Source organism: Miscanthus floridulus, chromosome 9 (assembly GCF_019320115.1).
Source record: "Miscanthus floridulus cultivar M001 chromosome 9, ASM1932011v1, whole genome shotgun sequence".
In the NCBI taxonomy this organism is placed as follows: domain Eukaryota; kingdom Viridiplantae; phylum Streptophyta; class Magnoliopsida; order Poales; family Poaceae; genus Miscanthus; species Miscanthus floridulus.
In genome coordinates, this window is record NC_089588.1 from 43697354 (window position 1) to 43768708 (window position 71355).

Here is a 71355-nt window from a genome sequence, read left to right on the forward strand (position 1 = left end):
CAACTCAAATGACGGTGATGATGCCCGGCGCTTCTTCCGAGAATGGAGGGTGGCCAAGGACCGCTATTCTGAGGCGATTCGGAACAACGACCAACTAGAAATTCGTCTGGGAGTCCTCCAAGCGGCCCTTAATGCGGCTAAGGAGGAGGCCAACGCCGTTCGAGCGTGGCTGACTGAGTCCGACGCCATGGTAGCAGGTAAGATGAGCTCCATGAATGTTTCCATTCTGTTTTCCATTGCCTTTGTATTGATATTCTTCTATAATTGCCAGCTCAAACGTTGCAACTAGCATCTCTCCAATCAGCGGCAGACGCGGCCACGGACGCCGCCAATGCGAGGGGTTCCCCCACTGACGCTCATCTCCAGGACATCTCGGCCCGCGTCTAGGAGAATGCTCTTCACGGTGTTCGTCATGGCGCATCGGTGGCGCTAACTGCGGCACAGGTCCAAACCGGGCATGATCTCCACGCCATGGAGGTTGGCTTCCTGATTAGCGATGGCCCTGAGGGACATGAAGATTTGATAGAAGATTTCACCGCAGCAGCGGAGGCCATCGTGGACATCACATCCGCTCAGGATGTGATGAACAAAGTCTTTGACTAGATTGTACTTAGGGGAACCAATGAACAAAGACTTCTTTTTCATGAATGTGCCTTAGTGCAATGCCCTACTATTTTTATCTTTTGTTTTTGCTCTATAGGCGATACATATCGTATCGGCTTTCATTATCTTTGAAGATTCTCATATTTTGAACTAGAGGCGATACCTTTCTAGTATCGGCTATTAGAGCCGAGAACGAATTGGCTATCAAATGTTGACCGGGTGTCAGGATAACATACCACAGAACTTTTTATATCAAAAGTCAAACGATTAATGAACCTAGGTCGATCATCCTATTAAGCGAAACAGATCTTCTTAAGAAATCCATTAACTCTGAATCACACTCACACTTTGACTCAGCATTCACATACGTCAGCCTAAATCCATCTCCAAGACTCAACGCTTATTTTTTCCTTTGATCCAATGGCCGATGTGAAGCCGTGATTTTTCTACTAAAATAAACTTTCAGAGCCGATCGCTTGCATCGGCTGTTGGCTTTCATTGCTGATCTTAATAAAGCCTCCTTCGCATGACTTGCCAGAAAAACATTTGAAGTCTCCTAGTTCCCAAAAGACTGGATCGGATGTTGCGATGCTCACGAACTCATCGGCGTGAACCAGTTCGACGTCATCTCCATGCCATTGGATCAAACACTGATGCATGGTTGATGGTATGCAGCAATTTGCATGAATCCAATCACGACCGAGGAGCAAACTGTAAGACCCTTTCCCATCGATGACGAAGAATGTAGTGAGCAGAGTCTTGCTTCCAATTATTAGTTCAACGTTTATTGCCCCCCGGGTCTTAGATGTATTACCTCCAAAATCCTTAAGCATCATGTCAGTCTCCATCAGATCTTCTGGTCCCTTGCCAAGTTTACGAAAAGTAGTGTAAGGCATAAGATTGATAGATGCACCTCTGTCCACCAATATCTTGTTCATCGGCTTCCCATCGACAAGACCTTTCATATATAACGCCTTTAAGTGCCAATGTTTGACTGGTTTGTCAAATATTGCTTGCTATACAACCGTCAACTTGGCAACTAGCTCCTCATACTCTGATTCATCAAAATTCAAATAAACTTCTTGATCTACCGGAGCTCTGAATTCCGATGGCAACAGAAAACCCATTTGGATATTAGCCGATGGTTGTTTTCTATCGGCTATTTGTTTGGCACGCCACACTTGAGTCTTACCAGATGCCTAAGCCTATTCTATCTCTTTATTCCTTAGGCGTTGCACCCTTCTCTTCTGGCTTCTTGTTAAACCTCCTAGGCACCATTGGCCTTCCTGCCACATATATCTTCTTTCAGTGCCTTCCTCTTCATGATCAGCCCAGTCCTGATCAATGACTCTTTTCCCAAGCCGATCATAAACACTTTTATTTTTTAAGCGCCGATCCATGTTATTATGATGATGTGTATCTTGAGCATGGATAGACCGGCGGTTGGTTTGAGACTGCCTATACTCCCGATATTGATTGCTGCATTCTGGACAATCATGTCTAGTAGGCAATTTCAAATCTTCATTCTAGCAATGTCTGAAGAAGGGACAATTCCAATGTAATTCAGCCTGCTCCCTTTCATACCTTTCTTGTTTCAGTTGACGCTGGTATGCTTGATCTTTCAACCATCGCTGATAATCCTTTTCCTTCTACCGCTGCCATTTATTCAACAGAATCTGAGATGTGACACGTGGCTTTATCATCTCTGTTTTAGACGCCTTCCCCTACTCGTATCGGCTCTTTTGCTCGGCACGACGTCTTCTGATCTCTCTGTACTCATCAGCCGATATTTGCATCTTGGGATCAACTGTTCTAGCTTCTTTTGATTTGGTCGATGTTAAGACCTTGGTTTTTCCTTTAAATAGCCCAGCATCAACCATGTTTTGATCTCCTAGGAAAGGATTATCATCGACTTTCATCTTCCGAGGCGTATCAAATTTGAGCCTCCCCTGTTGAATAGCTCTCTGTATATACTGCCTGAAGATTCTGCATTCATTAGTGGAATGAGAAGTAGCGTTATGGAACTTGCAGAACTTCTTATTCTTCAACTGATTAGGGGGCAACATGACATGACTATCGGGCAACTTGATCTGCCCTTTCTCAAGCAAGAAATCAAAGAGCTTATCTGATTTGGTGACATCAAAGTCATAGCTCTCCTCGATTCCTCTTCCCCAAGGATTGGGCACCATCACTGTCTTCTTGCCCCAATTCCATTCAGCTGCAGCAACCTCTTCTTCTTCATCTTCATAGCCGTCATCGACTGAGTATGGATCATAAGCTTCGGCTACTGAGCTACTCTTCTAGAACCAGGTATCTCTACGCATACTCTGGAATTGACTATTAAGCGTTGCTACTCGTTGAACCAATTGACCCAAGTTGTCAAACTCTTGTCCCAGCAGCTTTTCTTTCCACATCGGCAACATTCCTTGAACAGCTAGAGCAGCTAATTGATCATTGGCCAAGTTTAAGGAAAAGCACAAGTTCCTCGTTTTTCGGAACCTCTGAAGAAATTTAGTGCTTGATTCATTAGTCTTTTGTCTTATAGTTGTCAGATCGGTAATCTTCTTTTCTCCAGTTCCAGTTTAAAAATATGTATGAAACTTCTTCTCCAGGTCAGCCCAATTGGCAATGGAATTGACTGGCAATGATGAAAACCAAGTGAAGGCTAGCCCTGATAAGGACAGAGAGAAGAAACGAACTCGATGGGCATCCTCAACTGACGCTTCGCCCAATTGTGTAAGATACCGACCGACATGTTCTATCGTGCTTGTACTGTCTTGGCTAGTGAACTTAGCGAATTCTGGGAGCCTATAATTTGTTGTAAGAGCGACCAAATCATACCATTCTGGATATGGGCGTTTGTACGAAAAGGCCAGCCCTTTTAGTTTCAGACCGAACTGATTCTTCATCATCCCAGTCACCCTCAGCAATAATTCATCAACTTGCGGATTTGTATTCCTCTGCACCTACAGACCCATCTGTGGATTGAAATCCCACATGCCTTGATATCTTGGATTTGGCATCATGTGGAGGGTGTTATAATCTGTGCCATAGTGATACCCTTGTGGAATCTCAATCTGCTGGGTCCTTTGCTGGCTTGCTGCTTGAAGTCTCTGATTATAGATATAAGGATCTATATCTCTACGGATCCTTTGAACTGATGGTGCTATTTTTTGAGCCGACGACGGTATGTGGTCTGATGTGCTAAAATTGATCACCTAGTTCTGACTTTGCCCCGGCGGCTATTGTACATGCTGTACTGATGGTCTAGGATTATACTGTGTCTGACTTGTAGTAGTTCCTTGAGTTTGTTCAGATGAACCCTGGACTGTCTGGACATCACCACTACCAGCCAGTGCTGCTTCTTGATGGCTAGTACCGACTTGATTGGTCCCCTAGGTCGACGGATCTAGAATGTTGTAATAAGCCGGTCTACCTTGACCAACTGGAAATCCATGAATCGCCTCCTTCATGACGTCGTGGAATACGTCCACGAAAGCTTCGTTATGGCTTGATATGGCATCACGAATATATTTGTCCACAACTTCTTTAAAGAAACGCATGTCTTCAGCTTTAGTTGTGTGCGTCTACCCGTGTAACAGAATTCTTGGTAGTAGAAATTTCTGAACAACTGTGTTGTTACGTGTTTTGGTGTAGGACAACAAACATTGGTTCTGAAGCTCTTCTGTAGCTTTGCTAATGATACCCTTATCCCCATCAGGTAAATCTTCATAATGTTGCATAAGGATGTCATTGTTGTTGTGAACCGTCATGACAACTATAGGGTCCCACCGGGCGTGCCAGAAATGTTTGTCGACATAGAATTTTTGTCCCATGCCGAGGACACACGCAGCAAGCCGGAAGGGTCCACTCGATGGAGTTGATCCACCTAGGTTTAGCGCAGGGATGGTCGATCCTGCACAATCCTCCCGAGACGTGCCAGTCAATTTGAACCTGCAATTGACAAGGAGAGAAAGTTCATCAGTAATTAAGGGCGAAACTTGCCGGTGTTGCCAAACAGTCCCGAATGTGCGGCTATGAGAGCCGATATGAAAGGAGATCGACTAAATAGTCGATTCCAGCATATTCATGAGAATAAATCGGTTAAAGCTTATGGGGTTGTGTAAGAAGAATCGATTATCATTCAGGGTAAATATCATTGTTTGAGCAAATATGAATCAATGGCAATAAGATATCAACAATGATTGTTTTATGTCAAGCCAATGATTACAAGTAACCGAACCCCTTTTTATGTAAAGAAAACATTCAACACCACTTAATCGTTTAATAAAGATAAATCTAATGAACATGTTAGATCTCATCTATCACCATGACCAGTGGGGCATGAGGCAAAATCATGCAGGCCGTAGAAATAACAATAGACTCGACGACCCTAACTCATTACTAATATCAGTGGGGCATGAGGCAGAATCATGCAGGCCGTAATACAATAATAAGAACATGGGGCTAACATATCTTTTAACATATCTTTACTTCAACGGTCTCGTGACGCAAACTGTTTGTAAAATCGCTCGATATTGGCTAAAGCAGCCGATTCAGGCATAACACACAGTTAAAGTCATGCATTACCAGGAACAGATCTACTAAATAACGATCCCCACTCTACGGTGCTAACAGTGGGGTGTGAGGCAGAATCACACAGGCCGTGATAACAGGCCGTGGAACAGTTTTCGCTAGCCAATGGATCTACTCGAGACGCAACATGCCTTAACCGCTCGTTATGCACAATTAAGATTGATGTAAAATAGCCGATAAAACATAACTCATCGTTTAAGGTGTAGATTAGATCAGTTTTAGGTTAGCAAACGATGGGTCAAATAAGATATAAGGCCGATCTAAATCAATCTCAATCGGGCAGAGTGATATTGCTGTAATTAGATAAATAATGAAAGCAATAAGCAATATCGGTGACTTAATGAATCTACCAAAGACTGCCATTCCAAGGTAGAACCGATAACTTGGCCTTGATCTAATTCAAGCAGTGGGGTGTGAGGCAGAATCACACATGCCATACTAGAATTAAACAAGAGTCGATAACTAGCTTATACCAGAGCCGCAGTGGGGGTCGACCGGATCGATGCAGCCATACGAACAGAGGTATAAACGATGACGGTACTTACAGACAAGCAGTGGAGGTCGACCGGATCGATGCAGCTGTACCTGCTGAAGAACTCACCGAGATCTACTCTACTCCTACTCCTAAGGGGTGGCCGAAGCCGAAAAAGTAATTGACTTGTATTTGGATTGATTGATGTTCTCTTTACAATAGCCGGGGCTTGATATTTATACCCGGGACCTGCGCACGACTCCTATCTAAGCATGACTCATCACAATTTTTGACCCTAAAGAAAACATTCCTAATTTAAGATAACTTGGACTCTAATCTTTCCCTTTTTGTAGAGTCCAACATGTTTCGTCCTAGCGCCGAATCATTGCCTTTGTCGTTATCCGCTAGCCCTATCTGAAGAAAACCGATTCCAGTTTTTTTTTGCATCCGAATCAGCTGGTTCTAATCTGCACGTAATTGATTCCTTGATGACATGGTCTTGGGAGCTTTCGAGTCCCTGTGACTCTTCTTCCAAATTTTGGTGTAAACAATAACCTAGGCTCCAAACCTGTCAACAAGCTTAGCAAGCTAAACTAGAAATGCACTCACATAACCTAAGTGCGAATGCTAAAGAGGCGATAGAGATGCAAACTCCTGTTCGACGACGTCAATATTTTTACCGAGGTATCAAAAAGTTCACGCTTCCCCTTAGTCCTCATTGGAGCCTCTCATAAGGATGTCCTCGCAAAGGCCAAGCTCTCGGTCGGGTAACTCCATGCGTAGCCCTGGGCCTTTCCCACGCACAAGTGGATCTCCGAGATGATCTCTCTCGGGCCGCTCCACGCTATCTTCACTATCGAGCATTCAAAATTTTGGCTGAAACGCCGCGGGCTTCATCTCCTCTAGTACACAGGTGGCGGCCACACCACAAACACGGTTGGTGTGATCTCGCAAGATTACATGGCCCAGATAGGCTGTTATTGTTGAGGTTCAAAAAAGTAAACAATGGTGTTGATGTAAGGATTGGTCACACACCACAATTGCTAGATTGCATGGGTCGCAAATAGACTGAGGCGGCGCGATTCGGCCAAACCCGGCCTAGCCGGTTTGGGGAATCGGCCTAGCCGATTTTCTCGGGTTGAGCCCGAGAACACCCTAGGGCATCGAGAATATCACACTTATGTGGTGAAGAATTGCGAGGTTTACGAGCAAACCACCAAAGGATAGCCAATCCTGCTTACGTGACGAAGAACAGCTAGTTTCTAGGCAAACTAGCAAATGAACTGTCGAAGCTCTCACTCGAGAGGGACCCCATCGGGACAAGGACGTCGCCAGGTTGCCCTATGTCAGCCAGCAAGCCTAGGGCACCATTTTTGGTCATTAGATCAAGCGATGAACAGCATGGGGTTGAAAGAGATAAGGGCAAAGAGAGGGAGAAATATATTGATTTTTGATTGATTGTGTGTTGGGCACCTCAATCGGCTGTCGCCCCTATATTTATAAGGAGGGGATGGTCTTATCCCTCAAGGGGTCGAAACCCCTTAAAAATAACGTCAAAATGTGTTTTAGATTGGATCTGGGCCTACCAAAACCGGCTTAGCCGGTTTCTGCTGGTCCAGGGCAGAAAACCTTATGAAAATCATAATTAATTCGTCCAGACTCTAAATGAGGCGATCCACGAGAGGAATGCAGTGGTGCAATCCATTCTTGCATTTAAGAAAGTTGGCGGCTTAGCCGGTTTTTGTCACACCCCAAAATTTCTGATTTTGGGTTGTGCATAGAAAACACTAAATAAAATGAATTATTTTAATATTTAGATAAAATTTACTAGTTTGAGCTAGCGCAAATTTAGTTATAGAAAAAATGTGAATTGTCAAAGTTTTCAAATTTTGAAGGGCGTTTGGATGATGTGATGTTTGTTTGTTGCTTCTTTGTGTGTTGAGAGTGAGCAAAGTCTTTAAAATGCGTTAGTAGGTCAATTTTCCTTCTCCGGCACATCTTTATCTTTTTCTACAATCAAATTCTTTGTTTCTCGGCTCAAGTTTCCGTTGGGAGCTTTCTAAAATCTTTTCTTTGTAACGCAAATCACTCCTTTCAGTTCCTTGTCAGTCAATCAATCTCTACAAACTTCTCAGGAAATTTTTCAGCTTTTTCGGGGCGAGCGCGCGTGCGCTGCTGAAGCTACCGCGTTGGCCCTGCCTCAGCCCGGCCGCCGTGCGGCGCATGTACTGTGCGTGCATGGCTAGTTCGGGAGCCCTTTGGCCACCAGCGGGCGCCACCCGTCGCGGATGACGCACGTGGGCAGGTGGGAGTCGAGGCCTCCAAGTCTCAGGCTCGTGCTCAGCTCAGCCCTGCCTTTGTTTCCCTGGCTGACGTCCCCTACGAGAACAGCAGCAGGATTCCAAAGGCCATGGACGTCACGATCTGCAACAGCCAAGGATGAAGACGACATAATTACAAAACTGCCATTGGTTTGTAATATCTCCGTCTTTCCTTCGTTTTAATTCCAATTCGGTTTGTTCAAGTTGCGTTGGATTCATGCCGACGTGCTCTACACAGTAGTATTAATGTTTTTCATGTCACATGTTTTTCTATATAGTTAAATATTAAATTGATTAATATACTTGTATCTAGTTTTATAATTAAAATCAATATAGGTTTTATACCTATGTATTTTATATATAACTGATAACATGATTAATTGCTAACATAAATGTGTTTGTAAATTATAATTTGCTTAGGATAAACAAGGTCATATAAAACTTGTTTATATGCTCTCACATGCACTTTTGTTTTGTAAATGTTAAAGTTTTATCTGATTAAATTATATGATGACTAAAACATGATTAGCTATAACTCGACTTTTGAAAACTAAATATGTTTTGATTAATCATAATTAATACTATTTCATATAGTTTTTGTTAATTAAAATAAATCAAACCCGTAGTTGCTTCTTTTATAATACAAAACTCTTGATAGTCGTTTCTTTTCAACGATAGTTCCATTATCGGCGTTTCTTGCGTTCTCTCGATCGTAGCAGCGAGTTCTCTCTTAGCACGCTATTCTAAAGCTCTTGCTCTGCTGTTCTTAGTTGTTTTTATTTGTTGCTTGTATGATTGCCTATGTGTGGTGCTTGCTACAAGTAGACAAGAACTGTTTCTGGACGCTGAAGATCAGAAGGTGATGACCGAAAGCTGATGGTATGAGAGTTGAGCAAGTGTTTAAGGCAAGTATAGCATGGGATTTTCCTTGTTGTCCTATACACCTTTAATCATTTAATTCATACTGCATGTGTCTACCTTGACTACCACTAAGGATATCGTAGTCTTTTATACTTGTACCTTGATTCCTGTGGGGTATTGCATTGGGTAGCTTTGCTCATGCTCAACTACAACCATGATCTTGTAACTTGACTAATGGTATATGCAATAAACATTAAAATATGACTTTTTAGCAACTTGGAAACAGGGGCTGGAGTGTTTAGTTACTTTCTAAATGCTTCAGATTCATCTCCCTAAGGACTTATCTGTAAGTGATCATCCGGGACTTACAGTACAACCATGAGAACTACATGGCTCTGGTCTTAGTCTAGTACCTTGCTCTTTCTAGTTTGTAGCAGTTTACCGAAAGGGCAAGAGGGGCATACCAGGCTAGGTATGGGCCTCATCCCTAGGGTGTATACTATGCTGCATGTATCAGTGCCACTTTTGGAGATGACTCCATAACACTTGGGAGATGGAATCCTTAGCGGCTTCTCCTTATTAGAACGACTGGGGAAACGCTTCGTAGTGTACCCTGCCTGCTCACCTTGGAAGTGTTTTGGGAGTTATAAACCCAGGCATATGGGTAACACGACTCATGGTGAAAGTGTACAACCTCTGCAGAGTGTAAAACTGGTATATCAGCCGTGCTCACGGTCATGAGCGGCCTTGGAACCCTTACGAAATAGATGATGAACACTAATGATACTAATGATCAAGATGCTCATTAATGATTACTGTTTATGCTATTCATTATTCATGTTTACCTGATCATGTGTATACATGGGCTGTTAATAAACTTGTTGCTACTCAATTGCTAACATTGTGACAATTAAAAGCTAATCGCAGTTAAACCAGTGTTAGCCTTTTGAGCCTCATGAACCCCGTGTTATATTCGCTGAGTACAACATGTGCTCACCCTTGCTATTTCCCCACACCCCCAGACTCTAGTAAAAGTTGCTCAGAAGATTGGTGAAGACAACGAAGGAGTTCTCAGGATACTATCAGAAGTGTTTGGCATACGTAGCCCCCAGTCAGCCATCCCTGTGAAGAATGGAGCCTAAAGATTAGCTACCGTTCCACGATACTCTGATGTAAGTATTAAATATGAGTATGTTTCGTTATATAATAAAGCATTGTCTCTTGATACTATTGTAATTTGTCGCTATATGTGTGATTTGACTTCCTGGGCACACATATAGTTAGTACTCAGTTTTGTCTTTAAAACTGGGTGTGACAGTTTTGGAAATCGATTTCGGCTGGGTCAGCCTCCCGAAAAGTTGTTTTCTTCATCCAAACTCCAAATGAGATGATCTAAATATGTTTTCTGACCGTCTCGACGATAGAAATATGATGGCGGAGTCCATTATGCACTTTGGCCAATTTTGGCTATCAACAAATGGTGTATTGTTGAACTGGTCATTCGGTATGAAACCACTATTGTAGTTCATTTGGAGACTCGCGCGGTCAAGGTCACACAGGCCTTGTAGCTCTACTGGGATGGGACCAGAAAGCTGGTTAAAGTTGAGATGCAAGAGCATGAAGCATTGTAATAAGGTTCGCGATGGTGGCAGGGATACCGCCTGACAAGGCATTGTGGCCAACGTCAAGGAGTAGGAGGCGATGCAGCCTTTCGGGTGGGGTGGGGTCGTTGCGCATTGCCGCTACTGTCCCAAATACGATGTCGATAGTAATTAGAGTTAAGAGCCATCAAGGCACATGTGATGTTGACCGTGAGGACGTGTGGTGCCCACGAATAAGACAATGAAAAGTTCGTTGTAAGATCTGGCTATGGTATAATAGGTATTAAACCAAGGCTAATATATGATTACAAGCCCGTCTCCTGGTGGCTGGCAACCAAACAGCTAGGGATGAAAACGGTCGGGAACGGTCGGAAAAATGTCTTAACCATTTCCACTCCTGTATTTTTTTGCCGGGAATGGGAAGGCCGGACGGGAAAACGAAACCAGTATTACGGGATATCGGGAACGGAATATTTCGAACGGGAATGTGTCGATTACGATCGGGAATCGGTAACATAAAACGGGAACATCAATATATGTAACCACTTAAAACAATGAGCTCGATGCAACAATAACAACCATATGCAAACAAGTGGACAAGTTCATAACATCCTGGAGCGTTGTTATATTGTTGAACCATGAAGGATACAAAATTGATGACTGAAACCGAAACTTAGCAACTACTGTATATCGATATCGCCTTGCCAATTCCAGTGAACGGGAGGGAGTAGCCACTATGCCAGAAAACGTTATCAGTGACACGACGATTCGTGACACAAAAATGAAACGCGTCACCAATAATCTATCCATGACGCGGGTTCACGAGATGCATCACCGATTAGTTGTTGCCCATGCCCCAGGAGCAAGACGCGTCACTAATAACGATGTATTCGTGACGCGCGTTAACAAAACGCGTCACAGATAAGGCATGTGACGCGTTTTTTCTGGACGCGTCACCAATAGGAAAGCATATCCGTGACACTTCTCGATAACACGAGTCACAGATAATAAATGTGACGCGTGTTCTAAAGACGCGTCACTGAGTTGTGGCCGGGGACACATCTACATCACCGATCTTAACTCATGTTGGCTTCGTCCCCTAAAAAAAATGTCCCGGTCGAAATAAAAAACGCGTGGAGCTCCGACCGCCGACCGCCGCCGTCGACCTGCAGCTCCGGCCGGTGCCCTGTGGAGTCCCCACACCACGGCACCTACAGCTCCGGCCGGAGGCAGCCCCCACCCCACCCCGGTGGACTCCCAATCCAGGCGCGTCCAGAGCTCCGGCAGTCGCCGCGCGCCGCGCGCCCACCTCGGCTCCTCCAGCTCCGGCCGTCGTGGCCGCCCATCTCAGCACCTGCATCTCCGGCTAGAGCCCCCCACCTCTGCACCGCCCCATCACTCGAGCCCAGGCCCCGGCGGTCACGTGTCGTCGGCGGCCTCCAGGGCGCAGCATCGTCGGACCAGATCGAGCACGGCCGTCTTCGTGTCAGCAAGGGCGAGATTCGCTCACGTCCATCGCCCACCTCGAGCAGAGGTACATCATCGCTCACTTCTTTTCCCTTTTTCCCTTCGGCTGTGTTCTTGATTGTGCGAGAAATGGATCCGGTGCTGTCATGTGGAAGCGTTCAGAGAGTCTGTAACCGTCAATTGACAGCAATCTGTAGAGTCTGTAAGCTGCAAACGAAAATTTCATTACAAAATAGACAGTAGGTGTGCTCTCTGTTCAGTTTAATGCATAATATTTTTCTATCAGTGGTATACAGCTTAGTACCCTGTTCTAGCTAGTTGTTGTCTTCTTTGGCTGTTAGTTCAATATCAGGTCTGACTGAACTCACATAGCCAAGCTAAGCTCTACTTCAGTGCAACTTGTTTTTCATAGAGCTTTGGCTAGTCATATCTTTTTCTTTGGAGTGTCACACTGATGCAATAGTAAATTTACTATTCAAGTAATTTATAGGATTTTCATGCAAGGATTAGTTGATTTCATTTGTTTTCATACTTTTGTAGATATGGAGGATCGGAGCTGGATGTCTCTTCGCAATCGTGCATGTGCTCAGTACTTAGATGGTCTGAAATTATTCATAAGAGCTGCAGAGGCGGATATGTTGAATCGGCACAAGACAACTATGTGGTGTCCATGCATTGATTGTGAGAATAAGAAGCAGTTCTCGAGTTCATTAACACTCCATGCCCACCTGATCCTCCGAGGATTCATGGATCACTACAGATGTTGGAACAAGCATGGAGAAGAAGGAGTTAATGATCGAGACTTGCAAGCTGGTTGTATGGACCAAGGATTCTCTGGTGACCTACGTCAGGATGATGGAACTCATGGTGCTGGTCAGGACAACGAGGAAGGACCCTTTTGCATCCCGGATCTCACCGATGACAAGCTAGCAGATATCAGTGCCAATTATGCCCAGAAGTCACAGGACCTTGAGGAGATGGTGCGTGATGCCATGGGCTTTGATGAGTACACTGAGGTGGAGATGAAGAAGCTGAAGAGGTTGATGGCAGACATGAGGACTCCTCTCCATCAGAGCTGCAAGGCAAAGTATTCAAAGTTGTTTGCTACTCTCACGCTTCTCCAGTTGAAGGCGACATATCATTGGACTGACCGGAGCTTCGATGCATTGCTACATCGATTAGAGGACATGTTGCCTGAGGGGAATGAGTTACCCAAGACCACATATGAGGCCAAGCAGATTGTTTGCCCTATGGGATTGGAGGTCGAGAAAATCGATGCCTGCAAGAATGACTGTATACTGTACCATGGTAAAGAAAACGAAAAACTGACTGAATGCCCCGAGTGTGGAGTCTCTCGATACAAACGAAGAAATGACGGGGGTGATGAGGACAAGAGGCATGGAGCTCCTTGGAAGGTGGTATGGTACTTCCCTATAATCCCTCGCCTAAAGCGTTTGTTTGCAACTACCAAGGACGCGCAGTTGTTGAGTTGGCACAAGGAGGGACGCAAGAATGATGGTTACCTACGGCATCCAGCAGATGTTATTCAGTGGCGCGTCATCGACTCCAAGTATGCATCTTTTAAAGATGAGCCAAGAAACATTCGCTTTGCACTGAGCACAGATGGCATGAACCCGTTCGGTAATAGGAGCAGCTCGCACAGTGTCTGGCCTGTGTTGTTATCGATCTACAACATTCCATCGTGGCTGTGTAACAGGAGGAAATACATGATGATGCCACTTTTGATCTCGGGTCCGCATCAGCCAGGGAATGACATCGACGTGTATCTGAGGCCGGTTGTCGATGAGCTCAAGACGCTCTGGTCAGACGGTGTCAAGGTATATGATGGGTTCAAGAGAGAGTCATTCAAGTTGCATGCAATGGTGTTAACCAGCGTCACCGATGTTCCGGGACACCGTTGCTTGTCTGGGCAGTCCAAAGGAGAGAAAGATTGCTTTCAGTGCTTAGATGATACCGAGAGTCTTTGGCTGAACAACTCAAAGAAGAGGGTGTACATAAGACATCGCCGTTTCCTTAGCCGATCCCATCCTTACCGGCTCATGAAACGCTAGTTTGATGGCACAATTGAGAAGGGATCTGCTCCGAGGCATTTCACTGGGCATGATGTCTATGACCAGGTAAAGGATGTCAATGTTACGTTGGGGAAGAACAAAAAGAGTGCCCTTGGAAAGAGAAAGCGCAAGGAGGAAGAAGTCGCTGATAAGAGGTGGAAGAAGAAGTCCATTCTATGGGAGCTACCCTATTGGAAAGACTTAGCAGTTCGCCACAGCATCGATGTCATGCATGTGACAAAGAATGTTTGTGGGAGCTTACTTGGAACACTCTTGAACACCAAGGGGAAAAGCAAGGACCATGCAAATGCACGAGCGGACATGAAAGATTTGGATATCAGGCCCGAGTTGTGTCCCGAGGGCCCCAGTGCCCAGCTACCATTATGTGCCATAAATCTAACTAAGGAAGAGAGGCAGGAGCTGTGCGACTTCTTCCGTAGCGTGAAAGTTCCCTCCGGATACTCAGCGGACATCAGGAAGCTCGTGGCGCCAAAAGAGAACAAAATGCTCCCAATGAAGGCTCACGATTGCGATGTCATGCTCACAACAATGCTTGCGGTTGGAATCAGGAACATTTTGCCAGAAAAAGTCCGAATGGCAATCATGAGCCTATGCTTCTTCTTCAATGCAATATCTCAGAAGGTTCTTGATGAGAGGTCACTGCACAATCTTGAGAAGAAGCTTTTCCAGACAATGTCTCTTCTAGAGGCGTACTTCCCACCGGCATTCTTTGATATATCTGTTCATCTCATTGCTCATCTGGTCAAGGAAATAAAGTATCTTGGTCCCGTGTTCCTGCATCATATGTACCCGTACGAGAGATTCATGAGCACTTTGAACCGGTATACAAAGAGTCGGGTTCATCCTGAGGGAAGCATGGTCCAGGGTTACTCTACTGAGGAGGTGGTTGATTGGTGCCTTGGTTACATTGATCCTACAAATCCAATCGGCTTATATAAGTCTCCCCATGAGGGAAGGCTAGCGGGGATAGGGACTCTTGGGAAGAAGACACTTAATCCAGATCCGGATGATTACCAGCGGGCTCACTTTCTCGTGTTGGTACACACACTAGAAGTGTCTCCTTATATCGAGGAGCATAAGGAGCAGTTGCGTCAAGAGAATCCAGGTCGGAGCGAAGCATGGATAGGGAGGGCACATATGAAGGGATTCAACATTTGGTTCAAAAAGCGGATCCTCAGTTTGAGCTCTTGCACAGATGAAGGGCTTCGGAACCTAGCAGAAGGCCCTTTGTTCACAATCACAAGTTATCAGGGATATGACATAAATGGATACACATTTTACACCTTGGCTCGAGACAAGAAAAGTGTGTACCAAAATAGTGGTGTTCGTGTAGTTGCTTTGGACAACACTGACGTACAGAAGGATGCATACTATGGTCAGATAGAGGAGATCTGGGAGCTAACTTATCCTGGGGTCAAGGAGCCCTTCAAGGTGACTGTTTTTCGGTGCCGTTGGGTTAAGGGCACAAGGGGCATCAACAAGGACAGATATGGATTCACTACCGTTGATTTTGAACAGGTTGGGTACAAGGATGAACCATTCGTACTTGCAGCTCAGGTTTCACAAGTCTTTTATGTGCTCGACACGCAAAACAAGAAACACCTTGTAGTTCTCCCCGGTAAAAAATGGGTTGTCGGAGTTGAAGATGCTGTGGAGGAGGAAGAGTACAATCAATTTGATGAAGTCCCTCCTTTTGGTGATTGGACCCTCCCTATGATTCTCGAGAGTGAGGAAACTTCATACTTATGACATGGTCATGTAGAAGAGGCCACCGTTGCAAAAGGCCGCCGAAACCGGCAAGTACGCAAGAGAAAGTAATGCTTATCTGTTGAAGGTACGCAAGAGATATTACAGTGTTAGGTTCTCAAAAAAGTAATGCTTATCTGAACTAGTCACTTGCACCAAAATATGTATTTTGGATAATTCACAAAAAAGGTGTTTGATTGTACTGGCATGCTTGCACTGCTGTAGGTGCTTTGCAAATGCTGAGGAAACTCCATACTTGCAAATGGCTATTTGTGGTGCTTTGCATATCGAGGTTCAGTGCTCTCCTTTCAGTAGAGCAGAGGTAGAAACACTGTTCTTTTTTACATCTAAGCATAATGTTTGCAATATTATTCATAAATATTTATTGGTGTAATTAGCAGGTATGTAAGATCCTTCAGTATATTGAGGCTTACTAGGAAGAACACAAGCTTGGTCCAATGCCAATCATCCTTTGTACAGTGTTCAAAATAGCAGTACTGGAAGACCGAACTGTACATTTACAACTCTGGTAAGTATCTCCATCCTTGGTCTGTCCGTAATTCATATACGAGCGTAGTAGGTTCAGTCACAGTGATACTTAAATGATGAAATCAGTGAAACTTCGTGATGCTAACAGATGAAATGAAATATGAAACTACTTAGTCACTGCACCTATTTCGAGTGATTCGCATGACCAATTTGGGTTTCTGTAGCTTTATTAGTTCACGTTATGTTTTATTGAAGCACAGTTAGCATTTCGTTGTTCTTGCTGTCAGGGATACTTCTGAATTTGCTATGGTTTGATGATCTGAACGGACGTCCTCTGCACTCTGCAGGGGTGTACAAGCCGGCTGAGCTATGGCAGGCGAAGGAGCATCAGCCGCCGCCCAAGAAACGCAGCTGCACGATGGTGTTCACGCTCAAGGAGATGGAAGAGGCCACCAACATGTTCAGCGATCGCAACCTCGACGGCAAGGGCGGCTTCGGCCGGGTTTACAGAGGCGTCCTCAAGGATGGCCAGGTGCTTGCTTGCTTGCTTTTCACCAATCGTTCTATTTTGTTTGGGCCGGAAACCAGCAGGCCCAAATTCAGTCCCCAAGTCCCCGCAGCCCCGCATCTCTCCCGTGCGCCGCCGCATCTCTCGGCGCACCTCTCCCGTGCGCCACCGCCTCTCCCGCCCTCGACTCTCCCATTCGCGAGCAAGACGCAAGAGGACGCGCAGGGCAGCCGCAGCGGCTTTGCCGGCGGCGGGAAGAGTTGGGGCCCCGAGCTGGAGATCCACCGGTCACCACCCCCGTCGCCCCGGCCTCCTCCTCGGTCATTTCAAGTTCCACATCAAAATGGTAAGCTATCACCACCCACAGTCATTTCAAGTGTTTAGCATATTTCTAGCATCTAAATTTGGTCTTCTGCAATTTGCTAAACCACATCTTTCTCGAATTTGATTGATAGGTTTCTTCCACGGATTCTTCATCAAGTGGTGACGACGAAGCGGGGACACAAACTGTTTCTGAGGATGCAGAGTTACCCGTTGATGATGAGCAGCAGCAGTCTGTGCCTGAGCCTGTGCGCCGACCCCAAAAACCAAAGACAGCATCTAAGTGGCCTACTGACATGATCGAGGTCACAGAGATACATCCAGATGGGAAGCCAATTGAGGTGAAACAACAACGAAGATTGCGATTGCTTGCTCGTTTGATTGCTAGACAACAGCTATCCTTAGTTATGCCATCATTCAAAAACCTTACTGATGAGAGGAAATGGGAATTGTTTAATAAACATGTCATGCCCTACTTGAAGTTCCCAGATACAATGAAGACTGAGGGGCTTAAGTATATAATGAAGGTGATATCTAAGAGTTGGAGAACCCACAAAAACAGGCTAGTGACCGATTTTATCGAGAAAAACCTAAGTCCCTTTCAGAAGCACCCCTACATTCAACCTGAGGATTGGGCAGAATTTGAGGTATTGAAGAAGTCCCCAGAACAAATAGCGAAAAGTGAGAAATACAAAATGCTTCGGCAACAAAATGTGCACAACCATTGTCTGGGCTCTGTAGGGTATGATGGGAAAGAGAAAAAGTGGGAGGTGGAGGATGCAGAGTTAGTCAAGAAAGGCATCCCTAACCCATGGGATGACTACCCTGAAGGCCGCCCTGTGAGGTTTCTACGAGCAAGGAGTAAGCTTGAGGTATCAGAAGATAAAGCTGAGATCATCTGGAAACAGGATTCAACACAAAAAATCTCTGAAGACATTAAAGAGAAGCAATCAGCCGCAGAATCTTTAGGCGTCACTTGGGTTAGGGAGAATGATGTGCTAACTGCATGTTTGGGCCCTGAACAGCCAGGCCGCGTGCGCGCTGTTTCAAGTTACACTGGCTGGAAGCATGGTTGGCCTGGGTGTTCTGGCATGTACAGAAAAAGAAAGAGGTCTGGTGTAGTAGATGTGGATGTGCAAGCGATAGCAGCTCAAGTTAGAGAAGAAGTTACAGCTCAAGTCACACAAGAAGTGACGGCTAAGGTCACGAAAGAGGTTACCAGCAAGGTCACACAGGATGTCATGTCCTATCTTGCAGACCAAGGCTTGTTGGTAAGACCACCATCTTCTAGGACCCCTAGTCCTACCTGCGGACGAAGGAGCAGTTGTGCCTCTGCCTCCAACGCTGTTCCAAACGACTTGGAGTTGGGGCCCAGTTCAGTTGCTCCAGATACTATTGATCTTCTTGAAGAGCCAACCCAATGTTCCTTGGTAGTGAACCTTGGAAACTATCGACCTGTGGTTGCAGAGGGTCGGGTGTTCCCAAAGGAGTTTGTGCTAGAATCAGTCCAAATAGATTATGATTATGCAATAGTCCAAGTGGAATGTGTACATCAGGGTTATGAGGATTATGTGCTGCAGCCGCCCCCTAATGATGATATCAAAACACTTAGAGAAGCTCTACTACAGAGGATACAGTGGAGAAGGGATTGGATTCTAGTGAAACAAACACATGAGACCCAGCCAGCCCAATCTCAACCAGATGAGACCACAAAGAGTGCCAAGAGTGTTTCGAAGGGCACTAATGCTATTATTTCTACAAAGCTACTTTGTGGAGCCAATTCAACTCCTTCAAATCATCAATCTCCGGCCACATCTGATGCAACAAAGAGTGTGCCAAAGGAGCATAATACAACCAACCCTTCAAAAAATCCAAACAGCTCAGAGAAGGAGTGCACTAAGCTGCCCACGCAGCCAAAAGTGGGAACTGAGGCTGTTGGAAGCGGTGCAAGGCCACCCAAGCAACCCAAAGGGGCTAGTAAGGCTGCTGGAGAGAGTGAAAAGGCAGCCACAAATAAAAAGTTGGCTAGTAAGGCTGTTGGACAGAGTCTAAAACAACCGCAGCAGCAAAAATGGATTGATAAGTACAAATGTGGCCACCCATTTCTCCCAGCAATGGACCTCAAGGCGGTAGGACCTGGATGTACTGCTCTTCATGCTCATTACATGAAAGATTGCGTCAACAATAAGCATGGGATAGTGGTTAGGTTCTGGGGTATTTATATGCTGAACTCATCAAATTTCGAAGTCAGGCTTGTGAGATACAATTTTCTGTATGACCTCTTCCAATTTGGGGCATTGGATGCCTCTCTTCTTCAATGCTGGATATTGTAAGTACCTCCAAACAAATCTGTGTTCTTTACTTTTGTTACCCCATGGTAGAAGAACAGAAATAAGGTCATAGCTGATAGTAGTTCTCCTTACATTTAAAGTAACCATCTAATAAATAAATCATCCACCTATGTCATTATGAAAACTATCTATATCATCCCTACATTTGTATCTAGCCATCTCCATATAGAGTATTTGGTAACTAAAATTTATAACAATCAGGCAAAGATAGATCCAAACTGTAGAGAGAGCGTCTGATTGGTTGGTGTGGGCCGCATGCTTCCTGGAGGCTGGAAATGGGAGCTCCGGCGAAGAGCGGCTGGGGAACCAAAGGTGTGGCACCTCTTTGATGGACTCATGCAGTACTTATTTCTGCGTTTTCTCTCGTAACTTAATCTATTATTGTTATCGTGCCCTTGGTACATGGGTTGTGTAACTTGTGACTTATGCACCGTAAACTATAGGGTGCTTAAACTATAATCCTGTATTGATCGTTCATGTTAGCTATCAACGACTGTTTCCATTTTGAAGAAAAAAAATGCAAACTCAAATGATCATTTGTAATACTCCGTAGCTCACTGTTCAGGAACAAGGTACCTCTGCTGTTTTATGTATGTTGCCGCCTAGATGCTTGCAATTATGTAAGTGAAACGGAGGACTGCCTTTTTTCACACTTTGGTAGCTGGACTAATTACGACTGAAGCCAAGTTTCCTTGTCCTTCACTTCCTCAATGAATTGAATGGGCACATCAAAATCATATAAATCGCTGTAAACTGAGATAGCAGTGTCACGTTATGTGTGCACTGTGCAGAACTTCACCGGAAATTGATCCGTTCCTCGTCACTTTCCAGTGACCAGTGCAATCACGCCGGATGCGCTGCACACGTACGAGACTACGAGTCAGTTCCTACTCTGGTATAGTGGTACTCCCTCCGTAAAAATAAAATAATTATGACTTCCGACTCGGTCAAACTAGCTAAAATACTCTAAATATGCTCTTTCAACTCAACCTTTGCATTGCTCTGTTAACTTCATGTTGAATTTGGTTTGGTTCACTGACTGTATTTTGATTATTGTCTAAGTGACCACCTGACATCAGTTTTTTGCCGAATTTTGTTCCACACTATTAATCTCCAGTTAACAGCTAAACTGGTTGGCTTCAGCGTAGACAAACCAATTACCTTTAACACATAGTAGTTCGGGGACAATTGGTAGTGGCGGAGTTAAAGTAGATTGTTTGTAGGTGGGTTTAACTGTTCTTGCATGAGTTGAGGTACAGAGTACAAACGTTAAACTTCAATTTTCATGCTCTGCATCATGTGTATTCTAGCTGACCCAGATAAAATGCAATTAAGCTGGTTGAAGTAGCTGACCCAGATACATATGCTTGCAGTTCATCGGCTGTTCTGTACTCATTTTCTCTAGGCATATCCCTTTTGGTTTATGTACTCATGTTGTCTACATGTTCGTTCTTATTTTTAGATCACTGGTTGTGGAAGCTAAGGCTAAGGACATTCATGTGGGCTTTCTAGATCCACAAGTGATGTCACTGGACAGCATAACATTTGATAGAGACAAAGTTCTGCAGTATGTACAAAAGGCCTTCACCAAGTATACCAAGAATGACTACATAATGTTTGCCTACAACTCTGGCGGCTTAGCTGGTGATCATTGGATCGTCGTGGTAATAATTCAAAAGTGGAATAAGGTCATATACCTTGATTCCAACAGATCTGAAAACCATGATTTCAGCGTGCTAAAACTGTTGATTGACGAGTGAGTTGTTTGCTTACCTACTATTGACTTGTTTCATAAGTGCTAATATCATTGAACCAACATAATGAGCCATATATATGTGTGTGTTGTACTCTTACATGTAGGGCTTTTGCAAGATACACAAACAAGCTGAAAGACAGACCACAGCCATTGAAACACGCTTTTAAATATGCGGTAAGTGCTTCCAAAAATAAAAGTCAATATTGTGCCTCTAGTATATTAAGTACTGTGTTCAACTTCCATTTTCAAATTATTGTGTTCTATATATATTTCTCGCAGTGCCTTCAACAATCTTCTGCTAAGTCATCTGGCTGGTATGCTGCACACCACTTGTTTTTAGCTATGAGAAAGACAAACTTGGAATACTCTGAGGTATTCATATCTAAACTTTGGATGTGCAAATATAATGGCCCATGGTTGTTTGAGTGTGTGACTGTGTCATGTCCTAGTATAGTTTTTAGCCCATGGTACTTGTTCTGCTATCTGTCTTTTTCTATCTCAAGAGAAGAGAAAAGGTGGAGGCTTTATTTGTATTGCTACCTTTCTTTTCGTTTTGGGGAGTGATCTGATGAGGGTGGAGGAGCAGGTGCCAGCTCTGTGCTTTTGCAGCTGAACCTCCTTATGCTCCAAGTAGTTTAGTGATTGGATTAGGAGCATGCAGCTAGCTAACAGATTATTTTCTCTGATTGTTTATTTGTTTCCTAGCACTCGGATATAGTGTGGCCATTGTTGCAGTGGCCAGTTTGTGTTTCAATTTGAGTATCATTATTCGGTAATAGTGGCACTAGCCGATTGCTCATAGTCTTGATGAAAAAGTTTGTGTGGCCTCAGCATTCTGTCTTCAAATCAGTCTCAAGGAAACAGTCCTGCGTGTCCAGAAAAAAGTCTCAAGTAACAGTTGTATGTCAAACCTTAATGCGATTTCACTACATTTGTAGGCTATTCCCTTGATGTAGAAGAAAACTCTGCAGTTTCTTTTTAGTGGAAACATGCACAGTACTACTTTAGTCATAAGCTCGAATGCTCGATGATTTACGCTGCCTATATATTTTGCTCAGTGATAGACATAGGCACAGCACCATCTGCTTGCTAATGAATTTCCACATCTGCGGATGTTCCTATGTCCCTTGATTGTTTGCATCAAGCTTAGCAACTGTGATTTTTTACATTGATTGTCTATATTGTCCTGTACATTGTACTGTACCATGTTTTCTTTTTTACCAAAGTTCTATCTTGACACAGGAATTTGAAGTGTTGACGACGCCCATCGATATCCTCATGATTAGAGAAAAGCTAGCCAGGTTCTTAGTGGAACAAGTCATCGAGAAGAAAGGAGAGTTCCATCATGACCAGTGATGTGTGTTTGCCATTATCAGTGTGAGTCCAGTGATGTAGTGTGTGACTAAATAAATTAAGCCCAATGTTTAGATGGATTTCGAACAAGTTGTGATGGATTTTGAACAAGTTGTGAACATTTGATATAAATGTGAATCTGTTGAACTTGATGTCTATCTCGTGTGAACATGTTACATATTGATGACTTATATATATTTCTTCTGTGAACGATGTGGGGTTCTGATGAGCAATGTGTACATTTGTTATATGCTATCAGTGACACATTAGACAGACATGAGTCACTGATATCAAATTATCAGTGACGCAAATCAGTGACGCATATTCTTAGTATGTGTCACTCATATATCCTTATTCGTGACGTGTGTTACCACAACGTGTCGCTGATATAGACTTATTAGTGACGCGGGTTCCCACAGCGTGTCGCTAATATGGATTTATCAGTGACGCGTATTCCCGTTTTTCGTGACGCATATTCTGAATAAGCGTCACTCTATTTCCTTATCAGTGACGCGTCTTACAGTTATCGGTGACGCATGTTCACGTTATCAGTGACTCGTGTTCTAAATATGCGTCACGGATAGTTTCCTATCAGTGACGCGTTTTTACGCGTCACTAATGTGCCCTTATCACAGATGCAAGAATAGTGACGCGTGTTTTACGCGTCACTGATGACCCTCTACACGCGTCACTGATAAGGTTTTCTGGCATAGTGAGCGGATAGGAGTGGGCTAGGCCTATGGCGCGGGGGAGCGGGAGGTTTCGTGGGCTGCATCAATCAGTGGGCTGAATACGAGGTTTAGGTGTACAAAATACAGGAACACCATCGAGAATTTTCCTGCCCGAATACGGGAACCGTGAATACGGTCGGGAAAATTCCTTAACTGATTCCGTTCCCATTCTTGCCTAAAATATGGTGTCGGTTTCCTGTTTCCTGTTTTTCCTACAAAAATGGTATGCGATCGGTTAATGCGGTATACGGTGTCAGTCGGTACGAGAATTTCCCATCCTGTTTTCATCCATACAGACAGCTCTGCATGTTATCTAGCCTAGGTCCTCATAATATGTTTTTCCCCAGTCCTACATACACCTCCCTTCTCTCTGAAACTATTTACCACTCATGCTTAGGGCCACTTTGATAGAGCTCTCATTCCTGATTTTTGAGCTTCACTTCTGGATTCTCCCAAGGAGTGATTCTCGCGGGGAGCAAGGTGGGGAGCAGGTGAGAATCACTTCTGAAGTGATTCCTGTGGCAAATGAACGGGGAGCAGTGGGAAATAGTGGAGAGCGTTTTTTTAAGCTCCCAGTTCGTATGGAGAAGTGATTCTCGTCAGCTCCCCACCATAATCTAACTGCATTTTAATTGTTTAGCAGGGATCCTCAGAATCCACTCCGAAGAACCTGGGAGTGAAGCTCTGCTAAACTAGCCCATAAAACACCTCTGTTTCCCGGCCCAAGCTTTAGGCCCAGTCACTGCCTACGTGTTTTGGGTTGGGCTTAACCCGTTTGCTTGTACGCGTGGTACAGCTTCAGTTGGCGCTTGGCCCTTTCCTACGATCGGCTCTTTGCCTTGTGTTGTGGCGATATTCACCCTCCCTGCTGCAGAAACAATAGATGTAGCCAATGAAGCATCTTGAATGTTGACATTTTTCGCATACATTTTTCTTGTCTAGGTGGGCCTCTGTACTAAAATTCCAATGAATCAAACAAACCTGTACCATTGTTTAAAATCCACGGCCGCTCATACAAAGTGAAATTTTTTGTCCGGTGGCTCTCTCACGAGACCCCCATTTTGCCTCTCTGTAAACAACGCATGCCTGAAAAAAAGGCTCTTTGAGTCAAATATAATGTCCGGTAACACCTATGAGCACGGACCCTAGTGACTTAATTTCTACAGCGAACGGCCACCAATGGCACATAGATTTCTTAGGTGACACTATTCAGATCTGTGTTGGCCCAAGATCTCTCGCACGGGTGAGCAATCCGCTCACCGGCACTCTCGCACACTCACACTAGGCTAGAGGTTGAAGAGAGTGAGAACAGCGCACACACACCGGACCAGCACCAGTGTTGGCCAAAACTCTGCTCAGGTGTGGAGAACTGAACTTCTAATGTCTAATGCTATGCATGAGTATATGTACAACTTTAGTTGTACCTTACCAGGTACAAGGATGGTTGGCAAGTACTCCAACCCCCAACTACTCCTATCTAATCCTAGTACATAGACATGTCCTATTGCCATGCTGCTATAGTGACTAGATGTGACAGCAGGGCTGACTTTTGTGCCATCCCCTACTGCGCGGGTATAGAGAGAGCAGCTGATTATTTCTAACAATTCTTTCCCTAATCCTACTGCTAACCCGATGCCTTGACCTCCACCATGCCAATCATCTTCTTCAGCTCAGAGAACCGAAGCTGTCCGAGTGACTTGGTGAGGATGTCAGCGAGTTGCCGACCAGTTTCGATGAACTCGATGACAATCTGCCCTCCATCAACATAGTCCCTGAGGAAATGAAACTTGACGTTGATGTGCTTGCTCCGATCGTGGAGGACCGGATTCTTCATGAGGGCGATGGCGGGATGGTTGTCCACCATTAGTGCTGGCGGACATGCTTCCTCGCCTGTCTGCTTGCTCAGCAATCGACGCAGCCAAACAGCTTGGCATGCCACTATGGCCGTCGCCATGTACTCCGCCTCGCACGTAGACAGTGCCACCACATTCTACTTCAACGACAGCCAGGAAATTGCGGCCGACCCGAGGAAGACGAGCACGCCGGAGGTGCTCCGTCGTCCATTGATGTCACCCGCCATGTCTGCATCGCTGGAGACCGTGAGCCGCCACTGGTCTTGGGGAAGACGATCACCTGATCCACCGTCCCCTTAACATAGCACAACAGCCACTTCAACATGGCCCAATGATACTCTCAGGGATCCTTCATGAAGCGGCTAACATAGCCCATGGCGAACGTAATGTCCAGCCTCGTGTGGACTATGTAGCACAGCCCGCCGACGATGCTTCGGTAGAGTGTTTCATCTACCTTCGCCACGGTGCTGGCCTTTGTCAGCTTCAGCCGCTCCTCCATCGGAGTACGTGCTCTGACCGAGTGTAAGCGCCTCCATCCCTTGTTTCACCTCAATGCCGAGGTAGTAGGAGAGCGCGCTGAGATCGCTCATTCGAAAACGAGCCGCCATCTCGCGCTTCAAGCTGTCGATGTCCTCCACACGCGTGCCGGTGACGATCAAGTCATCCACATACATGCCGACGAAGAGCTCCTCCTTCCCCCATCGCCGCGTGTAGAGCGCTCTATTGCATAATGCGTGAACCCAGCGTGGCGTCAAGCATGGCGTTCCACGCCTGCGGAGCTTACCATAGCCCGTAGAGCACCTTGCGCAGTCTAAGCACCTTGTGCTCTGCTGCCTTGACGACGAAGCTTGGAGCTTGCCTGACGAAGACCATCTCCTCTAGCTCGCCATTGAGGAAGGACGATTTCATGTATAGGTGATGGACAAGCCAGTCCTTTGCCGCTTCTAGAGCTAGCAGCAGTCGGACATACTCCATGCGCGCCACCGACACAAAAACTTCCTCGAAGTCGATGCCATCGCGCTAGATGAAGCCACGAGCAACGAGGCATGCCTTGTGCTTGACAATGGTGCCGCGCTCGTCCTGCTTCACCTTGTACATCCACTTCAGCCCGATCAGACGGCATCCTAGAGGCGGATCGATGAGCTCCCAAGTCTCATTTTCCTCGATCGCCTTCATCTCCTCTAGCATAGCCCGTCATCAATTGGCATCACGCTTGCCCAGCACGAACGTGGGTGGCTCCTCTACACTAATGAGAAGCAGCTCTAGATCATCGAGCAGTCGACTTGCTAGGCCTAAGGACCCTGTGTTGCCGATGATGTTGTCCAGCTTGCAGAACCGCACCTCCTCGCCGTCGTGGAAGGCATCCACAAAATCACTGATGTTGCTTGGACGAGAGGTGAACTCGATCAGTGTTGATGGAGTCCCTTGTTCCACCAGAGTGGTCGGAACTGCTGCTGGAGTGCTCGGCATCCCTACTAGAGTGCTCAACACCACTCCTGGACCACTCGGCACCACTCCTGGTGTGGTCGGCACCACTGCAGGAGTGCTCGGTACTAGTCCTGGAGTGGTCGGTACTGCTGCAGGACCGCTCAGCTCCGCTACTGGAGTGCTTGACATCCATCCTGGAGTGGTCGGCACCACTACAGGGCCGCTCAGCACCACTATTGGAGTGCTCGGCACCCTAGCTGGAGTGTTGGGCACCGTTCCTAGAGTGATCGGCTCTGCTGCTGGAGTGGTCGACACCTCCTCTCCAGCGTCTCCACCACCATGGATGACCATGTGCTCAACGACGAAGGTGCTGCTGAAGCCGCCAGCTTCCCCCATGCCCGGACCATCCCAGTCCCAGGCCGCCTTCTCGTCGAACACGACGTCGTGCGAGATAACCACCTTGAATTCATGCGGGTCATAGAGCTGATACGCCTTGGTGCCCTCCTCATAGCCTAGGAGCACCATCGGCGTGCTCCTGACTTCCAGCTTGGTGAGGACCTGCTTCGTCTTCTTGACGTGGCCGATGCAACCTAACGTCCTAAGGAAGGACACGGTCAACTTGCGCACGTACCAAACTTCGAACGACGTCACGCCCTTTAGGGACTTTATGGGCGCGTGGTTGAGGACGAACACAGTCGTGGTCACCGCCTCACCCTAGAACTATGCCAGCATGCTCTTGGCCTTCATCATGGATCGAGCCATGTCGACCACCGTCTGGTTACGCCGCTCCACCATGCCATTCTGCTGCGGCAAGTATGGCGCGGTGTGATGTTGCACCACTCCCTGATATGAGCAGTACGTGATTTGTCCTCAGCATGCGCAGCTTCTTCCCGGACTCTGACTCCGCCCACCTCTAGAGCCTCTTGATCGCCTCATCCTTGCTCGTTAGGAGTTGCAGCCACATGTAGCGTCTGCAAGCATCCACGAGCAGAAGGAAATACCACCGCCCGTTGTGCATGGCTGGCGTGATTGGCCCACAGAGGGCGCCATGGACGAGATTGAGGGCGTCTACCATGCGATACATGGCCGCCTTTGGAAATGGAAGCATCCTCTGCTTCCCGGCCAGGCAGCTGTCACACATCTTGCCTGTGTGCTCGATGTGGGGTAGCCCTCGGACCATCTTCTCTAGCCGACTGAGCGGGTCGAATCTGAGATGTTTGAACCGGGCATATTACAGCCACGGCTCCTCGGGGAGCCACGCCGCTAGGCACACCGGCTACTCCACCTTCAAATCAAGCAGGTACAATCGATTACAGGAGCGTTTTGCCTTGGCGAGAAGACGCTGCTCCCGATCGCGGATCTTCAAGATCCCACGCTCGTCCAGCTGCCTGATGCTGACGATGCTCGAGTGCAGCTGGCAGATGAGGGACTGCAGCTGAAGGGCGAAGTCCTCCAGTGCCTCCCCATCGCGGAACGCTAAGTCATCGTACTCCCACCGCAGTTGCTGCGCCTTCGCCTTTTTTGCGTAGTCGGACTCGACCCGCATGGCCTTGAGGGTGTCCCAAGCTTCCTTGGCGGAGTCCTTCGACCCCAACGGCTCCCGGTACTCCGGAGGCACGGCGGCTAGGATTGCCTCCAACGCCAAGCAGTCCTCCTCTTCATCCTCGGTGCCCTGGTCAACCGCCTTCCAGAGCCGTCAGGCCCTGAGGTTGACCTTCATGGTCACCGACCACACGCCATAGTTGGTGCCAGTGAGGACCGGCTAGTTGGCTCCGCCAACATCCCGCACGGCCCTCTGGATGACCACCTCGCGACGCACCGACAACCGGGACAGCCGTGGCGACTTCTCGCCACCACCCTGACTGTCGTCGCCCTCCATCGTCGAAGGTGAACACCCACCTCGGCTCTGATACCACTTGTTGGCTTGAGATCTCTCGCACGGGTGAGCAATCCACTCACCGACACTCTCGCACACTCACACTAGGCTAGAGGTTGAAGAGGGAGTGAGAACAACACATACACCGAACAAGCACCAGCGTTGGCCAAAACTCTGCTCGGGTGTGGAGAACTGAACTTCTGATGTCTATTGCTATGCATGAGTATATGTACAACTCTAGTTGTACCTTGCCAGCTATGATGCGCGGATACTCCTAGAGGGTAGCGTATCGCATATCCGATACGCATCGGATATGGATACGCGTCGGATACATCTTGGATACGTATCCTAGGCGTGTCTCAAAAATCAGATACGTATTGGCTCGGATACTTGTATCGGATACAGTTGGGTTGCATGGGATATGGCCCAATACGTCAAACAGACCTCCAGGCCCGCTCGTTCCGTGTGACCTTCGATCCCCTCGCCGCAATCGGCAGTCACAGCAGCGCTGCCATGAGCTAGTACATCGGGACATCCCTCTCTCACGCGCCTATCTGGATGACTCGATCCAACGGCCGGTGGCCGGCGAGCTCCATCTCTGGCAGAATTCGACTGGCATGAAGCCTTGAATCTTCTGCTCCATTATAATATTCTGATTTGGCTCCTTGATTTTCTCTGTATCATCCATCCCATCGCCGTCACGGGAGGTCGCCTGGTGCAGCATCTACAGAGCCACCACTAGTGTTGCGGATGCAGAACAGGATTGAAGAGGGGCTGGTCTCTTCTTCTTCCTCTCTCTCTCCGTTTTTCTTCTTTCCTCCACCTCTTCTTCTCCCTCACCCTCTCCATATTTCCATTGATGCACCAGTTGTAGGAGGGCTGGAGCCCCCTCAGCCCCCCTTAAGATCTGCCCCTGTGTGTGGTCATCCTCGTATCCTACTGTACAATTAAATTAACATTTGCTTCCTATTCATAACGTGGAATCAATGTGTGCCCTAATGTGACAGAAGCAGTTCTTCAACAACTTCAAAACAAAATTGCAGAGGCTGGAGAAGAAAATTGAGTCATAATTGAATTTTCTCGTAAGGTCTCTATGCTCCTTATTTCACCTTTTTAAATTAAATCGCTGCATTAGTTTGTTCTGTAATTTAAGTTGAACCCTAGATATCTATTTGTTGAACTCATGAAACTTACAATCGGTTTGTTATTCAGTTACTAAATATATTATTAAAGTATACCAGCCGTATCCCGTGTCATCGCTTTTTAAAAAATGGTGTATCCGCGTATCCGATGCTCGTATCCGTTTCTGAGCTGCATAGCTTGCCAGGTACAAGGGTGGTTGGCAAGTACTCCAACCCCCAACTACTCCTATATAATCCTAGTACACATATATGTCCTATTGTCATGCTGCTACAGTGACTAGATGCAACAGCAGGGCTGACTTTTGTGCCATCCCCTACTGCGCGGGTACAGAGGGAGCAGCATATTATTTCTAACAATCTAGACTAATATCTTTAAGGCCCACATATCAAGGTCAAAGCCATTGTTTGCAAGTTTTTCTATATATATTAAGAGACCATATACAAGGCGGGACAAATTGAGGGTCAGTGATGCATTTTGCTTTACTAGTTTGAAGCAACTAGTGAGCTACCATGAGAAAGAAATGCAATAATGACCCATGCGAAGAATAATCTCAACACATAAAAGAAAAAAACAGACTTTTCTAAAACGAAACCAAGTAAACACATGATAAATCCTTGCAAACGTCTAAGCATTATTAGAACTAAAAGACACAGTAACCCTGACGAACTGAGATAAGTACAATCAGAGGTGCCGTGCAGTGCATGAGGATAAGTGGATAATAACTCGAAATAGCATTCCCTTGGTCATCGGGCTTCTAGTATGGGATGGGATGGGATGGTCAGATGGACGCCTGCTGCACCCCTGAGCCATGGAACCAAATATATCTTGATCAAGTCTTCTTACCTGGAGCATGGGACTATTGGGATGGATGCCTGCTGCGTCCCTGATGTCATTCTCCAAAGCCTCCACCTCATCAGCAACAGCAGCAGAGCAGTTAACATCGACGTCGACATGTTTGAGGCCTGCCAAATTCTGCAGACCAAGGACCAGGCCACCTTCCCACTTGAACTGGCACTGTGCCATCAGGTGCAGTTTGAGCCTTTGGAGCTTTGGCATGGCTCCCGGCTCAAACTCCAATGCCACCTCGCGCCAACAGCGCAAATGAAACTTGAGCAAACGCTGAAATCCTTGTGGGTTGATTGCGTTCCTTGGGTAGACGATGCCTGAATCTCCATCTTTGTCATTGAATAAGCCAACAGTAAGAGAGAGCAGCATGGGTAAACTTGCTAGAATATTTATTCCTTCCTTGCCTGCTTCACCACGGATAAAAATGCGGAGACGGGTCAGGTTGACGAGTGAGCTTATTTGAGGGCCCATGCAATTTAAGTCACGTGTATTAAGAACAAGCTTTCGAAGTGGTGGTGAAGTAGGGACACACGAAGACATGAATGGACGTGTGGCAACAGCATCACTCCCCCACACGCGCAGTTCTCGCAGGCGCGTGAACAGCTTGGAGAGCAATGAGATACATGCTTTCTTGTGGCCCTCCATATCAAGAAATTCAGTAAAGTACGGCCAATCAATTTCAAGTTTTCTCATATTGGTCAGATCACTAAGTCCTTGGATAAACTTTATAGATTGAATATCCAAATCGATCCTTGATAGCTCTTCCAACGCCTGCAGATTTCTGATTCCATCGGGTAGGCGCACCGACGGATAGACATGAAGACGCACTAGCTTCTTCAGCTGGATAATACTTGCTGGTAGCTTTTGAAGACATTGCCTTCTCACATCTAGTGTCTCCAGATGTTGTAGCTTTTCTATATCTTGTGGAAGCTTGCCGACCAAAGCATAATTGTGTATCCTCAAGTACTTCAACTGACCTAAACTTTTGACATGTCCAAGAGAGCATTTACCATATTCAACTTCAATATTCAACACTCGCAAGACTTGGCTGCTTAAGAACTCTGTGGCATGCTTAGTAACAAGAACTGAATTTGAGCCAAAGATATTGATGGATCGGATCTGAGCTCCATTTTTTATTGTCTTGGCAATGTCTTCCGCCCGGGAAGAAATGTCTTTTTGGATGGATAGATGGCGAATCTTGTTCGAAGAATAATTTTTAGAAAAACCATTACCATTCCATATAGTAACAAAGTTGTCCTCCACAACCTTTGATGCAATGAACTCAAGTATGACATCATGAACTCTGCACTGTTTCACTGTTGCGCCGTCTCCCCCAACCTTGGTTGGCTGCACCAAACTTCTATTGATGAGCTCATTCAAGTAACTTCTCCCTAGCTGCTCCATACTTTCCCTGTCCTGTCCAGGAATCAGTCCTTCGGCTACCCATAACAATATCAATTGTTGGCAATCAATCAAAGAATCCTCTGGAAACACACTCAGATATAGCAAACAGCTCTTTAGATGGTGAGGAAGGTCAAAGTAACTCAGTAGCATAATTCTTTTCATCTTATCAATGGGAGAATCTTTGTCAACTGCAGCAGCAATAGACCTCAATACATTGACCCAGACTTCCACTGCTTTGCTTCTGTTTGCTAATAAACTAGCTATACTGATTATGGCTAGTGGTAAGCCGCAACATTTCTTTAAAATATCATTGGATACTTTCCTCAAATCTGGGTGGCAATCATCATGGGACAAAAATAGCCTCTTAAAGAATAATCTTTGGGAGTCCTCATGACTAAGGGGCTTTGCTTGATACATTTGTGCAGCAATACCAGTACAACAAGATTTGGCTACTGCTTCAATGCGTGTTGTAGTAATAATTCTGCTTCCATTGTCATTGACAGGTAAGGCAGATCGTACAAGCTCCCATGCTGATACACTCCAGATATCATCAATCAAGATGAAGTACCTGCATACATTGGTTGTGGAATCACGTTATTAATTATGTAAGGCAAACCATGAATTGAAGCGTATTCCAGTGAAGTTAAAGATGTCGGAGAAATGTAAGATGGATTGTAGTGGCACACTTTTTTATCAGTAATTATTACACATGAGAAATACAGTCTGTAAACTACCATTATTTAAAAAATATGTTACAACCTCCAGAATGGTAAGTGCCGCATTAGAACACCTAGAGACCCACTCAAAAGACATGACGCATTCAGTTCAAAAGCTGAGTTCCAAAATGAGATATTTATGGATATTTAGAATTCTGGTCATATTTTCCAAGAAGTAATTTTACTGAGTATGGATTAGATGGTGTAAAGTAAAATTTTAACCAAAATGATGCACAGTTGACTTGAGTTTGTTCATTGTTGCAACATCTTTAATGATGACATTTGATAGATATGCTGAGCCATTGAAGTATCTGAGGTAATTTTATGCTGTCAAGTTCATTAGGCCAGGAAAGACTGAATCATTTTTTAAAATTCCCGGAAAATTTCATAAATGGCCTAATAATTAGGTGAGCTCATGTGATGAACAAATATTGCACGACATTATTCTAGCTAAATGAACAGGTTAACTATTAGAAAAAGAAATAATATTGATTACCTCTTGTCCTTTAAGCATTCTTTCACTGTGCGGATGAGCTGCTCAACTGTCTCTAACATCTGTGACTGGTCAAAATGGCTCTTGCTTATTTGAGACAATATATCTCTAAGAAGTTTCTTCATATCTGGAGTTTGTGATACAGACACAAAAGCCCGGCAATCAAAAGCAGCTTCAGTGATTTTGTGGTACACCTCCATGGCGAGAGTGGTCTTCCCCTGTCCACCTATCCCATAGATGGACACCACCTTGTGCTCCTTGTCTTCACATCTCAATAAGCTGATAATCTCCTCACGAGGAGCATCGATTCCAACAAGATCCCTGGCCTCCTGAAAGAGTGCAGGTGCTCGAGGATCCAAGAGCACTGGCTGAGATGAAGAGGCGAGGAGACACTGATTGATGTCGTAGTAGCGTTTCCCCTGCTCGCTCTGCTCGCTCACGAGCCTCTTGAGTCGTCGGATCTCCTCTGCTATTCCTCTGTCCTTGAATAACGTTTTCACCATTTGAATGGCCTTGTGCACGAAGTTGGCCGTGGAACCTCCATCTCCATGGCTGTGATTGAGCACAAAACGGTCGATGCAATCCTCAATATCGTAGGACAGCTCACGCACCTTGCTCCTCCAGTCTTTGGCGAGTGGATCGATCTGGTCGTCGTCCTTGTCTTCGAGCCTCAGAAGCATGGCTTCCATGGTGTGCAGCTCGTCTTGCAGGGACCGGATCCCTTGCTTGACGTCCTAAGAGATCATCGCTCAAAGTAGGTGAGCTACTCCTAAGAGATCATCGCTCAAAGTATAGTCAATCGACGGGAAATTTGGATCATGCGAAGAACACCGCTTTTTCGACTCCGAAAATTGAATCGCCCTGATCTATGAACTCGTGAGGTTTCAGTTAAATTCCTTCGGTGGAAAGGATCAACTCACATCCTAGTTCATTCCAAATCAATCGGTTTGACTCGAAACGACCCACAACTCAAGAATCGAATGAAAACGTGAGAAGGGGTGGAGAGGAAGAAGCAAGAAGGCGAAGAACATAAACAAGAATTGCACAAACAGATCATACTATGAATCCCAGAGGGCACGAGGAGGTTAGGGCCTCCATTCCCGCAAAAGTTCTTCGGTTCGATTACACGGATGAACTAGCTAAAACATCCAAGGACCTCTTGAGGGAGAGAAAGCTAGAGAGGGGAGACCTAGAGAGATGAAAATGAAATGGGAAGAGGTGAGGGTGATTGGGGCACCCTCATCCTTATTTAACGGGGCTATTACATAGTTCTCCAATTGCCCTCGGATACTTAGAGCGAACCACCTAACCCTAAGGCATTATGGTCCAATTCTGTCTTCTGTCGATCGGACGACCACGCTTCCTGCACAGATCTGCTTCGCCTCAATGCAACCTTAGTGATTCCGCCACGTGCCACCCCGTTCCTCCTCGAAACCTCCGCCCAGGTTTTAAGGCACAAACCCGAAAACCGTCCGCCAGTGGTTTTGTGGCCTAGATCCACCAAACTCGCTCGCGAGTAGCATACTCCATACGCGTCCCCTGCTCCTCGACACGTGTCACCGCCGTCCTCGACCGCCCGACCGCCAAGTCTTCCAAAGCCTCCACTCTACTTGCACGTCCGCCGTCTTGACTCGGTCAACACAGTCACTCCTCCATGTACGCTTGCGCTTGTCGTTGTCCCCAGGTGTCAGCCACCACGACTGGTCCTCCGGCGCTCCCGTCCCTCAGTCCAAGCCTCACGTCTGTCCTTCACCGCTCCCGGTCCATCGGCATGACCCGTCTCTACTTGACCTTCACCTCGCCGTCGACCACCGCCTCCGAGGTCCACACCTACGCACCGCAAGCCAAGAGACATGTTGCACAACCCAACTCATGCCATGGTTAGTTCACAAACTCAACCCAAGACGTGAATCACGTTGACAATCACTCATCAAACAAGACCACATGGGCGCATATCAACCATGTGTCCTCAATCTCCCCCATGATGAGCGCATTTTCAACACCAACACACAAACCGCATAGATAAAAAAGCAGATGAAGGGAAAGGAAGAAGGAACTCACCCAAATGACCAAAAGCCATTGAAAAGCCAAAACAAGGTCATTTGAGGTAAACAAAACTTGCAAAAACTTGGTCCCCAAAGACATGGGCAATGGCTCGACGCAACCAAGTAAACCACAGCTAGTCCTCACGAAGAGGCAGAACGGGCTCAACACCACTAGGAAAGCTCAAAGCACCTTAAAACAGCTAGACACATCTTGTAAAAGTAACTCAAATGCAATGCAACTCCCCCTGAACAAATGCAATCTCTCAAATGTATGCCCCTTTAGGTGGTTACTCCCCCTTGGAGTGGTTTGTGAGAAACATTCTCCCCCTTGTTGATATATGCACTTATCAACCTAAAGCCCAAAGACCGCAACTCCCCCTCAAAGTATGCTAAAAATGCACAGGGATGCAGAAAATGCGGAAGCTTCAGGAGAATATCAATCAGAATGGAAGAATGCTCTAAGGGATACCATCATGTGTGTAAGACAATAAATCTGAAGGCTAGCAAATGCTCAAACTGGTCATATGGTACAACAGTGAATTGCAAAGCATTTTGAGCCAATTTTAGTCTTGAAAAAGCATTCACCACAGAATTAGCACTTAGCATGTATAACCTGGAAATTAACAAGTGCTTTCAAATCTATACAAGGTGAACTACCCCAAGCTAGTGTCTAATCAACATGCCACAAAAAGAATTCAAAACTTGTGTTTTGCATCAAATACTTCATTTTAGTCATTTTGCACAAGTAACATAGAAGGCATGTGATTGCGAGGGGGCCGGCGATGGCGCCACCATCCCTCCACCGCGGGCCAGCTCCGGTGGGCGCTCGGTGGCTGTCGCTGAGAGAGAAAGGGGAGGAGAACAGAATGAGCTAGGGTTCGGGAGCCGGCGTCGTGTCGCGGTTTTGTTCGCCCGAGATCAGCGCGCGGCCGTCGATCTCAGATGGACGGCGCAAATCAACCGGGCCAGATTAGGCACAGGCGGGCGTGAGTGGCAGGCCGCTTTCCCGGCCCAGGCCTAGGTTGCGGCCTGGGGCGCAGGAGCGCGCAAAGCACGCATAGTTGGGCCAGGCCGTATCTCTGATCGGGCCGAATTAACAGTACTGAATTAGCCTTTTTTTCTTTTTCCTTTTTCCAGTGAATTAAGATTTTTTTCCTGGAAATTAGTTTGTGGGTAAAATTCTTGGACCATGTTTAAGTTTTCGCTGCAATAATTATGTTTATCCTCTGATTAATTTTGGAACCAATGAGAAAATTTTAATTGGAGGAGTAGTCATACTTGTTTAAGTTAATTATGGTATTGTTATTTTCTGACCAACATTGATGATAACAATATTATAATTTTATTCATAAGTTTTTTCATGCATTAACTCTATTTCTGCCCAACAGTGATATAGAATTAATGTAGAAGAATATTTTATTTATGATATTGCTATTTTCTGACCAAAGTTGATAATAGCAATATTATAATTTATTTATGAGTTTTATGCATTAATTCTATTTCTACCCAACGGTGATGTAGAGTTAATGTAGAAGAACATTGTATGTTTTAATTTCTCTAATTCTATTTTTAGGCTACAACCCAATGAGTTTTATCTCGTCCATTTCGCCTCTCAATGGTAGCAACTATGGCGTATGGCGAGAGAAGCTTGAGATGGCGCTTGCGCTATCTGACAATGACCTAGCACTCACCACACCCTGTCCCATTGTTCCCGAGGACCCGGTGAGTGAAGAAAACGAGGCTGAAGCAGCTTTCGCTACTCGTTAGCGTGAGCATGCTGCAGTAAGTATGAAGTATGATCTTGATCATGCGAAGTGGGTCAGCTCAAACCGCAAGTGTTTGATAGTGATCAAGAGCTCAATTGAGGATCCCATAAGAGGGGCAACCCCAGAATGTGCCACTACCACAGAGTATCTCAAGAAAGTGGAGAGTCAGTTTACTGGCTCTTCAAAGGCTTATGCAAGCACTCTTATTAAGAGGTTAGTAAATAAGAAATGCACTGGTGGCAGGATAACAGAGGACATACTAAGAATGAGCAACATGGCATCCAAGCTCAAGCCAATGGACATGGGGCTCAAGGATGAGTTCCTAGTTCATTTGATTTTTGCTTCTTTGCCAAAAGAGTATGAGACCTTTGTTGTAAATTACAACTTACAACCAGAAAAGTGGGATATTGAGAAGCTCATTGCTATGTGTGTGCAAGAAGAGGAGAGGCTTAAGAGCTCACAAGGTGACACTGTCAACCATGTGAAGCACAACAAGAAGAAGAATTTCAACAATCAAAATGCTAAACCACAAGGGAAACCTCAGTGGGATAGTAGCTCCTCTTCCAAATCACAAGGAAAGGCCCCACAGAATGATCACCATCAGAAAGTTCAAGTAGACAAGGACACCTGCAGATGGTGCAAAAAGAAGGGACATTACCAAAAGGATTGCCTAGAGTTCCTGAAGCACCTGATGAGAAAAGGTGAGGGTGTTATTACATTCATAGATGAGTCCTTGTACTTAAGTTATGCAAAATTCACTTGGTTTATTGATTCAGGTGCAACTATTCATGTTGCAAATTCATTACAGGGATTCCATATGAGGAGGACCCTGCAAAGAGGAGACAGATGCATTAAAGTAGCAAATGGAGTCAAAGCTGAAGTTGAAGCCATAGGAGAACTCCCATTAGAACTAAAGGATGGCTTTGTACTTAAGCTTACGGATGTACTTTATGTACCCTCTTTGCGTAGAAACTTGATAAGTGTTTCACGTTTAGATGATGATGGATATAATTGCCATTTTGGTAATGGCAAATGTAAGATAATGTTTAATCACAAGTGTGTTGGTATTGCCTTCCGACAAGATGAGCTTTATTTATTATCACTTTGTGAGAATGTGAATGATGTGAACACTGTGAATGAGAATGCCTCCTCGTCTATGAATGTAAGTGTCGACAGAATATCGTCGGCAGTCCTCCGAGGGGTATCCCACGAAGGTAGATGGATCGGTAGAGGTGTGCGTAATCTAGAACAAGAAGGCAACAGAGACACAAGAGTTAGAAAGGTTTGGGCCATTAGCACAACGTAATACCCTACTCCTGTGGTCTGTTGGTTTGTATTGGGTATCGTATGATATTACGTGTGTGATTGGATGTGGGATGGGGCATGCCGACTAGGGGACCCCTGCCCCTCCTTATATACTCTGGAGGGGTAGGGTTACAAGAAAAGTATTCTAGTCGGTTAATGTCAAGTATTAGATTATAATATCTATAGTATCCGATCAAATCTTCTAGATACCTTGCAGTGTACGCCAAGCAGTGTCATGCATTGCAAGTCTTGAATCTTGTGGGCTTGACCGTCCTTGACCATGTGGCCCATGTCCCTTGCCGTGGGTACCTAGGGTTATACCCCCCATAGCTAGTCCCCAAGTGCCTTGTATATTTTGAGCATCACCGTCTTGAACAAGTCCGACCAGTTTGACATGAAGCCAACCAGTTTAACTGGTGAATCAGAGCAGTGGAAGTCGAAGTCGACCAGTTTAACTAGTGACCTAGGCGGTGAAAATCAAAGCCAACCTGTTAAACTGGTGACCTAGATGATGAAAATCGAAGCTGACCAGTTAAACTGGTGACCTAGGTGGTGAAAGCCAAAGTGGACCGGTTAAACCAGTGACCTAAGCGGTGAAAGTCGTATCCGACCAGTGTAATCAGTGACTTGAGCGGTGAAAGTAGGAGCCGACCGGTTTAACTGGTATGCAGATCTCGGACTTAGCCAAGTAAGGCTTACCAGAAGGATGTAAGGGGCTCAAGATAAAATTTGAAAATTCTACCTCTTAGGAGAAGTGTAGCAACTTAGACTCCGTCAATAAGGAGGGTAAATCAAGAAATAAGCACTACATTCACTGCTAGGTGAAGTGTAGCCACTTAGTCCCCGAGCCTGGCAGTAGGTGAAGTAGTCACGTGGTGCCAGGATCCAAAGTAGTAGTCTTGAAGTGCTGGCCCAGTCCCTAATGTCGCTGGAAACCAGTGTAGAAATAAATACAGTCATCACGAGATGACGTGTACACACGTAGTCCCCGAGCCTGCTGGAAGATTTTGAAGATATCTTGTAGCAGGGTCAAAGAATTTTTAATGAAAGCTTGCCAAAATCATTTGACATGCGCGTATCAAGACCCTAGACATGCTGCTCAAGATCAGCACCCTGATTTGAACAGCATGGAGCAGCTTGATAGCACACCGATGAGATATAGCAAGACCCGACCACCAAGGGAGTTCCCAGCCTTAGCTGGCAACTCTTGCACGAAGAATCCGAATGCCAAGGAGTCCCTAGCTTAGCAAGTAAGCCCCCAATGTAGCTGACGATGAAGCATGAGCGGCGAACAGTCCAGCCAACCGGTCGGCGACCAAGTGAGCATTGAGTAGAAGTGACCGATGAATAGTCCGAACAACTGGTCGGCGATGAAGTCCATAAACCTAGCGGTCCGACCAGTTGATCAGTGGAGAAGTCTGAGTACCAGGTGGTCCGACTACCTGAACGATGATCCTGCAATACAAATATGTAGAACGGGTAGTACATGATGTAAAAATAAAATATATGAACTCGATGATAAAGAAAACAGAGCGGAGTAGATAAACAGTATGTTTGTTTGAAGTGATCATATTTTAAATATGAGTAACTTCCTGCCAGTTGGTTATGTATCGCATCACCAGCCCCGACTAGCCCATACTCCATAGCGTAGAGCGCTTAGCACACATTTACGCGTAAGAGCACAGGCATCGCCGAGGAACCACTGCCGACCACCCATAATGCAGAGGGCTAGCGCTCGTGCACGTATAGGAGTGAGATCGAGAATAGTGCTATTTCTGGTAACACAAGTGAGAACATGGCTGGTCGACGAGTCGAGTGGAGAATATCTTAAATATATTGTAAACATTAAGTTTTCTTTTGGAGATGTATTTATATTTAATGTAAACCGTGCGACCAGTTAGTGTGTAGCTGAGTCTCTAGCCCTAGCTAGCCTGTTAACCATAACGTGGATCACGGGGCCCGTGTGCGTGTAGGAAGAGCAGGGCGTCGCTAAGGAGGCGCTGTCGACCACCCCTAACGCAGAGGGCAGGCGCTCGTGCACGTGTAGGGACAAGCCGGAGACAGAGCCATCTCTGGGAACATCCAAGCATCAACATGACTGTTTAGAGATTTGCTGAGTCAAAAGCATGTGCCATCTCAAGATGGTATACACGGAGAAAAAAGCCGTTAGGAGAATAATTATGGAGAAAACAACTCAGAGAAACATTGGGAGACATATGAAATATTTAGAAAAATAATAAAGCATGACTTAGCTTTAGACAGAACACCTAGTCGGCGGTGTATGGTGTTATCTTGTCAGCGTTATTGTTGTCCCTAGGTGGTCGGCGAATTTGTCCCTTAGGGCATCCTAATGGATGGTAGCCGTATCCCCTGGAGTTTCCCGATCGGCTTCCGATAAATCGGAAAAGGAAGGTGGTCAGCGCCGAACCAGAGTGGTCAGAGCCGATTCCGTGAGGGAGAGGCAGTCGGCAAGCTTCTAGCTAACCTGATCAATGGATGCGGTCAGATCATGATTGCCGACCTGCTTCCTCGAGTAGCACGGCAGCAAGCATCGAGTTATTGGTGAAGACGACCTCGGAGGTGGTTCCCGAGATTGGATCTGCTGTTACGGGCGTTGGTGTGGTTAGCGTAGAATCGATATGCACCAGCTTGATGATCTCTCTGTCTCCATTAGCATTGATGACCCAGGAGATCGATCTGACCGTAAAGATTTGGTCGGGCTTTGGAGAGGATGAAGAGCTTGAAAAGTGTACCATCTTGTTCGTCATGGAAACAGCACGCACACCTCTACCTGGCACACCAACTGTCGACAGAATATCATCGGCAGTCCTCCGAGGGGTATCCCATGAAGGTAGATTGATCGGTAGAGGTGCGCGAAATCTAGAACAAGAAGGCAACAGAGACACAAGAGTTAGACAGGTTCGAGCCGTCTACATGATATAATACCCTACTTCTGTGGTCTATTGGTTTGTATTGGCAATCGTATGATATTTCGTGTGATCAGATGTGGGATGGGGCATGCCAACTAGGGGACCCCTGCCCTCCTTATATACTCCGGAGGGGTAGGGTTATAAGGAAAGTATCCTAGTCGATTACATGGCAAGTATTAGATTACAATATCTGTAGTATCTGATCAAATCTTCTAGATGCCTTGCAGTGTACACCGAGCAGTGCCGTGCACCGCAAGTCTTGAATCTTGTGGGCTAGACCATCCCTGACCGTGCGTCCCATGTCCCTTGCTATGGGTACCTGGGGTTATACCCCCCATAGTAAGAAATAAGCGGAAGAGAATTGATGACGTATCTTTGAAATTGTGGCACTGTCGTTTAGGCCATATTTCGAGGGGGAGAATATAATGATTGATTAAGAAATCAATTCTTTCGCCATTAGAATTTTTAGATCTAGAACAATGCATTGATTGCATTAAAGGAAAGTACGTTAAGAAAATAAAGAAAGACGCCAAACGAAGCGCATGAATTTTGTAGATAATTCACACAGATATATGTGGTCCATTTCCTGTGAAAAGTGTGGATGGTTATGATTCTTTTATAACATCCCCAGATGATTTTTCTCGTTATGGCTATATTTATCCATTTAAGGAATGATCAGAAGCATTGGATAAATTTAAGATCTTTAAGGCTAAAGTAGAAAATCAGCACAATTTAAAGATTAAGATAGTAAGATCTGACCATGGGGGGGAGTACTACGGTCGACATACCCCATATGGCCAAGTTCCTAGACCTTTTGCAAGGTTTTTGCAGGAAAATGGTACAGTTGCCTAGTACCCAACACCGGGCGAGCCTCAGCAGAACGGAGTAGCTGAAAGACGTAACCATACCTTAATGAATATGGTGAGAAGTGTGATAAGTTACTCCACTTTACCGATAAGTTTGTGGATGGAGGCGTTAAAACCGCCTTTCATATTCTTAATTGAGTACCAAGCAAGTCGGTGCCCAAAACACCATATGAATTGTGGACAGGAAGAGAACCCTCACTTAATCATTTATGTGCGTGGGGTTATCCAGCTGAGGCTAAAGTATTTAACCCAAACATTGGGAAGCTAGATTCCAAGATAGTCAGTTGTCATTTCATTGGCTATCCAGATAAAATCAAAAGGTTATCGCTTCTATTGTCCTGGCAGACATACGAAGTTTGTAGAAACAAGACACGCTGTGTTCTTGGAAGATGAGATGGATAGGGGTAGCATGGTACCCGGAGAAATTAGCCTTGAGGAGAAGCGGGTATATGTACCCACTCCGATGATTTATGAGCCATTTTTCTCTCTACCTGTTGCCGCTGCACCAACAGTGCAGGACACTGTAGTGACAACACTTGTTGTTAGTTCTCCCATTGCAACAACAAATGAAGATGAGGAACCTATCCTTCAGGATCCTATAGAACCCATTGTTGCACATGAGGAAGAGCCGCAACAACCCCATTTTGAACAAGTGCTAGCCAATGAGGCCCCCAAAAGGTCTCAAAGAGCCAGAAGATCAGCTATTCCTGATGACTACGAAGTCTATGACTGTGAAGAATTTCAAATGGAGGGTGATCCCACCTCATTTGAAGAAGCCATGAAAAGCGCTCACTCATCAAAGTGGCTTGAAGCCATGGAAGATGAAATGAGATCCATGAGTAGCAATAAAGTCTAGGATCTAGAAGAAATTCCTAAAGGAACCAAGACAGTAGGCTGTAAGGGGGTCTACAAAACTAAATGTGACTCCAAAGGGAATGTAGAAAGATTTAAAGTGCGACTTGTGGCGAAAGGCTTCACACAAAGAGAAGGAATAGACTATAATGAGATATTTTCTCCAGTCTTATGTAAGGATTCTTTTAGAATCATAATGGCATTAGTGGCACACTACGATTTAGAATTACATTAGATGGAAGTAAAGACGGCTTTCCTTAAGGGGGATCTGGAGGAAAATGTTTATATGGCACAACCGAAAGGTTTTGTCGTGGAAGGAAAAGAACGTTTCGGATGCCGCCTAAAGAAATCCATTTATGGATTAAAGCAAGCCTCTAGACAGTGGTATTTAAAGTTTGATGGAACAATAAGAAAGTTTAGGTTTAAAGAGAATGTGGACGACAATTGCATTTACGCAAAGTTCAAGAATGGGAAATTCATTTTCCTAATCTTGTATGTAGATGACATCCTACTTGCTAGTAGTGATGTTAATCTACTACAGGAGACGAAGAAGTTCTTGTCCTCAAATTTTGATATGAAAGATCTCGGTGAAGCTTCGTTCGTTCTAGGAATAGAGATTCACCGAGATAGAAGAAAAGGGGTTTTAGCATTATCGCAAAAGGCATACCTAGAAAAAGTTCTAAAGAAATACAGTATGCATGTGTGTAAGCCTTCACGTGCTCCAATAGTCAAGGGTGATAGTTTTGGGGAATTCCAATGTCCCAGAAACCAATATGAGATCGATCGAATGAAATCGGTTCCATATGCTTCAGCTGTCGGAAGCTTACAGTATGCTCAAGTATGTACATGCCCTGACTTAGCTTTTGTTACCAGGATACTTGGCAGATATCAAAGTAATCTAGGAATAGAACACTGGAGAATGGTAAAGAAAGCTTTGCGTTATGAGCAAGGCACAAAAGGCCTCATGCTAAAGTACAGAAGATCTAATTCCCTACATATAGAGAGATATTCAGATTCAGATTTTGCGGGAGATGTAGATGATAGAAAATCCACATCAGGCTATGTATTCACTCTCGCAGGAGGAGATATATCATGGAAAAGCTCAAAGAAAACCGTCACTGCATCGTCTACGATGTATACCGAGTTTGTAGCATGTTATGAGGCCACGGGGCAGGTGAACTGGTTAAAGAAGTTTATACCCGGGTTGAAAGTGGTTGACAACATCTATAGACTACTCAAGTTATACTACGACAATGAGCCAGCAGTATGTTATGCTTACAACAAGTCAGGTGGTGCTACCAAACACATTAACATAAAGTTTTATGTTGTGAAAAATAAGGTCTGGGATCATTCCATTAGTCTTGAGAATGTAATCACAAAGAAGATGCTTGCGGATCCGCTTACAAAAGGCTTACCGTCCAATGTGTTCAGAGAACACTTAGCCGGCATGGGTTTACGGAAAAACCTATGATCCCTAGACAATAAGAGCCTAGTTGAAAATCTGTTTCAAAACAAAGAGGAGTATTGTAGCAGTTAGTCTAATGGTACTAACTGTTATGACAAGGCACGCTCTATGCCCTAATCTGAGATGAAACGAGAAAGAGAAATAAGTACCTAAGTTTAAGTTATAAGTTCAGATCAAGGGGGGGGAATGTTAGTTTGATCTCCACCCGACTCGGTCCAACGACCGAGTCGGGGCCCTGATCTCGCACCCTGATCGGGGGCGCCCAGCCATACCGTGGTTGGTGGGCCCCAGTCGCACAGCGCTATAAAGAGGAGGTGGGGCCGGGGCACTCGGTACGAGGTTCACCGTAGCCACCACAAACCCACCTACATCCGTAATCCGATCAAGAGGGTATGCCGTAGCCGACGGGAAGTCCACCGCCACCTCTGCACCACGCCCGACGTCAACACCACCGCCGGACGTCACTGCCTCTCCTTTGCCAACACCCTCCATCACTGACACCGCCATGGATGGCTCTTCCTCCTCCAAGCCTGACGGTCAGCTACATCTACACCTCTCTCTCCCTCCCTCCACCGAGTCATGTTCTTGGTCGATTTGAACCAAACAGAGTTGAATCAACCCGCTAATCTACACTTAGATGATCCTAGGAACTAACAGCTCTCAGTGAAATGCTAGCTACCTTGTGTGGGGTGGTGTGGTGGTGAAATGCAAGCAATGCGGGTTGGCCGCGTGCCTCACTCTCAGACAGATGAGTTAGTCAAGTCAAGTAAGGTGTCCCCGCGTTGTCGTCGAAATAATTGTCAACCACCGAGATCCAGCAGCAGGGAGCACACCTGGGCAAAGGCGCAAGAGATCAGTGCTTGCCCGTGGGACACTTTCATAGGTGGAGGCGGGGAGAGCCAGAGAGGGATCAAAGGTGTGGACCCTTTCATAGGTGGAGGCGGGGAGACCGAGACAGAACGAAGACTCTGGACGTACACTACACCTGTCCTGTAAAATTCAACTGCCGGTTTTGAACAGTGCTTTTCTGTTGCCGCTGTTTCGGGCTCTCACAAAAGCGCTGTGCCAACAGCCAGCAGCGTCGGCTTATACCAGCAGCCGAACACTCTGAATTTGAATGTCGTAGCTCATGGTGGCGCAAATAGTGGGATTCGATTTCCACGAAGTCTCCTACCACTACGTCAGATCTTCACATCACTGTCGGTTAAAAAAAACCCTTCACTATTGGATTTTAAGTCGGCAGTGGTATACCGACAATGATGTGGGATTGACATCACTATCGATTCTTATGAACCGACAGTGATGTGAACCGGCAGTGATGTGGTTTCTAGGAAAGCCAAAAAATTCATTGAAAAAATAGGAAAAAAAATTTTAATACCAGAAGAGGCCTCACTAGACAGCCACACGGTTGCGTGTCGCAAGTCACAAGTCAAGCGATTTTTTACCCGAAAAACACGTGCTTCACGGCCACCGGCGCTCGAACCCCTGTTGTCCTGCTTCGTGTCTTCGGCCCCTAACCACTCCACCTGCAAGCTGTTTGTGTCCAAATGAGATTTTCGTCCTAGCCATTTTATGTTTATCTAATTTTGAAATGAGTATTTATGACCCTAAATGAATTCAAATGAAAAAGTTGTCAACTACAAAGTTTTATAACTTTTCGAGATCTACAACTTTGATTTTGGTAGTCTCTCCATCCGAGGTCGTTTACAAAATTTAAATTTTAAATTTGAGAAATTCAAATGTAGTTTTCCATGACAAGATGATTTCAAATCAAAAAGTTATCAACTACAAAGTTTCATAACTTTTTGAGATCTACAAATTTTTTTGTTGTTGTTTGTCCATCCGAGGTCGTTTAAAAAATTCAAATTTCAAATTATTTGATATTCAAACATAGTTTTCCTTGAGAAGATGGTTTCAAATCAAAAAGTTGTCAACTATAAAGTTTCATAACTTTTTAGGATCTACAACTTTCATTTTGGTAGTTTCTCCATCTGAGGTCATTTATAAAATTTAAATTTTAAATTTTAGAAATTCAAACGTAATTTTCCTTCACAAGATGATTTCAAATCAAAAAGTTGTCAACTACAGAGTTTCATAACTTTTCGAGATCTACAACTTCTATTTTGGTCATTTGATCATTTATTCATCCAAAATAATGGTAGTAACATTGTTCACAAATGTTACATATCCCTCTTATTGGTTATGAAACTATAAGAGAGATATGTAAATTTTGTGAACAATGTTATTACCACTTTATCGGATGAAGAAATGACCAAAATAAAAGTTGTAGATCTTGATAAGTTCTACAACTTCTATGTTCATGATTTTTTCAGTTGAAATCATTTAGTATTCCAAAATGACGTTTGAATTTACTATTTTTTAAAATTCAAATTTCAAATAGATAAAAAAAAGATAGATAAAATAATAGCGGTAAAAACACAATAAATTGATAGATCATGATTTTAGAATTTTTTTGAAAAAAATCATCGAATTTGATGTTAGTATGAGGGAGAAAGACTAGTTACAAGTTTTAGCCAGAGATTAAAAAGAGAAATCAAAGTTCTTCAACAATTTCAAATTTTAATTTTAAATAGAATTTTCAAGTAGTAAATGATCTCAAATGAAAAAGTTTTCAACTACAAAGTTGCATAACTTTTCGAGATCTACAACTTTAGTTTTGGGCGTTTCTCCATCTGAGGCCGTTTGAAAAATTCAAATTTTAAATTTTAGAAATCAAACGTAATTGTTTGTTAGATAGATTATTTCAAATAAAAATATTTGGACATCCAAACGATCTTAAATTAAAAAAGTTTAAACTATAAAGTTGTAGATCTCGTCGAGTACTACAACTTTGATATAAAGTTCGTCTTCATCAGACATCGTATGAGAAACTTATGAAGTTTTCTTACAGCATATCATTATCGGTTCAAGCCACGAACCGACAGTGATAGTATCAGTGTCGGTTCTTGGCTAAAACCGGCAGTGATGACCTTTTTAAATTATAAAAGTTATTTAAAAATTACATTTTGCACTTTTTAAACTGCTGAAAGCCTTTTTAAATCTTAGAAATTCTAGAAAAACAATAAAATCATTATTTATTTTTGTTTAACCTATTCACAACCTAAAATAGGAATTTTGGTGTGTGACACTGGCCCGCTCATGCACGCGTGCTGCCAAGCGGCCGGGTGTCTACGATGGCGATCGGCTTGCGCACCTGCACGTCCGACGCGGCGGTGACACTCGTGGTGGCTTGGTGGCTTGGGGTGCCCGGGTGCTCGCTCCCGAGCGCCGGTGGGGCCTAGCAACGGTCGTGGTGGCCGGGCCAGCGCCAGCCCCTCCCTACGGTGGCTGTGGGTGGTGCACTCGCCTGTGGTAGTGGCGGCTGACGGCCTTGGCTTGGGATTGGCCTAGATCTGCACGTCCGCAGGTGTTGCCCTTGTGTTCGTGGCTGCACAACACTTCGGGGCTGGCAAGGTGCTTCGGTTTGTCTCCGACATTTGGACGGCAACTGCGTCAGAGCCGCCTTCGTGTTGCCGGGCGTTGTTGAAACACCGACGAACTTGTTATTCGGCGCTTTAGGGCCAATGTTTGGTTGCTAAAACGATTAAGATGCCCAAGAGGGGGGTGAATTGGGCTTTTCTGAAAATTCTTGCAATAATTAAGTCATATACTTAGCCCACTTCACCCCTAATGCCTAGCTGTGTATCCTATTGTTGTATCACACAGAGAGTTTAGCAACCTAGGTTCCAATCCTACTCTAGCATGGTAATTCTAGGAATGTAAAGACAAGAATTGAATTGATCAAAGTAAATGCTCAAAATAAAGAGAGGGAATGAACACGGCGATGTTTTGTCGAGGTATCAAAGAGTCGGCACTCCCCACTAGTCCTCGTTGGAGCACCCGCGCAAGGGTATCGCTCCCCCTTGATCCGCGCAAGGATCAAGTGCTCTCTATGGGCTGATTCTTCACCACTCTGGCACGGCGAATCGCCCACAACTGCTCACAAGATGAGTTGGTTCATCCACAAGCTCCGCCGGATGATCACCAAGCTCCCAATCACCACCAAGCCATCTAGGTGATGCCGATCACCAAGAGTAACAAGCACAAAGTCTCACTTGACCAAAACAAGGCTAATGAGGAAGGTGGATGCACACTTGCTACTCCCTAGAAACTAATGAGGTCCTTAATGTTGGATTATCAAATCTCAATCACCTCACTAGGCACTTGCTCTCACTTGAACTCCAAATGGTTCCCTCAGCTGAACAAATGAGCAAGAGAGGTATGTTGGACGAGTAGGGGATGTATATATAGCCCCCACTTTCAAACATACCCGTTGAGGTCCAACTCAGCATTTTCAGTGGTGACCGGACGCGCCTATCGGGGTGACCGGACGCGTCCAGTCAGTAGCCAACGGCTACATGATGCCAGCACTAATAGGCAATGGCTAGTGTGACCGGACTCTACCAGGGTCTGGTCCACACTAACCGGACACGTTCGGTCAAGAATTTCCCTCTCTAAAACCTCTCTGTCTTTAATCGGACACGCTAGCCTCCAACGTCCGGTCCTCTCAGAGGACCAAATCCTAGGCACAGTCATCTATGCGCTGTCTTACACTGACCGGACACGTCTGGTCCCACGAGGACCAGCGTCCGGTCCCTCTATCACACCTCGAAACACTCCAAATTCAAGGCACTTTGTGAATGGGGTTGACTTCAAATGATCTTTGGGCTAACTTGAGCTACCTAGTGCTAAGTTTGACAAGTGTGCACCACACCTAACACATTAGACTCATTTAGGTCAAGCTACTAGTTCATACCCCCCTTAATAGTATGGCCAAAGGAAAAACAAAACCCTAAACTAATCTAAGTGTCTCTCCAACACCAAACGACACTTAGAACTAGCCATCCTTAGCCTTGTTGTCCATCCTTTGAACACCAAAATGATTTCCATCAACAGGAGCGTGAATACCATTGATTGCACAAACAATCACCATTATCGTGACCTAACTCAATTTGTTTCTGCAAAACACACATTAGTCATAATAATCTTATGTTGTCATTAATCACCGAAACCCAATAGGGGCTTAGATTCTTTCAGTTGCTTCAGGCAACCTGTGAGCTATGGCTTCAGGCCATGCTCAACTACCATGGTGCTTACATGCACATACATAGGTGATGAACTTGTGATGTGTTTGTTCATCGCATTTGTGTGTAGGAGAACTGATTTCTCACCTTCTTACCCATGAAGTGAGAGCTATTTCTATATTGCTTTCTTTTTTTGTGATTACACAGTACAACTCAGACACTCACAACGCACGCACACTCACCCCTATGAACACACGCACGCAAACCCTACCCCTATGAGCATCTTCGAAGACTAGACTTGCAAATCCTCAAGATTCACGAAGCCACCACATGCGCCTCGCTGTCGATGGAAACGTCGCCTACCACTGAAAGCACAACGTCATTAAATCCTAAAATATTCGCTCCCACGGGGAGTCAAACCCAGAACCTGAGGTGCTACTGAGACTCTTGTAACCACTAGGCTAGAGACCCTTTCGCTTGCTAGTTACAAAGGTCAAAGTGACCTCCTATTTATAGGAAAAGGATGTTGTATGAACTTAGGTTTTATAGTGTGAACTCTTAGAATTTTCTTCTCTTCCTCATTAATTTGACCACTCTCAAAGTCTCCTTTTTGATACATGTATTTTGACTTCGATTTCATAACACATGGCACTCTTTCTATCAAAACACACATGAATCCTTCCATGGGTAAGATCATAGCACGAAAGTTATAGCTCCTCGGGAGAGGTCTCATGATCTGGCGGCCAATCTTGGTTCACCACATGGCCGATGGTGTGGTGCATCTGCGCATGTTGGCGGTGGGCATTGTGGGCCTCCATGTGTCGAATTCTTTAATGAGTCTAAAGCTTTGTTTGTTTGAGCCGTAGTTTTAGGCTTTTGATTCAAAATTGACTTTCCAAATTTTTGGTTCTCTAGCGTGCTTTTCAGCTTTTAGTTTATTTTTTTATAAGCAGCTTCTTAAAAACCAACTCAACAACTGGACTCTTTGTTTTAGCTTCAAACATCTGACTGGCAGTGCCTCAATGTGAGCTGTTTCTTCGCCTCCTACTACAAAAAAGACATGTAGTGTCTGTTGAATACTAGATACTTTGCACACTTTGTTGTATGATTTTTTTTGTAGGATGATTATTCATGAAGTGATAATGTTTAAAAATGGCATTCACATGTCTCTTTTATATTTTTTCCCATATATTCAACTGCGAAGAATGGATAATCAAATGAAATTATGTTTGTGATAGCTGCATAGAATGGATTCACTGTTTATAGGTTGTTATATTCAAGGGACCTTAATAATAAAGTGGAACAAACTTGTTGACGTCAGAAGGTGCTCCGGATCACACACCAACAAGGGTTAGCACACCCGCGGTCGACAAACGACCTTGAACGCAGCAAGAACACAGTGAACGGACGAAACCGATCTAGAAACTGGCGGGTTAAGCCGATGTTGAGCCCGTTCTTCACTTGATAGACTCCCGAACTTCTCCCGGGAAGACCCATCAGGGAGGAGCATGTGGAGAGTGTCCTACGACCAGCAAGGCAGCCTAGAATGCTGCCGAATCTCGTCGGGAGACGCGATGAACAATAGGATAGAGAGGAAAAGGGGTAAAAGGGGTGTAGTAGATTGATTTTGACGATTGGAAATTGGGATTCTCAATCGACCGTGATCCTCTCATATATATAAAAGGGGGTGATCTTATCCCAGTAGGAAACAAGTCCAAAATGCGTTCTCTAAGTTTCCCACATCCAAAATAAGTCCAAAACTGATTTGGAAACCAAACCGACTTGGAACAACAGAGGCGGGAGTCGGCTTAGCCGACTTGGGAGTCAGCTAAGATGATTTCCACGGGCCTGAACACTGCAGCTCGGCCGGCATAGGGGAGCCGACTCTAGCAGTCGGCTAAGCCGACTGGGGCCTAATGAGTCGGCTAAGCCAACTGCTAGAGTGGGCTAAGCTGACTTAGTCTGGGCTCGCGCGGCTCGCCTTCTTCTTCACGTGTTTCTCTTGTTATTTGATGCGCCAATTAACTTTCAACACGCCCAGGATGTTAGGAACTTGCTGAAGTTGCCCATATTCCATGTCGGGACACTTTTGAGTGTCAACAAAACTAAGAGAACTTTTACGGTGCCCGGAAATAATATGGCCATTCGTTTGTCAAAATCTAATGGCTAAAAACTGAGACGTGCCTATTACAAGGAACCTAGGTTGTGTGGCCAGTAGTTAAATTTTGTGGGCCAAAAATAATTTAGAAATTAAGCGGAAGGGTATATTAGTATTTCCATGCGAGGGTGGTTTGGGAGTTGGGACTTCGGGTCGACCAATTTGTCCATCGAACCGATCCTTAGGAGCAAAATATTGTTCTTCATGTTCTCTTAATTAACAAGTTAACATGCAGAGGCTTGATTCGACCCGATGCTCGCAGCACCGCCCCAATCTGGTCATCTCACCAAGGTGGCACTGGCACCCCCCGCCGCATACCCCTTGATGCTGATAACGCATACCCTCTTGATGCAGACAATGCCCCGTCCTTCTGTTGCTTGCACAAATCTAATTGCCTATCCAATCTAATTAGTCTCAACGGTTCATTAATGATCAAAGGGAAGGAACCACAGTTTGCCCTCAAGCACCGTAACACATGTCCCTAATAATTAACAGAAGAGTCACTGATGTATTTTACTCAAGCTTAAAATAACGTTCCACATGACACAAAAAATAGGAGTTACGTTACAAATACTGATCGATCTTAATTTGGAAACAAATACAATAATGAACCATGTGATGGATGAACTCAATGCATAAAAAAGAAGACTAGAATTTCTAAAATAAAATGAAGTGTCGTACCAGACAAAACTACGCAAGCAAACCTATCTAGGCATTGTCAGAACTAAAAGCCACATAGCAATTGGAACCACCAGTTTAAGCTCCCTGAAAGACAGATAGCTATCAACCAGCGGTGCCGCCTGCCATCGGAGAGGTCGAATTTGCCTTGTTCAATTTCTACATACTCCGTACGTACCTAAAAACGGAAAAACATATGATAATTGGTGGTCATACTTATTCTCCACATCATGTACTCACAATGGTCTTCATTAGGCTTCTACTATGGCATGGTCGGATGGACGCCTGCTGCACCCTGAGCCATCCAATCTTGATCAAATCTTTGGATCTGGAGTATGGGACGGTTGGGATGGACTGCTGCTGCGCCCCTGATGTCATCCTCCAAAGCCTCCACCTCGTCAGCAACAGCAGCGTCGCAGTTAATATCTATAGCCAGATGTTTGAGCCCTGCCAGGTTCTGCAGCCCAAGGACGAGGCCACCTTCCCCAAACTTGAACTGGCACCGTGCCATCAGTTCCAGCTTGAGCCTTTGGAGCTTTGGCATGGCTCCTGGCTCAAACTCCAATGCCGCGTGACACCAACAACAGCGGAAATGAAACTTGAGCAAACCCTGGAATCCTTGTCTGCTGATTGCGCAAAGGATGCCTGAATCTCCATCTTGGTCATTGGATAAGATAACAGTAAGAGAGAGCAGCTTGGGTAAACTTGCTAGGATATTTATTCCTTCCTTGCCTGCTTCACCACGGACAAAAATGCGGAGGCGGGACAGGTTGACTAGTGAGCTAATTTGAGGGCCCACCCTATTCAAGTTATGTGTATCAAGAACAAGCTTTCGAAGCGGTGGTGGAGTAGGGACACACGAAGACATGAATGAACATGTGGCATCAGGTTCACTCCCACACACGCACAGTTCTCGCAGGTGCCCGAACAGCCTGGAGAGCGTAGAGATACATGCTTCCTTGTGATCCTTCCTCAAGTACGGCCAATCAATTTCAAGTATTCTCAGATTGGTCAGATCACTGAGTCCTTGGATAAGCTTTACAGATTGAATACCCAAATCGATCCTTGATAGCTCTTCCAACGCCTGCAGACTTCCGATTGCATCGGGTAGGCGCACCGACACATCGACAAAAAGGCGCACTAGCTTCTGCAACTGGATAATACCTGCTGGTAGACATTGCGATCTCACCTCTAGTATCTCCGGATGTTGCAGCTTTACTGCATAATTGGTTAATAAGCTTTTCTGCAACTGGATAATACTTGCTGGTGGCTTTTCAAGACGTAGCCATCTCAAATCTAGTGTCTCCAGATGTTGCAGCTTTTCTATATCCTGTGGAAGCTTGCCGACCAAAACATAATTGTATATCCTCAAGTACTTCAACTGAGCTAAACTTTTGACATTTCCAAGAGAGCATTTACCATATTCAACTTCAATATTCAGCACTCGCAAGACTTGGCTGTTTAAGAACTCTGTGGCATGCTTAGTAACCAGAACTAAATTTGAGCCAAAGATATCGATGGATCGGATTTGAGCTCCATTTTTTATTGTCTTGGCAATCTCTTCCGCCCGGGAAGAAATGTCTTTTTGGATGGATAGACGGCGAATCTTGTTCGAAGAATAATTTTTAGAAAAACCATTACCATTCCATATAGTAACAAAGTTGTCCTCCACGGCCTTTGATACAATGAACTCAAGTATGACATCATGAACTCTGCACTGTTTCACTGTTGCGCCGTGTCCCCCAACCTTGGTTGGCTGCACCAAGCTTCTATTGATGAGCTCATTCAAGTAACTTCTCCCTAGCTGCTCCATACTTTCCCTGTCCTGTCCAGGAATCAGTCCTTCGGCTACCCATAACAATATCAACTGTTGGCAATCAATCAAAGAATCCTCTGGAAACACACTCAGATATAACAAACAACTCTTTAGATGGTGAGGAAGGTCAAAGTAACTCAGCAGCAGAATTCTTTTCATCTTATCAATAGGAGAATCTTTGTCAACTGCAGTAGCAATAGACCTCAATACATTGACCCAGACTTCCGCTGCTTTGCTTCTGTTTGCTAATAAACCAGCTATACTGATTATGGCTAGTGGTAAGCCGCAACATTTCTTTAAAATATCATCGGATACTTTTCTCAAATCTGGGTGGCAATCATCACCGGACAAAAATAGCCTCTTAAAGAATAATATTTGGGAGTCCTCATGACTAAGGGGCTTTGCTTGATACATTTGTGCAGCAATACCAGTACAACAAGATTTGGCTACTGCTTCAATGCGTGTTGTAGTAATAATTCTGCTTCCATTGTCATTGACAGGTAAGGCAGATCGTACAAGCTCCCATGCTGATACACTCCAGATATCATCAATCAAGATGAAGTACCTGGATACATTAGTTCTGGAATCTTGTTATTAATTATGTAAGGCAACCATGAATTGAAGCGTATTCCAGTGAAGTTAAAGATGTCGGAGAAATGTAAGATGGATCGTAGTGGCACACTTTTTTATCAGTAATTATTACACATGAGAAATACAGTCTGTAAACTACCATTATTTAAAAATATGTTACAACCTCGAAAATGGTAAGTGTCGCATTAGAACACCTAGAGACCCACTCAAAAGACATGACGCATTCAGTTCAAAAACTGAGTTCCAAAATGAGATTTTTATGGATATTTAGAATTCTGGTCATATTTTCCAAGAAGTAATTTTACTGAATATGGATTAGATGGTGTAAAGTAAATTTTTTACCAAAATGATGCACAGTTGACTTGAGTTTGTTCATTGTTGCAACATCTTTAATGATGACATTTGATAGATATGCTGAGCCATTGAAGTATTTGAGGTAATTTTTTGCTGTCAAGTTCAGTAGGCCAGGAAAAAATGAATCATTTTTTAAAATTCCCAGAAAATTTCAGAAATGGCCTAATAATTAGGTGAGCTCATGTGATGAACAAATATTGCACGACATTATTCTAGCTAGATGAACTGGTTAACTATTAGAAAAATAAATAATATTGATTACCTCTTGTCCTTTAAGCATTCTTTCACTGTGCGGATGAGCTGCTCAACTGTCTCTAACATCTGTGACCGGTCAAAATGGCTCTTGCTTATTTGAGACAATATATCTCTAAGAAGTTTCTTCATATCTGAAGTTTGTGATACAGACACAAAAGCCCGGCTATCAAAAGCAGCTTCAGTGATTTTGTGGTACACCTCCATGGCGAGAGTGGTCTTCCCCTGTCCACCTATCCCATAGATGGACACCACCTTGTGCTCCTTGTCTTCACATCTCAATAAGCTGATGATCTCCTCACGAGGAGCATCGATTCCAACAAGATCCCTGGCCTCTTGAAAGAGTGCAGGTGCTCGAGGATCCAAGAGCACTGGCTGAGATGAAGAGGCGAGGAGACACTGATTGATGTCGTAGTAGCGTTTCCCCCGCTCACTCTGCTCGCTCACGAGCCTCTTGAGTCGTCGGATCTCCTCTGCTATTCCTCTGTCCTTGAACAACGTTTTCACCATTTGAATGGCCTTGTGCACGAAGTTGCCCATGGAACCTCCATCTCCATGGCTGTGATTGAGCACAAAACGGTCGATGCAATCCTCAATATCGTAGGACAGCTCACGCACCTTGCTCCTCCAGTCTTTGGCGAGTGGATCGATCTGATCGTCGTCCTTGTCTTCGAGCCTCAGCAGCATGGCTTCCATGGTGCGCAGATCATCTTGGAGGGACCGGATCCCTTGCTTGACATCTCTGGCGAGGTTGTACTTGCCGGTGAGCATGTCGGCCAGCTTGTCGATGACGGAGCCCAACACACCCGTGGCGGCGCTCGAGATCATTTCGGCCATCTTGACTCGCGACTACTGGCTGAGTGAAATGCTAGCTAGCTTGTGCGGTGGTATGGGAGAGGATAGGTGATTCAGTTCTCAGGTTAAAGTGGGGCACACAACAACGCATCCCATTCGTTAAATATATAATTTTCCTCTAGATTCGCGAGAACCACTCCAAGGCACGTTGTCGCTGACAGTCCACACGACGGCTTCAGTTCTCGAGAAGATTAATTTAAAGAATGCTTTTGAATTTGTGAAAGGGAGCCCATTTTTTGGCCGATCTCAGTGATATGTTTCGTTACACTGTTTCAAAAAATGTTACATCCCTTTATAAGTTTTGGTGGACGAAGAAAATAACCACCCTCAATGCATATATAGATTCATGTCACTAGCTTTATAAACTAGTCTCTCAATAATAAATAGCTACCTACTATTGTAATCAAATATGCCACATAAATAATTTTGGTATGGTGTGTAATAAGCGACCATTTCAGCCATCTTCTCAGCTCGAAATCCCTCGCTCTATGTAGATTGCTGGCTACCATGCGCGGTGGTGTCGGATATGGTGGCACAAATAACTCTCTCTCTTTCAGTTTTTCTATTTCGAGCTAAAAACTGGGTTAAAATCTTTTGCTCTCAAAGAGGCCCTAAACTGGGCACAACTCTCTCGAAACGGGCGTTGGACGCCCCACACCTCTTGTCGCTCGCACACATGGCTATGCATGAATAGTTAAATGAGGGTAAATCAGTCATTGTAGATTAGAGGACTAAAGTTTTGCCCATAGATCCAAACAGCCCAACAGGTCTAAAGTTTAGGAGCTAAACTTTAGTGCTTAGACCGATGATTCAAACACCATCTTAAATAGGACGCCATGTAATAGTGACAAAAGAATGAATGCCATTTATTGCCTACGATTATTATTTTGTTTTTGCGCATCAATCATGGGTTTCAATCACTGTTTTGGTCCGCTGTGATATGGGACCTTTGGATCGAAGATTCCAGCCACAACTCGCATCTCCATGGTATGAATAGGCTTTTCTTGTGAAATGTTGAGTAGGGCAAGTCAGTTTTATGTCACGTTTGATCCATTATCAGCTAATAGTTAGTTGGCTAATAACTCATATCTAATATTAATTAGCTAACTATCAGCTACCTATTAGCTGGAAGATGTTTGGATGCACAACTAATGAAAAATACTACTAAGATACTCCCTTTAGGTTGCTAAAAAAAGTCATTTTGAACAGCTACAAGGTCTCCGAAGCATAACTTTGGCTTCTTATTTTTATAAAAATATTTATTCAAAAGTGATATATGTTTATTTTTATGAAAGTACTTTTCAAGGCAAATCTATTCATATGATTTCCACATTGCCAAACTTAACAACTTAAAAGTTATTCATGATTTATATTCCCAATGTTTGACCAAGTCTTGTCCAAAAGGACCTGAATTACCTGTATGGAGTGAGTAACTATTAATTAGCTGCTATTATCTGATTTAGTCCAAGTAGTGAGATAGTTATTATCTAGAGATCGAGCTAACAATTAGCTATTTTATTAGCTGCACCTGTTTGGATAAAAAAAAATAACTATTAGGAGATAGCTATTATTTATAGGATAGGCCTTAATGAACCGAATACACCGCCTCCCTCAGTTGGTGTTCCACTATTCATATCTTATTTAAACATCTCATCTTGTACATCTTAATGAGTTTAGCCACAAAAAGCTTATGTTGTTTTATATTATTATTATTAACACTCTAAATATGAAAAACTTCATAGAAATTGTTGGAAACAAATTTCTTGAAAAATACATGGTCCACGTCGCATCAAAGAAAACGAGTACTACACCTTCTTGGTCCTGCCTCATCTAACGCGCATTTACTAGTCTAACTAACGTATATATACGTACATAAGTCATGCCCATAGAAAGCGAGTCCCCAATGCTGAAAGGAATCCTAATTAACTCTGGGAGTATTTGCAGTTGTAGGAAGACTTGAGAGGCAGGTTATTAGTCGTCGCCACGGCGAGTCCACACCCGAGCGTCTTCAAAAGTCTAGCTTAGAACTAGCTCATGAATTTTTTAATCAATAAATAGTACAAAAGACAAGAAACTAACATGGATTTGAGAGATAGTATCGCACACTTCAGGATGTGTTCCTCTCTAACAACACAATGTTCAGGGCAGTCTATCTCTCCGCCATATTTAGTAGCTTAGAACTATTGCTAGCTCATACCGTTGGAGACGTCCTTAGGGCGTCTTCAACAGCAATCCTAAATTGTGAGCTCATGTGGCAGTGAGAGACACTAAAAAGATAAATTTAAGAGTAAATCTATGCATCACGAGACGAACTAAAGACACCGTGTTCATCGATACACGTGCGAGACTATCGCTTTGCACCTCGCTAGTCTATTTCCTTTTTCCATTCTCTTTCTTCCTCATTGGACAACGTCTGACACATGCTAGCGACTTGGACCACCGTAGAGGGCGCCCTCAGGTCATTTTGGACTTTGGAGTTCTCAAGTTTTTTTTTTCCTTTAGTTCTGGACATTGGATGCCTTTCCGTTGGATTTGCATCGGGCCTGGTATCGAACTATAGGTAAGGGTGCCTTCACCCGTCAGCTTGTCTCAACTCTCAACCAATATGTTGTCGTACTCCCTCCATCGAAAGAATCTTAAGTTTAATAAATATGTATAAATATATGATGACTACAATTTTTCTGTATAGATTTAACATTGCGATCCAACGGCTCACCGATGAACATATCAGAAATATAGGCATTGACAAGTTGCTATTCATTTTCTGTTGTTTTGATAATGACTACACGCAGTTGAATAAGCCAATGCCAATGCTTGAGGGCATGTTTGGTTGGTGGTTGAAAAATATACTGCCTGGACCAGAGAGGCTTCCCAGACGTCCGACTTTGACCCTTTGGAGCCAGGATCTGTTGCCTGGGAGGCCTTTGCCTGCTAGGACTCCAACCAAACAGCCCTTGAATGCGTCAAATACTCAGTTCAATAGCCTCTTAACGATAGTATTTCTCGGCAGTGGTACCTATGAAAAAAATGAGTGCCACAAATATCTCGTATAAAGATCAGAAAAAACTCAGTTTAATTGGGTTGATGACCAGGACGTAACTTCGTCGTCCTCCATCCACAAAAAAATGTAATTCTTATTTTTCAATGAAACTAACCACTTTGAACTTTGACTAAAATTATACAAAAGATTATTAACATTCATGATACAAATTAAATACCATTAGATTAGTTATAGAATGTATTTTTTATAAGAAATTTATTTAGAGACATAAATGCTAATACTATTTACTATAAACTTTGTCAAACGTGAGCTATTTTGACCGGCACGGATCCCATAATTACATTCTTCGGTGGATGGAGGAAGTATTTCACAAAGGTTTCACCTTGTAATTAAATAATATATGAACCATGACTATTCTTAGGAATCAATAAAGCACGTCGAATGGCATTCCCTCAAAAAAATCTGAACCTTTCGTATTTAGCTTTGTAAATGTGGATGATTAATCTCATCAATCCACCAGTTGTAGGATTTCTATTAACAGTGGAGACGAATTGGAACCTTTGATAAATACTTGTGTACTCCGACTTGTCGTCAACCCTGCTAGCCCACAGAAAGAGACTTGAATGCTGAAAAGGAACCTTAACCAACTACTCCTACGTAGTACTATTTTTTATAATGGAGGAAGACTTGAGAGCCGGGTCAGTCATCGCGTCTTGAACGCTGAAAATGAACCTCAGCCAATGCTGAAAATGAACCTTAGCCAACTTCTCCAACTTTTCAATAAACAACTTTGACTAAATATATATTTAAAAATATTAATATTTATGGTACATAATTAGTATCATTGAAAAGATCTGTGAATCTAGTTTTTTAATAAATTTATTTGGAGATACAAATGTTGCACTCATTTTCTATAAATCGAGTCAAACTTATGGCACGTACACCGATGGCGATAGTTATTTTGGGATGGAGGGAGTAGTACTATTTTGTTTTTACTAATGGAGGAAGACTTGAGAGGCGGGTCGTCATCGCCAAGTTATCTTAGAGGTTTCCGTGACCATGACCATCGAGCTCAAGGAATTAATTTCTCGACATGGACACCGTGCCTTTTTTTGGTCAGTTCCGGATGGGCTCTTGCCGATGACGGAGCCCATCACGCCTGTCACTACACCAGAAAGCAACAAAGGAGACGCGTCAATCAGAGACGGTAAGTCAGCCACCGTCACTAAAGTAGTACTGACGGGTGACATAAAGAATCTTCTCTGAAGTATTAGTCCACAACCGCGCAACCAATATAATCTCTGATGACATAATATCCGAGACGCGTCTTACTATAAGCCGTCTCTAATATATCAAAGACAGGCCCATCTATTCTATAAAATATATCAGAGACGGTTTATTATTCAGAGAGGCAGATCTTTTGTTACCAGTCTCCTCTAAAATACATATCAGAGACGGCTAGAAATTCAGAGACGGTTTTGATTGTAGCCCGTCTATTTTCAATAAAATATCAGTGACGTGTGGAATATCCCCGTCTGCGTGCTACTGTAGCAGTGACGTGCACATATTATACCCCATTAGTGTCATATCAAAGATGGCTTTCTCCTTGCTAGATATCGATCTAAAGCTATAACACGGCCGGCCGACTTATTGTGTCCTCTCTCGCGAGCACTATTACTCTGACCTATTGCCACTCGGGTGTGTCCGTCCAATTAGTCGACGCTCTAGCTATTAGATCGATCCCCTATCGACCTAGCTAGCCTCTGGATATGTGCAGTGTGCCATCGTTTTGGTGCGTGGGGTGCCGGCGGTAGCGCGCGGAATTAGCTAGCTTGCTTGCTAGGTCTCCCGCCGACAGTCAGCTATGGGTCGCCCGCACCGGCCGTCGATCGATCGAGCTTATAGGTATACCCCTACTCAATCTCTGCTAGCTGCGCATGCCTCGGCTCTCTTGCAAATCGATATTATATTGTTCCCCTTCTTTAGTAGGTCTAATATCCTAATTAAGATTTTGCATATATATATATATACACACACACACCTGATCTCTCTCGGTCGACGATCTTCAACGTACTTATTCAGGTTTCTAGCAATAATTAACTACTTGTATAGTTAATAATATAATCAAATTATTGATTAATTGTGAGATGCACATAGATATATATGTATGCATACTGACACAGGTTTGTACATATATTGAACATTTAATTTTGTTGTAGATGGATGACCGTTCGTGGATGTATCTGAAGAACCGTACCTGTGATCAGTATTTGCAGGGTCTCAAGTCATTCATTACAGTAGCAGAGGTAGATATGTCGACTCACTGCAACTACTGCTATGTGGTGTCCATGCAAACATTGTAGGAATAACAAGAAATACTCCAGCTCATGTACGGTGCATGCACACCTGATCATTCGTGGTTTCATGGATGACTATCGATGTTGGAACAAGCATGGCGAGGGAGGCGTTAACGATCGAGATGTGCAGGACAGCCATATGGATGACGTGAATGAGAAGGGGAAACTATTGGGAATCCGAGAAACTATTGCCTCATTCCTGATGTCGCAACTCTGAAGGCATGAATGAGAAGGGGAAATTTACTTTGGACTTATGCGGGTTTGTAAACATTGATCTTGTGAGACATGTGTTGCAGTAGGTTACTTAATTAGCCAGTATGTTTATTTATCTGTGCACAATTATAACTACTTTACTGATGAGAAATTCATGACCATCCTGTGATGAGCATATAAAGAGACATGGATTTGCATTCTAACACGTCTGTGATAAGCATCGTCAGAGACATGTTCTACAAGAAACCTGTTTCCAATGCAAGCATATCGCAGCTGCGCCTAAACATACTGTATCAAAACTGAGACGGGCTCCATTAACGCTAATGTCTCTGCTTGAGCAATATCAGAGACGGCGCTTGAGCAATATCCGTCAGTAGACTAAGCAGGCCAGAGACATTTGTGTTCGGTACCGTCACTAATTGTGAAAAATCAGAGACGATTTCTTTTAGGCAACCATCTGTATTATTCTTATGACAGACGGTAGTGCCTAGGAGCCTTCGCTATCTGTTACATATCACAGACAGTTTGTGGTTATTAACCGTCACTCTTATGTACTTATCAGAGACGGGTAATGCCTTAGGAGTCGTCGCTATTTGTTACATATCAGAGACGGTTTCTGGTTTTCAACCGTCTCTTTTATGTACTTATCTGAGACGGTTGTGCACCCGTCACTAGTACTGTCCACAGCACAGCTTTGTTTCCCGTCACTAAGTCACATCTATGTGGGTTGCTAGCTAGCTAGCATGCGCGGTGGTGTGGAGATCCCAATTCCGAGGATAATTGCTCGCAGATGGTGGCACAAATCATTGGGATTCTATATCTGCGCGTGAGCACTGGGAACGACACAAGTTTCCTTCCACTTTCCTCCATAACCACTTTCCTTTCACCAACTCTCCCTCCGTTTTTCTATTTCGGCTGGGCCACCTTTGTCCGTGTGACGAGTGGTGGTGGCCGGCGGGCAACTTGGCCATGCGATGCCATGCCAGGAAGTAAAAACAATTTCAACTGGTTGAAGACTAATAATAAGTAAAGCACGAACCGAGCTCTCGAGTCCTGAGTCCTGGCCATGCCCCGTCGTCGTCTAGTTCTAGTAGTAATTAACTATATGGTCCCTTCATTCTCACTAACGCGCAAACCAAAGTTGTGCTTGTCTGCGTATGGGAGAAGACACACAACACTAAAACAGAGATGAGCCATAGCCGGCCAATCTGGGTAGGATGGCCTGTGTGAACGACTTCTTAATAGAATTTGAGCATAACATACGGCATGATTGATTATAACTCAGATTATAAACAGGACTATTATAATCTATTTATGGGTTATTATAATCTAGGTCGTTTAGATTTAATTCAGATTATAAAAGTAGATGGAGAAATCAATAGATTTAAGCCAAAAAATGGGTCGATGATCGCTATAGAGTTTTTCTGCAGATAGATGCACTGAAAGCGCATGGACATAGGACAAGTATAATCCAATAAATCAACAATACTACTTGTGAAATTGTTTTCAAATACAAAACACCAAATGTTATAGTGAGAAACTAGCTACTTGTGCAGGGTTAGCAACTCCAAAAGACTCTTTATTATATCATTTCCAATTTATAGAAATATAGATTTTAGTGAAAAAATACCATCTAACAGTCTCTTTAATTGAACATGCAAATATAGAAATCCACTATTCTGGATTTCTCGCTTGCCAAAGATCGGGAGCATGGATGGCTCTCTGCAGTATGCACAAGATATAGAAAAGGTATTGGAGGGTACAAAGATATAGAAAGCGATTTACTCAAATGACGATTTAGAGAGTAAAGTTTAGAAACTCTTGGAGATGCTCTAAGGGTGAAAATCGGATGGTTATTTCTTGATATCCATGTCTTTGAAGGGTTTAGATACTAAATGGATAATTCATATATCTAATATTCATGCCTTATTTGAATCTAAATACTCAGAGTTAGATAATTGATACACATGTAGGGTGAAAATCAATATTCGATACATTTGACACTATCCTTATAATTTTGAATTTAATATAAAAAAATAAATACAAGTACTCATAGCCATATCATATCCACTTGTATTCTATCAGTTTTCATCCTACCATTATACTTTACTTTGATCTTCTTGTTTTATAAATGTACATGTGAGCGACAGTTTAATTTTCAACCTGGACTACAAAACCGAATAAATCCGGTCATCTGACCGGTTTTGAAGATGGTTTTCTATTTTTTAAAGATAAAAATATAGTTTAATCTCAAAAAACAATTTATTTAAATTAGAAAAATATGAAACTAGAACCGGTTTTCCTATAAAATGGTTATCTATCTGTTGGTGCTCTATGTGGTGATATTTGAATGTTATTTGTTTTAAATAAGTAATGAGCATGACCACAAGCAATAAAGGAATAGAAAAAGAAATAATTCTTCAAATAAATCTGAATAGATCACAAACACATATAAAGTATTTAAAAAAAAATCCTACTACTTCCACATTTGTTTGAATTAAAAGAAATTAGTTATGAATTTTTAGGTATTAAACTAGTTATTATTATTATTATTATTATTATTATTATTATTATTATTATTATTATTATTATTATTATTATTACAGAATAGAAAACCAAATTTGAAGCGAGCAAGAGTGCTAAAACCATGCGCCTTTGTCCCTTTTGTGATTAGTTCCACCTCAATCGTGAATGATTCCTTCTATCTACCCTCTCCTATCCACCAATCCCATCCCCATCCCTCCCCTCGACCCCGAACCCATCCCTATGGTGGCAAATCATGTGACCACGAGGAAGCAGAGATGCTTGGCTACTACAAAAGGAATTTTCATATGATGTATTTTTATTTATTTATAGAGTGTTGAGGCTTGCGGTCTCAGACAGTGTGGAGGAGATAGAGGCCTCCGCCCGCCAAGCGCTGCCCTCAGGCGGAGGCTCGGGAAACAGGCACGACAAGTGGGCGTGTAGGGAAATGGCACGTAAAACTAGGGTTTCACTGATTAATTTTCCAACCTCGCGTACGGTTACAAGTGTTCCCTATTTATAGGGCTCAACTACCACTTTTATAGAGTTTACAATAGTACCCTTCAACTGCTACAGTACATTCTCGGAATATTCCGCTACTCGCCTTTCCTCTCGGGGGTAATCTTGTCATGCCGCCCTCAGGTACTGGGCCTGCGCGATCAGCCGGCCTATCAGGGCTCAGGATTTGGCGATGGGCCTTTGGACCTCCGCCGTCGGTCTCTGCCCCATCAGGCCTCAGGATTCGGCGACGGGCCTTTGGACCTCCGTCGTCGGTCTCCGCCCCATCGGGCCTCAGGATTCGGCGAAGGGCCTTTAGGCCTCCGCCATCGGTCTCCGCCCCTGGGACGCCGAGGCCGTAGACCCCCGACGCCCAGTATTGCCATCCTCCTGCTTGGGTCTCTGCCCCTACGAGCGGAGGCCGAACCGGCGCGCCCGCACCGTCCACGAGGGTCTTCCTCTGGTTACCTGCACACACACGTAGGTAATGTTGGCACTTGATTAGCCTTGCAGCGGGGCGGCCTCCACCCCCTCCACTCGGAGACGCCTACGAGCTAACCGGGCAGAGGCTGCGCTAGGGTCACCGGCAGCGTCCTGCAAGCAGTCTGAGAAACCGTCATCTTTCTGGGTCTGGAGGCGTGGTAGCTGGGCCTTTGCTTAGGTAGTTGGTCAGAAACGTCTTTGCGAACTGCTGGCCGCGTAGGTCTCCGCCACTCTCGGAGGCCGTGTTACAACAGTTCCCCCCTTTTGAGACCACGGTCCGCCTGAGCGTGTTGTGAGCTCAAAACTCCCTAAGCAAGGACGTCCATGGGGGCGGAGACTGCGCGTAGTCACATCTCCAACCGATCCCCATAGGTTCCCCCCTGGCCCGCTCTGGCGTGGCTGCTGGTCTTGTCATAGTAGCTGTTAGGCTGCAAAACTAGCCGTTGTCCTACACTGTGGCCGTTTACGCCGTATTGCTTTCTGTTGTATACCTTGCAACTTCTCCGAAGATGACCGTTGGGCGGCAGGCGAATTCTCCAGAGATGACCGTTGTACGGCGGGAGACGAACCACCCACCCGTGGCCTATATAAGGGCAGGGTTGGTGGCAGGGTCCCCCCCACACTGCTCATTCGCTTTCCTTGCCTCTGAGAAATTGCTCTCTGCTCTCTTCGCTTTCGCTTGAGCTGCCTTCGCGCGTTCCGTCTTTCCACTTGCGTCTTCCGCCTAGGCTACCGCCGCGGTGGCTTTCTTTTCTGCCTCCGCCAATACTCGCCGGCCCGCCTTCTTTGGACCCTATCGCCACCTTCTTGGCGTTAGGGCCGCCGGCTGGAGTGCACGCTTTGAGGAGTGCATGCTTGCCTCCGCCTCCACGTTGGAATTTGAAAAGCTAGTGGAGGAGGATTTGGGGAGTGTCTCCGCGTCCATCGGAGACCTGATCACTGCGGATTCCAGAGACATGGCGATAAAGTCATGGGATTTTGGCCCCTCCTCCATTACTGAAGAGGCGGTCGCAGAGATGTTGAAGGAATCGTATTTTCCTTCTTCGAGGGTAAAAATCCCTCCGCCTGGCCAGACCGTTCCGGAGTCGGAGGAGGGATATGCGGTGGTGTTTCGGGACTTCTTCACCTGCGGCCTCCGACTTCCTAACATCCCCTTCCTCCGCCGGGTGTTGGAGACCTTCAATGTCCAGCTCCATCATCTGACTCCTACTGCCTTCCTCATGCTCAGCAAATTCTGCTGGGCGTGTGTTTCTTATGGCGCCGAGCCAGATGTGGACACCTTCTGCGCTTACTACGAGCTGCAGAAGCAGCCGAAGAAGAAGAAGGAGATGTGGGAGGGCAAGGAGGTGGAGGTGATCTACCAGTATGGTAGTTGCACCTTCATGTCAAAGAGGAACCAAGGCGTAAACCGCCTAGAGATTTCTTTTTGCCAGAAAGGCAAATGGGACTACGGCTAGCTTGAGCAGTGGTTCTACGTGAAGACCTACGGGGTCCGCGGCACTACCGAGGAAGGTGCGGAGGTCGTGGAGTATCCATTGACTTCAAGAATGGAGGTGATGGCGCCGCATACGCGCGTGGATCCGCCAGAGGAGATGTCTCCGGCGAGGAAGGATTGCGACCAGGCTTTTGCGGCAGCGTGCCGCTACTCCGGGAGCCGCGACCTGGTGGAGGAGATTATGGCCTCCAACTACTGGCCCCTGGGCAGAGACAACCCAGCCTTTTGGCTAGAGAAGGTGAAGGTTCCCGTTTTTGGGCTGAAGGCCGGGATTCCTTTCCCCCGCTTTGGCCGGTCTTTGGGGGAGGGGTGACGGAGGACAGCTTTGTTGCCGACGTTGAGGAGGCCACCGTCGGGTTGGTTGGCAAAATTTCCAAGCGTGAGTACACGTCTCGGAGAGCCGTGGCAGGCACCATGCCACGGCTCAATCGAGTTTTTAAGGAGCTTGGGATCGTCTACCAGGAGCGCGAGGTTCCCGCCAAGGTCCTAGCTTCGATTGACAAGAAGAAGAAGAAGGCATCCGCAAAGAATGTTATGGCGGAGGCCGAGTCCAAGAAGAGGAAGGGCACCGCTGTTGCTCAGGCGCTTGCAAAAAAGAAGAAGAAGACCGGTGCTCTGGTGATCACGCCGGCCGTGTCCTCGGCAGGTAGTGCGGGCGTTGCCTCCGCCGGTAGTGAAGACGTTCAGAGCTCCTCCGTCCCGTCGGTGGACATGCGGGTCACGAGTGGTGGGGTTCGCGGCTCTCTTATAGCTCCGTTGCGCCCTATGCGCGGCGCTTTGAGCGGTGCGGAGCTTCCGGAGGCCAGCGCTGCTCCGGCGCGCTCCTTGCACGGTGCTGCGAGTGTCGCCGAATAGCCGGAGGCTAGCGCCGCCGATCCTATGCCTGACATTTTTGGCGGGCTATATTCAAGTTCTAAAGAGGGCGCGGAGGTCGTCTTGGAGCACGCTCCTTTGTCTCCCGCCGTTGTTGCGCCGTCTCCCGCCGTTGTTGCGCCTTCCCTCGCGCCGGAGGCCGTGCTAGCTGAGCAGGCCCCGGCGGCTCAGTCTTCTTCGAGCCCTCCGCCCGCTAGGCCGCTGGCTGAGGAGAGCCGGCCCTTTGGGCCTTCGCCGCATGATGGGGCGGAGACTTCTGCCCAGCGGGCTCGGCAGGTGGCCCAGCCTTGGCTTTTTATGAGTGAGTTTGCTTGGCGCACATTTTTGTGTTTACTATCTTCGCCCGATTTATTTGTTTATGTATTCTATCAAGTGCTAATACTATGTACTTGTTGCTTTGTAGGTGATGTCATGGCTGGACTCCTCACCCCGGAGGAGCGAGCGGCCGCTGCCAGCGTCGGGTTTGGTCCGGGGCAGCCGGGGCCGATGGCGCCGGGTCCGAGTGAGTATAGAGTGTTTTTATCTTACTCGTCTTTTGGCCTGTTGTTATTGCCTATTTCTGATCGGCCCTCTGACCTAAGTTGTTGTTGTTGTTTTTTTTGCTACGCAGGCTCCTCCGACACTTCTATCTCAGGTTGGGAAGAGTGCTATCTTGGGGTTCTTGGAGACGTCAGAGGTGGTCTCTGGCAGTTGGTGTATTTATTGTGAGATTTGCTTTTCTCACCTTATGGTTTTGTGTTTGTCTGTTCTTCTTTGAACAGATCGCTTCAAACAGCGTCTGAGGGACATGGATTTCTTCCAACTTCTCTGTGTTCATCTAGAACACCAGAGCTTGGTGCGTCTTTGGCGGTTTGCCTTTTTTGGTGTATGTTCACCTTTAGACTTGTTTTTGTTTTTATTGCTGATCGCCTTGGTCTTCTTCTTTCTGATCGCAGGGGTATCACACGGCCGTTGTTATGGAAGAGCACTGCACTCGCGAGGTCTCCGACCGAGATACTGTGATTGAAGCGCTCAAGGCGGAGAACGAGCGCCTGGAAGGTGAAAAAGGGGGTTTGGCCAACTCCCTTGCAGCTCTCCACCATTCTCTGGCGGAGAAGGAACAAGAAAAGGAGGCTTTGAGGGCCGATCTCGCCAAGCCCCGGGATGCAGAAGTTTTGTCCGCCGAGCAGACCCGCAGGGCGAACGAGTTGGCCGAGGGTCTCCGGCGAGAGCTGGCCTCTGAGAAGGAATCCGCAGCTGCTGTGGGGGAGCAGCTATCTTTGACGACAAGGCATTTGGACTCGGTCAAGGGGGTCCTTGCTTCAACCGTTGGCCATTACCGGGCCATCGTCGCTGAGTTCGGAGGCGAAACCTCCGCTCCTCCAGAGGAAGACAGTGTCTACGCCCTCGCCTCCTGGCTAAAGCATCACCTTGCGAAGCTCCTCGGTCTGATCAATGGTTGCACGGACTACGGGGTGCTAGCGGGAGTAGCGAATTACGACAAGCTTTTGGTGCACGGCGGGTGTACGCGTACCGAAAGTATTCCGGAGGGAGCGCTGTCGGGTCCGGAGGAGCTTGGTGAGACTTCTCTTGGTTTGCGAAAAACCTTGAGAAATTTCATTGGGTACTTTTGGGCTCCATTTGGGAGACCTGCAGCCTAGAAACTGGCGGGGGAAAAGAGGGCGAAGGTATTTCTAGTCTTTGTAGCCGCTATTTTTCTCTCCTTGCTTTTTTGCGAAGCTGCGAAGGCTTTCATTGCCTGTGCCACTGATATTTTAGCCTATGCTACAGGATGCGCAGAAGAGACTTGCGGGCAGGCCTCCGCCAGTTCTGCGCTCGGCGACCGCAGGCGGTGCTTCCGCCACCGATGGCGCTCCGGTGGGCGCTACGATCGGCGGTGGTGATGGTCGGAGGCCGCAGGCGCCGTCCCCGCCCACAGTTGATGCGGGCTCCGTTCCAGGGACTTCTGCTGTGGCTGAGGCGCCGGAGGTCTAGGCTCTTTGTAGGACTTAGCTGTTTTGACTTGTATATTGTAGTCCAGTTGGGCTCTTGTAAATAAAGTTTCTTTTGTTCTGAATGATTTTGTGGAAAATTTTAACCTTGCGCAGGTTCTGAATCGGGAGCCTACGCAAGATGTTGCGCCTTTGACTCTTTACAACGACGGTATTTATGTGAGCGGAGAGCTTTGGGAGTATTGGCATTCGGCCTTTCCCCGCAGCGTTGCGCACGACGTGTTTGAGTCAGTTAAGTTTGACATAGACGATGAGCGCGCTGGGTTTACTCGCGCGCTTGCTTGGCGTGGACCTCCGCCACAATAGTTTGGACTTTATTGTAAGTTTGTGTCCTGTAAGAATGCTACTTGACATTTTATGGAATACAAAATAGGTTCACTTTCTTGATTGTTTGTGCGGGGGCTTATGTCTGTTGTGCTAGTTTACATATCTCGTCTAGTCCTGAGCTTGAAAAACCGTGGGCCTTTGCTTGGGCGAACATGCGGGATACAGAGGTGGTGGTCAGGACCTCCGCCCCATGTTCTCTCCTTCTTTGTGCTTGCTTGATGGCCGGGGTAGAAGTGTTGGCAGTTTTTTGGCCGGCGGAGGCATACTTGAAATCCGCCTGGCGAGGCTTGCTGAATCGGTGTGTGATCCGATAGGAGGTTTGGCGCGGCTTGTGCAGACGGCGGAGACTTTTGGTATTTCTTTAGCTGGGTGTTTTAGCTGTCTGGTGGTATGGGCCTCCGACGCAGCACACCCGTGGGACATGTTTCATTTGTGGAGATGGCAGGTTAGGTCTCCGGTGTCGGGGGGATGTTACGAGATTTCGTGCGATATCCCCCTTCTTCTGTAGGCCTGCGCTGTTCATCACTGTGTCGTAGTTTCTGTCTCTTTTCCCACTGTCTCCGACCGTCTACTGGTGCCTCCGATTTTACGAGTTTTCGTACAATATCTACGGTCGACTTAGATATCTAAGGAGACCCCTGCCTCCATGGCTGTTGCTGTGGCTTGTGCTTGTGCTCTGCCTTCTTCCCCCCTTGCGCCTTATGCTGACTGAGGTTTTAAGGGCGTGGGGGGAATCCGTTTTATAGCGGGGTGGTGGCTTTTGGTTGTTAAATTTTTGGTACGTTGTTTGTTGGAACGTATCTTGGCTTTAATGGCCTATATCTTGCTTGAATTATTCGTGCCTTTTGAGATCTTTTAATGGCCAAGGTTGTTTTTGCCTTGATGCCTGAATCTGGTCAGGTCTTCGTCAAGGGTCGGAGGCCTGTTTAGCCAAGGTTGTTTTTGCCTTGATGCCTGAATCTGGTCAGGTCTTCGTCAAGGGTCGGAGGCCTGTTTGGCCAAGGTGGTTTCTGCCTTGATGCCTGAATTTGGACAGGTCTTTGTCAAGGTCGATGGCCTGTTTGGCCAAGGTGATTTCTGCCTTGATGCCTGACTCTAGACAGGTCTTTGTCAAGGTCGAAGGCCTGTTTGGCCATAGAGGTCGTTTCAAATTCCCAATGCCTATGGCCGGCGCTTTGAAAGGACCTGTGCTTATTTTCGTTCACCGAATATTGCGGCGCCAGAGCTGGCCGCTTTCAGTTTTGGACTTTTCAAGCGTTCTTTTGGGGAATTACTTCTTTATACTTCTAGAGGATTTTTACATTGAGCCTGCCTCGTTAAAAACCTCACCTCCGCTTGGAGTTCCCCTGTGAGGAAAAGAGTACAGGCTCTTTTACATTTTTTGGGATGAAGAAAAAAGAGTTGAAAGGTAAATGAACGGAGGGGCCTCCGCTTATTATTTGTGGAGGTTGCCCTTTGGTACATTGCCTAGATGTAGTATCTGCGGAGGCTGTCAATATTCTAGGTGTGGGTTGTCGTGACACCTTCGCTGTCGGTCAAGTGGAAAGAG

The 71355-nt window shown here is 45.3% G+C and overlaps 4 protein-coding genes and 1 pseudogene across 4 annotated transcripts; 3 read left to right on the forward strand and 2 right to left on the reverse strand.

Moving 5' to 3' along the window:
- The first annotated feature begins 11537 nt into the window (after nucleotides 1-11537).
- LOC136479748 (uncharacterized) lies at nucleotides 11538-15763 on the forward strand. The gene is made up of 3 exons (XM_066477511.1): nucleotides 11538-11988; nucleotides 12462-13759; nucleotides 14060-15763. The coding sequence occupies exons 1-3, from the start codon at nucleotides 11538-11540 to the stop codon at nucleotides 15761-15763; spliced, it is 3453 nt and encodes a 1150-aa protein (XP_066333608.1).
- Nucleotides 15764-16989: 1226 nt separating this feature from the next.
- On the forward strand, nucleotides 16990-22676 carry LOC136481835 (uncharacterized). Its single transcript, XM_066479118.1, has 6 exons — nucleotides 16990-17103; nucleotides 17213-19407; nucleotides 20892-21185; nucleotides 21290-21359; nucleotides 21465-21557; nucleotides 22428-22676. Exons 1-6 carry the CDS (start codon nucleotides 17101-17103, stop codon nucleotides 22539-22541), a joined length of 2769 nt encoding a protein of 922 aa, XP_066335215.1. The 5' UTR covers nucleotides 16990-17100; the 3' UTR covers nucleotides 22542-22676.
- A 6300-nt stretch (nucleotides 22677-28976) lies between these two features.
- LOC136479750 (disease resistance protein RGA5-like) lies at nucleotides 28977-33717 on the reverse strand. Its single transcript, XM_066477512.1, has 3 exons — nucleotides 33032-33717; nucleotides 30413-32387; nucleotides 28977-29150 (listed from the first exon to the last, which is right to left on the reverse strand). Exons 1-3 carry the CDS (start codon nucleotides 33715-33717, stop codon nucleotides 28977-28979), a joined length of 2835 nt encoding a protein of 944 aa, XP_066333609.1.
- A 2940-nt stretch (nucleotides 33718-36657) lies between these two features.
- On the forward strand, nucleotides 36658-37694 carry LOC136483228 (uncharacterized; annotated as a pseudogene).
- Nucleotides 37695-52198: 14504 nt separating this feature from the next.
- On the reverse strand, nucleotides 52199-56027 carry LOC136481836 (disease resistance protein RGA5-like). The gene is made up of 3 exons (XM_066479119.1): nucleotides 55201-56027; nucleotides 53438-54558; nucleotides 52199-53341 (listed from the first exon to the last, which is right to left on the reverse strand). The coding sequence occupies exons 1-3, from the start codon at nucleotides 56025-56027 to the stop codon at nucleotides 52440-52442; spliced, it is 2850 nt and encodes a 949-aa protein (XP_066335216.1). The 3' UTR covers nucleotides 52199-52439.
- Between the last annotated feature and the right edge of the window lie 15328 nt (nucleotides 56028-71355).

Excerpts from the sequence above, each read along its gene's own strand:
- LOC136479748 (XM_066477511.1), top strand. The coding sequence starts at position 11,538 with ATGTTGGCTTCGTCCCCTAAAAAAAATGTCCCGGTCGAAATAAAAAAC. Across the intron at positions 11,989-12,461 it reads ATCGCCCACCTCGAGCAGAG|ATATGGAGGATCGGAGCTGG; the intron begins GTACATCATCGC and ends ATACTTTTGTAG. Across the intron at positions 13,760-14,059 it reads TCTGGTCAGACGGTGTCAAG|GTAAAGGATGTCAATGTTAC; the intron begins GTATATGATGGG and ends GTCTATGACCAG.
- LOC136481835 (XM_066479118.1), top strand. Across the intron at positions 21,186-21,289 it reads CTAAAACTGTTGATTGACGA|GGCTTTTGCAAGATACACAA; the intron begins GTGAGTTGTTTG and ends TCTTACATGTAG. Across the intron at positions 21,558-22,427 it reads CAAACTTGGAATACTCTGAG|GAATTTGAAGTGTTGACGAC; the intron begins GTATTCATATCT and ends ATCTTGACACAG.
- LOC136479750 (XM_066477512.1), bottom strand. The coding sequence starts at position 33,717 with ATGGAAGCCATGCTTCTGAGGCTCGAAGACAAGGACGACGACCAGATC. Across the intron at positions 32,388-33,031 it reads GAATGCTTAAAGGACAAGAG|GTACTTCATCTTGATTGATG; the intron begins GTAATCAATATT and ends CAATGTATGCAG. Across the intron at positions 29,151-30,412 it reads CCAATAGTCCCATGCTCCAG|ATGCTGCACCAGGCGACCTC; the intron begins GTAAGAAGACTT and ends GTGGCTCTGTAG.
- LOC136481836 (XM_066479119.1), bottom strand. The coding sequence starts at position 56,027 with ATGGCCGAAATGATCTCGAGCGCCGCCACGGGTGTGTTGGGCTCCGTC. Across the intron at positions 54,559-55,200 it reads GAATGCTTAAAGGACAAGAG|GTACTTCATCTTGATTGATG; the intron begins GTAATCAATATT and ends TAATGTATCCAG. Across the intron at positions 53,342-53,437 it reads TCTTGAAAAGCCACCAGCAA|GTATTATCCAGTTGCAGAAG; the intron begins GTATTATCCAGT and ends GTCTACCAGCAG.